Genomic DNA, 63042 nt, shown 5'->3' with positions numbered 1-63042 from the left:
GGCACTATTTTCTGAGTGGACAAAGTATGATATATTTTCAGAATATTATTTGTACTTCTCAACTTGTCTATTTTTGGATGGATTTTCATATACATATACATTCATATGTTACATCAAAAATAATACTATTTATTTGAGTATGATCACATGGATTTTATAAATCAGCTGAAGAGCAGTTGTCATTTTTTAAAATATTGTATTTTGACATTCAAGAAAATGATAGTTTTATTTCGAAGTTCAATGTTCAAACCTAGAAGTTTCTCTGACTTTTCCTCTAAAGCTCTCATAACAGACATGCCTCACATCACTGTGTATGAAGCTTGCTGACCAATATTAAAGCTTTATATATGTCTAATATCATTATATCATGCTTACATAATGGATTTAAGTAGTATGAAGTAAGAAGAGGTTTAATAATCATTTTAAATATGAAAATAAAAAGTACACCATGAGTACTATACCAACCAAAAATAGAAAAGTGATAACATTAGGCCCTTTGCTTTCCATTTCATAATAATAGGTGTGCATTTGTGTATATGGGTGTGCGTGTGTTTTTAAAAAATACATTCTAGGAATTGAATGCTATCTGCTGTGTGATCTTGAGCAATTTACTTTCTCTGTTTATCTTCAGATGGGTATGATCATGATGCCTATCTCATAAAGATTTATTAATGAACTTAAATGAGTTAATATATGTAAAACTATTAGAATAATCCCTTCAATGGTGGGATCTTGATAACATTATACGGAGTGAAATAAGTAAATCAGAAAAGAACAAGAACTACATGATTCCATACATTGGTGGAACATAAAAACGAGACTAAGAGACACGGACAAGAGTGTGGTGGTTACCAGGGGTCGGGGAGGGAGGACGCGGGAGGGAAGGAGGGAAAGGGGAAGGGGGAAGGGGAGGGGCACAAAGAAAACTAGATAGAGGGTGACGGAGGACAATCTGACTCTGGGCGATGGGTATGCAACATAATTGAATGACAAGATAACCTGGACATGTTTTCTTTGAATATATGTACCCTAATTTATTAATGTCACCCCATTAACATTAATAAAAATTTATTAAAAAAAGAATAATCCCTTCATATAGTAAATGCTTAAACGTTAGTTTTTATACTGTTATAGATTTCCAAAACTTTCAGCATGTATGAACAATAAAAACATAGAAGGTTGTGCTTTTTAAAGGAGCAGCAAATTATCTAACATGAGAATCTTTGCTTCTGTCTCCTCCGTTGTCTGCTCTGTAACTAACATTTTTACATAAACTCTTTAAACCTCATTTCCACATTTATAAAATAGGGTTAATTATGCCTAATATGATGAAGTTAGGAGGATTAAATAATCTGATACATTAAATTACATAGAACAATTATAAACATATAGTGATTTATTTATTTTTCTTTTTTATATTTATTTTTGTAAGCTAAAATGTATGAAACTAGTTTTAATATTCATAATTGCTTGTTATACTAATATTACATTGAGAAAGATTGTAAAAAATACAACTTACAAATATTATAAAATAAAATAATGGGTTGCAGTGAAAGCATAGAAAAGCAGAGAAAACCTCTCTGTTGGATAAACTAATATCTAAACTGGGTAGGAAAAAAAAAGAAAGAAAAAAAGAAATAAAACTGGGTAGGAAAAGGTGAAGAAGTGGAAAAAGTGGTCAACACAGAGGTTTCCGAATTTTTGAATGAGTGGCAGATGGTAAAATCTTGATGGTTAAGTGGCATGTAAATTGTAATTTGTCACATAATGATGATCAGTGAAGATAGGTCATAATATTCTATTCTACGCATTTTGATTTTCACTCAAGTGCTTTGGGATACTAGGGATTGTTAAGAAATAAAATAAATGGAAGCAAAAATCCCAATTGGGACACAACAGTATTGGTCTAGGCAAGAAACTTAAAGGATGGTTTGAACTAGAATAGTGGCGATTGAAATAGTAGTTGGTACACATAATTGTGATTTAATCAGGGAATGAGTTTACTTCATTCTCTCTTTTAATTTTTGTACCTAGGCTCTAATTAAAAACTTTAAAAATTGTAAGCACTGATAAACTCTTATGGAGCTACTTCCTAATGTATAATTCCAATTAAAATCAAGACAGAACTATAAAATAAGTGTAAGACAGTTTTAAAAACTCTGATTTCCCCCTTAAAGAAAAACCCCATCATTCATCATCCATCCACACATAAGCGTCTGTAGAAACTTAGGTACCATATAGCACAAGACAAGAAGCTGTTTTTAAGAAGCACAAAGTCTAGGTGAAAAGGTGCAAAAAAAAAAAAATAAAAATATGCATTTCTGATACTGTGTGGCAACTTCTTTTATAGGAGGAAAAAGACACTGTTTCATGGAGCAGCAGCATCAGAACCAGCCCTGACATACTAAAGAACGTTTTACATTAAGAAATAAAGAAGAACCTGGGGTCAGCCAAAGAAAGAATAGTTTACACTATTCTAGGCATAAGGAAAGCTTTCAAAAGGTACAGAGGAATGGAGGAGCCTAGGAACCAACTGGCTTTCCATGGCAGAATACATCAATAGACTGTAGATATACTCAAAGTTCAAAATAAATCCCCTTTCCTTCTGATTAACGATAAAATGGTTCAGAACCTATTATTTTGCAAGGAGCTAAATTAAGTAAAGGCTTAACTATGTTTAAATAATATATAACGTGAAAAATATTTGGGGATTAACCTATTTACAAATGAAGACTTTCATAGGGGGCGTATCCTCTTAAAACTGTAAAGTTTTGAAGACTTAAATAATCCTAAAGTGTTTTTTAGTACCAGAGTCATTTGGCATGTTTTGAAAATGACATAATGTTGACTCATTATGAAATAGGTTCCACTAAAAACAAATTGACTTCTAACAGCAAATGGTGTAAGTGCTCATTATTGTAGTGTTGAAAGCCTCAGTCCTGAAATTTAATATGTACCTTTCACTGCAAATATCCTTCATCAATTATATTTGCAAGGAAATGGTTGACCTGTAAGATAGAGTAGTTAATAAACTTTCAGATGAGACATACTTTCCAAAATTATATGGTTTGCTGTAAGCTTTAAAAGGAAATTTTAGAAAATAGCTCTGAGGTTTTAAAATACAAGTTGTAGTTGACATATTCATATACCACAAAGATGTTTTTATGATAATTATTTCAATATTGAAAACTCTAGTGTGTTTCTAAGCTTCCTTTCTACAGAATATATATGTCTGGATACTCACCCAAACCTATGATATTCCAACCCACACCCAATTTTTTCCAATGTACAACAATGGAATTGCCACTGATGTCAATAACAGTCCTTCTAAGTTTTCAAGAAGAAAATGGGGCAGATACATTATAATAATTTTTGCAAGAATTTCTTGGTTTAAATATTTTGGTATTGTATTTGTTTTAAAAAGCCATGTCTTTTGGGTCCTCTAGTTAAAGTTGGCCATAACTCAAATTTTGAAATAAGTCAGTGATTTTCACAGCTGGCTATTTATCAAAATCATTTAAGGAGTTTTCAAGAATTGTAGAGTTTCAAGAGATTTCCCTTGGACATCCTGATTAAATGTGTATGAGAAGCACCAGGAGTGATTAGGATAATCAGATGGCAGTAGATATTCGGTTCATTTCTCTAATTTTTTATTCCTCTGGTAGAAAATATAATCACTCTGTTTGGAGCTTTATGCTAATATCAGGCATGGGGAATCCTGTAGGTAACACTATTGAAATGATCTAATAAGGACTTCAGATTTCAAGTGCCTGATTTCTTATGGTCTCCTACATTAATTGAAGAGCCCCTTTATAACTCTTAAGTTGTTAGTCCTCTTAAGGGGATGGTGTCTCTGCCTTTTTTATAAATGAAAAAAAAAAAATGTTTGACTTCAATGGAAGAAATTCAAGGTTAAACAGAAAGACGCCAGCAAGGAATCAGAGTTGTTTTCAACATGATCTGTCTTACTCCTACTTAAAACAGCACAAATGTATTTATTATCTTTCAGTTCTGGAGCTCTGAAATCCAAAATGAGTTTCACTGGATCAAAATCACAGAGCCAGAAGAGCTGCATTTCTTTAGAGCTCTAAGGGACAATTCTTTTTCCAGCATTTTCCAGGTTCTAGAGAAGCCAAAGTTTCTTATTCTTCCACCCACCATCTTTAAAGCCAGCAATAGCTTGTTGGGTCTTTCAAATATCATGTCACAACACTCTGACACTGATGTTCTGTCCCGTTCTCTCACTTTTAAGCCCACTTTTAAGGACCCTGTGATTACAGTAGTTGCACACAAATAATCTATATCTTCTTAATGTATTTTTATTTTTTTTAAATTGAACTTATTGGGGTGACACTGGTTAACATAATTATATAGGTTTCAAGTGCCCAATTCTACAACACATCTCTGTACTCAGTATAGTGAGTTCAATCCCTTGAGTATCTCTATATTTTAAAGACAGCTGAGTAGCACCACCCTTAAGTCCGTCAGCTACCTTAACTCCTCATGGCCACATAATGCAACACACTCACATCTTCTGAGAATTAAAAAGTGGACACATTTGAGAAGCCACATATTGTGTACAACACATTATGTACAAAACATTTTTTGAAACTATAGATTCATTTAAATAAAATCGCCAAATGTGGGTTTAATTAGAAGAGAGCCTCTACTCTTTAGATCTGTGACTTCTAATATGTTTGAGAATATTTTTTCAAAACTTAGTGGTAGCCATGCCACATAGCATCTTCTAACTTATACTTTAACATTAGAGAATTAGACTTTCTACTATTAAGCTTTGAGAATCCAGTTAGGAAGGGGAGTTGAGATGCAATTATTAGTAGACTAATGAAGCTGTCACATCACCAAATTGTGAATTTAATATTCTTTTGACAGCCAACAAAAATAATTATACAATTAATATGAATTTATTCTGGATCTGGTTAATGTCTTTTCTGGGAATTGACTTTGGAGGAACTTATAAATAAGTACACTGAGAAATTTGCTTGTGGGTATGTGGGTTGTTCTTCCGAAAAGTGATGTGGTGCACTAGTCTGGGCAACCCAGGGGAGGGCCTGAGAGCTCACACGTCCGCGCTATTCCTGTGATCACGGTGATCGTGACTCAGAGTGGAGTCCTTAAATGATTCATGTTTCATGATCTCATTTTGCCACTTTGGAAAAAAAAAAGAAAGATGAGTATCTAAATAGAAAAACAGTTTTGCTGAGTGCTGGATCATGGATCACAGCCATTGAAAACACTTCTCCAAATTTCTAACATTATTTTGTCGTTGAATGTCACCTTATTAATGCTGACTCCCCTTCACCCATCTTTTCCTGCTTCTACTTCATTGTAATTACCCTTTACTGCTCCTTCATTCACTCTGTGATAAATGCAAACATGTTATTTTTCTGTGTATGCATGTGTATGTGTGTGCATGTGTTAGTGCTTAGTACATATGCTGTATACACAGATGGAGACTGAAAAGAATAAAGAAGTAAACAAAAGAAAGGAGTTCTTGTTATTTTTAGATTCCCTACTTCAATGTATTAGCCTTTGCATAGGATTCTTGCTTACATGTATTATGGCATAAAGAATACTTTTATAGTATTTCTTTTGGGGACATTCCTTAGGGGAAAAAAAGCAAAGTAAGTATTACTTAAATGCAGTTAATATATAATTTAATTTGAGCCCATTGCTTCCCTTCCTCAATTACAAATATCACTTTCTGTCTAAGAATATTACAAACGTGGGAAGGAAAATCTAATGCTGGGAAAGGAGTCAGGTTTCAAAAATACAGTAAATGAAATGCCCAGGTCTCCCTCTCCCATCGATACACAAATCTTTCCATTGAGGTGGTAAAAGATGTCCCAGGTACTATTATGTGTTTAAAGATTGTGACTCTTATATACCAGGTCTAATCAGGTTTCTTTAAACATGTCCAATTGTATATGCAGGGTTCTATCAGTAGTTTATTTTAATGCCTTGTTATTTATTTATATATTTATTTGTTTGTTTATTTATTTATTTAACTTTTTATTCAGTAAGAGGAACAGAGGCAGAGACAGACTCCTGCAAGTGCCCCAACTGGGATCCAAATGTCAAGCTCACTGGAGGGGCCAATGCTCTGCCCATCTGGGGTATTGCTCCATTTTTAGCAACTGAGCTCTTCTTAGTGCCTGAGGGGAGGCCATGTAGCTATCCTCAGTGCCAGGAATCAACTTGCTCCTATTGAGCCGTGGCTGCAGGAGGGAAAGAGGGGGGGGTGGTGGAGGAGCAGATCAGAGCTTCTCCTGTGTGCCTTGACCAGGAATTGAACCCGGAACATCCATACCCTGGGCCAACCTCTACCATTGAGTCAACCAGCCAGGGCTAATACCTTGTTTTTTTAAAAAAGTCTTTTTATGGTAGTGATAGCCAGAGAAATTCACCAGTTTTCCATTCTTTTTTTTTTTTTGTATTTTTCTGAAGCTGGAAACGGGGAGAGACAGTCAGACAGACTCCCGCATGCGCCCGACCGGGATCCACCCGGCACGCCCACCAGGGGTGACACTCTGCCCACCAGGGGGCGATGCTCTGCCCCTCTGGGGGTTGCTCTGCCGTGACCAGAGCCACTCTAGCGCCTGGGGCAGAGGCCAAGGAGCCATCCCCAGCGCCCGGGGCCATCTTTGCTCCAATGGAGCCTTGGCTGCGGGAGGGGAAGAGAGAGACAGAGAGGAAGGAGGGGGGGGGTGGAGAAGCAAATGGGTGCTTCTCCTATGTGCCCTGGCCGGGAATTGAACCCGGGTCTCCCGCACACCAGGTCGACGTTCTACTGCTGAGCCAACTGGCCAGGGCCAGTTTTCCATTCTTGACAAAGATAATAATGATCATTAATATTTTAGTAATTTACAATATAGAAGCTCTTTCAGTTTGACCTGATCCTTACTGAAATTTAGTAAAACACAAACTATCAAGCTTGTGTTAATGATAAAGAAAGTCAGGCCTCAGAAACAGTACCCTTGCTTCCAAATTCCTTGACTTCCTAGCTCTACCATCATTGAAATAAGCAGTATTATCTCTCAGGTTTTCCACATCTATTTGCATACTAGTTGTCTCACCAACCCTCTACCATCCCCAACTCAACTCTGATTCTGCTATCTCACATGGTACCAATAAGCCCTGGGTTTTGTTCTCAGAATGTTGCCTAGCAGTCTCAGTTACTCTTTTGTTTCTGTCATAGCACCTATTACTATTTACCTTTTATTTTCTTTTGGTTGTTCTTTCCACATGTGTGTGTGTGTGTGTGTGTGTGTGTGTGCATATATATCCCTCAGTAATGACAGTGATACTTTCTTTTTATGTTGTTATCATAGTAGTGCCTTCATCACCTAACATATGTTTTTTACAGGGTGGAGTTCACTTATTTGTCAAATAAATGAACACATAAATAAAGATCACAGTTTACTCCACTCATAGCTAAAATTATTGTTATACACCAAAGGGTTCTGGATTCTATTAGGAGTCTCTCGCATATCTTATTGGCACTGACCAGTAATGAAGTTAGTTCAGGAATTATATGAAGTCTTGCAAAATGTTGGATATATCAGGATTTTCCCACACTTCACAGGCCACATAGGGTAATCATATAAATTTGAATACTTTGCATTACAATACTCTCTTAAAACTTTGACTTCTCAACCAATTGATGTTTAAAAAAAATCTTTATGCTCTGAATTTCACAGATTTAGTAGTCTCTCATTGCCAACTTAACACATAATATTAACACTAATATATGTGAATGATAAAACAAAAACAGGGCTTGAGGAGGTAGTATTACTTCTTTCATTATTTTGCTGTTCTTTTTTATTTTATTTCTGGAAAATCATTTAATTTCTTTGATATCTACAGTTATTATTATAATAAAGTAAGTGAAGTATAACTAGATATACAAATATAACAAAAATAATAGTAAACAAAAAAAATAAGTGTCCATTTGGGACTTATAAAATGATAGAGTTAAACAATTTTTAATCGGCAAAATATACTGAAAAGTTTATAACTTTTGATCCAGTAATCTTTACATCTATATATCAAAATATTAAGAGATGTATAAGCAGGATATTAGTTTTTTCTATAGTATATAATAGAAAGTTGAAAAAAAATTAATAGAGGAGTAAAAGCATAAACAGTGGCCACGTGGTAAATTCAGAATGCAGTATAATATATTATTAAAATTATACCTATATCATGTAATGAAGTGGAAACATTTCTATCTATTTTTTTAGCTAGAGAGAGAGATAGGATGGGAGAGAGATGAGAAGCATCAACTCATAGTTGCAGCACCTTAGTTGTTTATTAATTGCTTTCTCATATATGCTTTGATTTGGGGGCTCCAGTTGAACCAATGATCCCTTGCTCAAGCCATCAACCTTGGGCTCAAGCTAGTGACCTTGGGGCTCAAGCCAGCAATCACTGGGTCATGTCTATGAGCCTACACTCAAGCCGAGAACCTCGGGTTTTGAACCCGGTTCCTCAGCATCCCAGGCCAATGCTCTATCCACTGTGCCACCACCTACCTGGTAAGGCTAGAAACATTTCTATTTAAGTAAATCAGTAAAAGTGCAATGAAAAATTCAAGATTTATAATTGCATTGATGTAACACTATTCTCTTGCATCAGATGACATACCTATAAATGAAGCAAATTCCATGAAATCATTGAAACAATTTTCTCCTTGAAATAAAAGATTCCTTTTAGCTTTAGTATTGTAATTTTACACAGCTTAATATCAAAATAATCATCTCAGAAAGAGGCAGATTCTAATTTCTAATAACGAATATTTCCAAAATGCTGATGCAAGTATTATTCTTTTATTTTTTGTAATTATGATCTAATTCTCTATATTATTTATGTATTCTTATCCCAATCAAAAATAAAGTGAAGAATTTGCCTCTCAAACTTATGTACTTTGGATAAAACCTTAATAACTTTTAGTTTTCACACTGTGACAATTATGGTAGTTTTTGAAATGAAATTATACTTTTCTAATTCAAATTTAAGAAAAGATAATACAAAATTAGAATTATATATTCTACAAATTCCATTACCTTTCCAAATAATAATATTATAATGTATTTTTTTCAAGCACATCTCCTCTCATTTCTGTGACTGTATTTATTTTGAAGAAAATACTCTGGGTACTCAGAAATCATTACCTCACTTCAAAAAAATACTGTTTTTCAATAGGGGCACAGTCCGATATGACCAATGAAGGCTTTTCAGACATTATGCCTAGTATAAACATAGACAAACCCAAAACAAACCTAAGCTCAGTTTGCAAAAAGGAATTTTTTAGGTGACTGTTTTTAAACTTCATTAACTCTAATTTTCCATCTCAGCAGTAACAATACTTTACAGTTTCTGAATACTGTGTCATAAGGTATCTGTCTAACTCACCAACATTTATAGAGCCCAGTATAAAGATGTAATTTTCCCTAATTTGCTTGCTAAATATAATGTGGTGATTACCACAACTGCAGTTTTCTGGGTTCAGAATCGAACCCAGAGGATATCATTTGGGTTTCTAATTTGGTTCAGCTGTTGAAATGGAACAATTTTCTCTCTCCTTCTCTCTCTTTCTTTTCGCTTTTCTCTCTTCCTTCTTCCCCTTCCTTCCTTCCTTCCTTCCTTCCTTCCTTCCTTCCTTCCTTCCTTCCTTCCTCCCTCCCTCCCTCCCTCCCTCCCTCCCTCCCTCCCTCCCTCCCTTCCTTCCTCATTCATTCTCTTCCTCTCTTTCTCTGACTCTCTCTCATCAATCATTCTTCGGACACTCATGGCAAAACTTTGTTGAAAAGAGTGATTTTCAGTATCAGAATTGCTACTAGCACACAGTCATCTCACAATGCAGATTTCTGTGGGGATTTATAAGGAGTGATAAAGACTTCTAAATGTGCTAATACTGTCTTACCTTCTACTTATTATTATTATTTTTTTAGTTTAGTAACCAAGTTACTCCCTCAGATTCCCCTGGCAGAACACAAGTTACAAATTATCTCTGTTAACTGGACCTTCCCCCTACACATTCCAAATTAAGGAGAAGGAGATAAATAGAAGCAGCTTGTTTGCACAGTTTTGAACAATAATTCAGAACTTGAGTAGTTTTTTGTGAGAATGATTATAGAGATTAACTAACCAGTCTTTTTGTTCAGGCATTCATTCATGTATTTAACTCTTAGTTCAGTCAAGGTATATTGAATGCTCAACTATGTGTCTCGAATTAATAGATATTTTTGGCATATAGGAATGAACAAAACAAAGAGCTTATCTATTTGGGGGAGAAAATAAAATAAACAAGAAAATAGTTTAATATTTAAGTACTATGAAAAAAACAAGATAAAGGAATGAAAATGTACACTTGAAACCTATACAATCTTAAATTAATAGCACCCTAATAAATTTAATAAAAAATAAAAGTAAAAAACATCTAGACGTTTAAAAGAAAGGCTTGCTCTACTCACATTTATGTTTATTTCTTCTTACTTCAATTAACAAATGCTTATTAACTACCTACTATAACCTAAGTCTTAGGGAAATAAATAAAAGAATGAACACAAATAGTTACAAAATTTATCAAAATTCTGAGGGGTTTTTTGTTTGTTTGTTTCTTTAGAAGTTTAATGCCATAGAGAAGTCCAAGGCAGATATTTTTGTTTCTCTCTGTAAACAGACTCTTTTATTTGTTGTTGTTTGTGTCACATTATGCCTGTGTGATTTGTATATGTGTGTGTTTAATATTGAACTCATTTTTGAAATCCAAGTACTTCGCCAGGCAGGTTTCATTAAGATTCATCTCTTTTCATTAATTTTTTGATCTTCCATGAGCCCCATTTTAAGTGGCAGATTCAAATCTTCAACTGACAGAATATTTCTCCTCTTCTCCTTTGATTATTCCATTCGTACTCTTTGTATTAGTTTCTTTTTAAAGACTAGCAAGTACCCATGGATGGTTTTCTCTTTCTGTTTTTATTTGTCACCACAGTTAATTTCTTTGTTTTTTGGGGTGGTTTTTTTTTTTTACCTTCTTTCTCCAGTGTTGATTTACTGTTTTACTGCTTCTGAAGGTATTTTTTTCTCATAATGTATTTTTATTTCTTTAAACGCTGTCTGTCATTTATCCCTCTATTTCAGTATCTCATTTCATAAATATTACTTTTTTAATATTTATTTACAGTAGAAGTAGAGCTTTTTAAAATTTGAAATTTGTTTTCTTGGTAAATAGTTTTCAAAGCAGTGCCTTTTTTCTCCACAACTTTAATTTTTCTTTTATGTTGCAGGATCTTTTATTATTTATATATAGTATCTCAGTTAATTGTCCTAAGTTACTTTTATGGTAGGTTTCTTTATTTTTATTCCCCATTTTAAGTTTAAACTTGTAAACTGATATGCCTAATGTCACAAAGTTTGAAAACCCCAAAACAGAGACTACCCCAGGTTAATTTGACCACAGGTTTTTACTCCTCATTGCAGCTCATTCCTGCCTCGGAAGCTGAATGAGATTCTGAGTCTGCAGTTCAGGCGCCAGCCTAGGCTGTGCGGACTCCCCCCGCACACGTTCCCTCAGCTCGGAAACCTGGGCGGTGCGGAGCCCGCGGTCCATCCAGAAACCCCCACCTCTGAAAGTCCCCGTTCTGACCAATTCACGTAGCAAGGCTGTTAACCTCTCTGATGGTTAGAATTACCTTAGTTCAGCATGCCATGACAAAATACCATAGACTGGGAGGATGAGAAACAATATAAATTTATTTGCTACAGTTCTGGAGGCTGGAAATTCAAGATCAGGGGCCATCATCATCAGGTTCTATTGAGGGCTGTCTCCGGGTTGCCAATTCCCCATTGTATCCTCGCATGTCAGAGAGCAGAGCAAAGCAAGATTATCTCTCTGGAGACTTTCTCTCTCTCTCTCTCTCTCTCTCTCTCTCTCTCTCTCTCTCTCTCTCTCTCTCTCACTTTTGAGAGAGGCAGGGAGAGAGAAACAGGAACATCAAGCTGCTCCTGTATGTGCTCTGACCTGGATATCCAACTGGCAACCTCTCTACCTGGGTTCAATAACCAGCCAAGCTATCTGGCTAAGGAAAGGGAAGCATTCAGTTTTTTCTTCTACTCAGTTGTACTTTCATTCGTTGCTTCCCCTGTGTGCCCTGCCTTGAGATCAAACCCACAAGCTTGTTTTGGGAGGATGCTCTTAACCGACAGAGCTACTACTGGTCGGGGTCTGAAGACTCTAATAAAGGAACTAGTTTTACTCAAGAAAGCGCCACTCTCATGAACTCAGCTAATTGTAATTACCTCCCAAAGACATTACCCTCTAACACCATCACAATGGGGGGAATAGGATTTCAACGTATGAACTTTAGGATGACACAAATATTCAGTCCATAACAAGGATGCAGGTGGTAAACCAGAGAGTGAGAGAGCGAAGGGATAGAGGGTATAACGCAAACAATCTGGAGCAGGAAAAGGGACCCCTTTCTTCCCCAGCTCTTGTTAGCAACTCAACTCTTTGTCTCCTAGCTAATGGGTTCAGGGCCTATGTTTAATCTCATTTGTCTATCAAAACCCTTTCATCTCATTTCATTTTCTTCTAAGCAAGAGAAAAAGATAGAGAGACAGACAGGAAGGGAAGAGAGATGAGAAGCATCCACTCACAGTTGTGGGACTTTAGTTGTTTATTGATAGCTTTCTTATATGTGCCTTAACTGGGGGGGCTCCAGCTGAGCCAGTGACCCTGTGCTCAAGCCAGTCACCTTAGGCTTCAAGCCTCTTACCTTTGGGCTCAAGCCAGCAAACATGGTGTCTTGTCTATGATCCCATGATCAATCTGGTGACCCTGCTTTCAAGCTAGATGAGCCTGTGCTCAAGCCGGTGACCTCAGGGTTGTGAACTTGGGTTCTCAGGATTCCTGGTCAACACTCTATCCTCTGTGCCACCATCTGGTCAGGTTATCAAAACTCTTTTAAATTACTTATTTCTTGTCTCTTTTTCTCATCAAAATATGAATCAATTATACTGTTGGTAGTAAAACAGCGATGAGATTATATCAGTGAATACACTTGTTAACCAAAAGCTGCCATGTTAATGCAAAGTAGTGTTGCTATTTTTATTATTATTGCTAATAAAAAAAATCAGAGAATGAATATAAACTGATGGATATTAACTAAACTTATTGTAGAAATCATTTAGAAATTTATATCTATCTCATGTCAATTCTATATCACTAAAACTGAAAAGAATAATTGTTTGCCCAAATGAAAAACCACATCAAATTTGTTTGCTGCTTGCTAGAGTCAGAAGGACTCTCATGACATGCTAGCAACCCACAGAAAGAGTGACTACATTATTACCTGATTTCCAACTTTTGCTAACTAGGGCCTTAGGCAATGTTTTGAGAAAGAAGTTTAAAAGTGGACACTGATGTCACAGAAAATGTAGGTTTTGTGAATGTGACAGCAACTATTAAATCAGAGTTATCTATAGCTCACTCCTGAGTAACTGAAGTTTTCTGCACTAACTTTGCCTTTCAGAAATCTAACTCTATTGTCACTCCTGTTAGGGGAATAGATCTTTAATATATTTATCAGTGAGAGTTGCTGAAGGCAGAAATAAATACTCTAGGGAAAAAAAATTTGTCTATTAATCCAGATGGCATGAGAAGGAGCTTAATTACAATAACAGCATCCAGAAACATCTGGTCTCATAGCTCTGTTTATCATTTCCTAGACCCCAGTAAAAGCTTTGTGATTTGTAGGTGGCCTGGTGTTTCTTACAGTGTTCCAGATGTTTTTCCTGAAGTCAAGGACAACCATAGGAAATTTGTCTAACATAATAATTTTTAATCACAAATGGTTATACAATGCTTTGGACTTTCATTTCCTCTCAGAACCATCTCATATATTATCTTTTCATTCATTTTTAAAGTTTATTGAAATAATATCTCACTTTTGCTTCCCATAGTTTTTACTACAGAGAAGAAAATAAATTTTATTTTGTTTTTATTTTCTCCAATCTAGCATAGTTGCTGTGATATTTTAAGTCCATAACTAATGTGTGAAATAAAAGAATAAATGAATAATTAAATTCATTTAAAATTTTACATTCTCTCATGTGTACATTAATATTACAAGAAGATATCCACCCTCACACCCCTACTGAACACATAACTAGTTTTGTGAAAAGATGGGGAAAATAAATTATTTCAACAGAAAAATTGTGTATTTTACATGTTAATGCTAGATCAAGTGAACATATGGATTGTTTATAAACTAGTGATCAATTCAAGTTATTTGAGAATTGTCTATGCTCAGATTCCATGAAATAATGACCTTAGCTGTGGAATGTATATGTGTTTCCATGGTTTTCTAGTTGAATGTGGTGGTACAGTGCCCAAAGCCCTCCGAGAGTGCCCGCTGTTTCCGGAATGTGCCTTCTTTGTGGAGCCGGACAGTCTATTCATAACTGTCAAACCACCAGCAAGTTAACGACCCACGTTCAAGGCCAGCTGTACTTTTGTTAATGTGAGCTTTTGTAGGAAACAGAAACTAGACTGCATTTATACAATTTTAAACTCATAAGAGAAAAAGAGCTTTATTTTTAAAAACAATAAAATCTTTTCTCCTCAAGAGGTTTCTCTTCTTCTGTGTTGTTCAAGTAAGGACTGTTTGGGAAATGCTGACAGGATCTCAGCAGAGCCATCCAGTGGGAAACATATGTTTATTTATCTTGGAGACCACGAGAACATTGCAAAAGGCCAGAATTGGCCCTGAAAAATGTGTTGCTAATATGTACAGTATGATTGTTTAGTTTGAATAAAGTTAAGTCATTTCTGCTCTGATAAAGAAAATAAATCTGTATTCTGGTACTTTTCAGATTTGTGCCTACAATCCCACCTTCTCCTGTGAGCTCCTGACTCCTAGATCCAAAAAGCATCTTTGATACATCCATATGGAAATGGAATAGGCATCTCAACAGGAACACCTCCCAAAACAAACTGTTGATTTCCATCCCCTCCTCCTCAACCTTCTCACAGTCTTTCCCATCTCAGTCAGTGGTGACTTTATCCTCCTAGTGACTCAGGCCAAAATTTTGAAAGAAGAATTTCGGTCTTTATTTTTTCTCTTTCACACCCCATTTGATCTCTTCAAAACACTCCCATATGGTGACCCTTTCTCACCACCTTTTCTGCTACTATCCAGGTCAAAACCATTATCATCTCTGGCTAGATGATTGTAATGATATCCTAAATATCTCTTCTGGGTCCCTCCCTGTCCTTCAGCAGTCTGTACAGCAGAGGTTTCTTTCAAAGACAGTTGAATCAAGTCATTCCTCTGCTAAGAACCTATCAACAGTCTTTTGTTACACTCAGAAAAAAGGTGGTCATCAAAATAGCCTAAAGAGCCCTGCAAGATTTCTTTTTCTCTTACCTCGCTGACCTCATGTCACATATTGCCTTTCCTTCCTCATGTTACTCTGTTTACACTGGCCTCTCTGCTTTTTCTGGAATCTTCATACACCTTCCTAATTAGACTTCCATTTTTTTTTGTCTTGCTTCCTTCAATCCTTAGTATCTCCACCTAAATGTCACTTTTACTGAATGTCCTTCTCTGACCATCCTATATACCATAACAAGTACCACCCTCTCACAGTCTTATTTCCCAGTCTTACTTTACTTCTCTCAATTTTATGTGTTATGCCTCAAGACATCTCCTCCACTGTGACATTTGGGCATGAGGTCATGACATTGTTCATTCCTCCGTCTCAGCCATTGAGAGAGTGCCAAACACACAGAGGTCCTTAATAAATATGTGTTGCAGAAACAAAGCAATCTCTGCTAGTAGAGATATTAGGCATGGACTGAAAGGTTAGATGGTTTTGATATTTTGAGTCTATTTCTATTTTTAATTTTTTTGGCAAAAGAGACAGAGACAGAGAGAGGAACAGATAGGAAGGGAGAGAAATGAGATACATCAATTCTTTGTTGTAGCACCTTAGTTGTTTATTGATTGCTTTCTCATATGTGCCTTGACTGGAGGGCTACAACCAAGCCAGTGACCCATTGCTCAAGCCAGTGACCTTGGGCTCAAGCCAGCAATTTTTGAGATCAAACCAGCAACCATAGGGTCATGTCTCTGATCTCATGCTCAAGATAGCAACTCCATGTTCAAGCTGGTGAGCCTGTGCTCAAGCTGGTTGAGCCCACACTCAAGCTGGTAACCTTGGGGCTTCAAACCTGGGCCCTCAGCATCCCAGGCTGAAGCTCTACCACTGTGCTACCACCTCAAGTCACACCTGAGTCAGACTTGAGTATATTTTTAAATTGATTTTTGCTGCTATGCTTGCCCACAATGGTCTGCATCAATATCTAACACATTGCTAAGACTCATGTCCTCAGGAGGCATCTAATCTAGTCCTTTTCTAATTATTTTACATTGGAGAAACAAACTTTCTCTTATTGAAAACTATTTAACTCCGTTTTAAAGTAGTTTTATATTCATGGATGTTTATGTTTGTATTTGATTTTAATAAGTTAAGTGTTTTTACCTCTCTTAATATATATTTTTTTGTTTTCCACTGTTATACTTTGTAATGTGAAACTGAAAGTCTGTCAGAGGCTTGTGACTTAAAGTAACTGACAAACGGTGTGCTAGAATACATAAAGACCAAAAGGAATTCTTTACAAATATGTGTGGGAATTAAAATTAAGCAGCAAAGTCAAGAATGGAATGGCTGGAATTTCAATTAAGGGACCTAAAATACCTGTGCTGTGGGAAATCAGTCTAGAGGACGAGAAAATCTTGTGAAGAGCTCCATGTGCTTTGAGGGAGAGTCTTAGACCAGGCCTTTCTGAGACTTTGGATGACTGAGAAACTGTTGTACATAGCATTTTTGGTTTACTTGAGGGATTAAGCATTTCTTTGCATGAACCATAAGACGATGGGACTCTGCAGCTGCAGCTACAATGAATTGTGGAATGAAGTAGTTCTTTGGAATAGAGTTATGGAAAAGAAGAAAGAAAAAAGAAATATAATGGCCACAACTCAGAAAGAAAGTGAAGACCTACATTATGCTTGATTTATATAATGAGGATGACGTAGCAATTTTCATTGCTGAATCAAGGTCACTGGAAAGGAATTCATTAAAAGAACAAAAATACTGTGTTCTGTAATTTTTGGGTCACTTAAATATGGTAAGATGATTGTCCTTAAGATGGAAAGGATTATAACCTAAGTTAGCAGGAATGTATGAAAGAGGCTTACTCAACCACGAAGAGTTAGAGGGCAAAGTTACATTTTCCGGTCTTACGGAAACCACACACAAACAAAAGGGTTAATAAAAATAAGAACAAATATAAGTAAACATTTTTATAAAGATCAAAAGTGCTGATCTGACTCCTAGTACCTGTGAATGGGACTTTATTTGGAAATTGGGTCTTTGTAGTTGGTCAAGTTAGGATGAAGTCATACTGAATCTAAGTGGGCCTAACCCAGTGGTTCTCAAAGTGTGCACCAGGGCACATTGGTGCACCCTAGAAGATTACCAGGTGCACCCTATGGTATTTCAGAGAAATATGTGCCTGTTGAGGACCAAAAAACCAACAGCATTTTTGGAGTTTAGATTTTTGGGGGAAAGACGTGTGGGGAATTGGCTGTAAACTAACAGTCTGCCCAATCCCCCACCTCACTTGCCTGATTAGGTTGCAAAAGGCTGTTAAGCTGTGGTGCTGGATTGTTTACACTACCTCCCATGTTCCCCAGAAAAACTGGAGGCAAGTTTCTTCTATCCTTTGTTTGGTGTAAAGATGATATGTATGAATGAAAAAACTTAACACATTCGTGCCGGGACCTGACAAATTTACTAAATCTTACTAAGAATGTATCTATATATATAGAAAGATAACATTTTTGTCGTATTTTTTATTTTTTTAGCCCCTCTTTTTTACAAATTCTAAAAAGCATAACTCAAAAAATGTAACGTAAAAATGATTTTTAATGTCAGAACAAATTTAATTTTGTCATATTTATTTTGTTTAATTACCATAAAAGCATGCTTAGACTTTATATTTTTTCTTTAATATTTGACTTATTATAACATATTTCTCAGAAATTTGTATATAGTGTGCCTACAATTATTTGTAGGATTTTAAATGCTTCCCGACTTCAAAAAGTTTGAGAACCACTGGCCTAATCCAATATAACTAGGGTCCTTATAAGAAAAGAAGGATAGACATAGACACAAAAGACAAGAATAGAGAAGGCCATGTGGAGACAGGGGCAGATATTAGAGTGATGTTGCAACAAACCAAGGACAGCTATCAGAACAGCAAGAAAAGGTTCTCTCCTAGAGACCTCAGTGGGAGCATAGCTCTGTCAACACTTTGATTTTAAAATTGAAGCTTCTGGCCCTGGCCGGTTGGCTCAGCGGTAGAGCGTTGGCCTGGCGTGCGGGGGACCCGGGTTCGATTCCCGACCAGGGCACATAGGAGAAGCGCCCATTTGCTTCTCCACCCCCCCCCCACTCCTTCCTCCCTGTCTCACTCTTCCCCTCCCACAGCCAAGGCTCCATTGGAGCAAAGATGGCCCGGGCGCTGGGGATGGCTCCTTGGCCTCTGCCCCAGGTGCTGAAGTGGCTCTGGTCGCGGCAGAGCGACACCCCAGAGGGGCAGAGCATCGCCCCCTGGTGGGCAGAGCGTTGCCCCTGGTGGGCGTGCTGGGTGGATCCCGGTCTGGCACATGAGGGAGTCTGTCTGACTGTCTCTCCCTGTTTCCAGCTTCAGAAAAATACAAAAAAAAAAAAAAAAAAAAAAAAATTGAAGCTTCTGGAAGTATGAAAGGATAAATTTCTCTCATTTTAAGTCACCCATTTTGAGGTATTCTGTTACAGTAGCCCTCGGAAACTAGAAGTGGTGGTTTCTCACAGGGGCCAACCACTGGCAGACAGGAGACATACATGGTGCAATAGGCAATGAGAGGACTCTATTACTTTATTCTTCAAAATCTGAACCAAGGAGCAGCAGCATGCCCAGGAGCTTGTCTAAAATACATACTCTCTGAACCCACCATGGTCATAAGGACCTAAAAATGTCCATTGAGATTACTGCAGCCTTATTTATGCAGCCAGAGAAATAGCAGTTACAGCACCAACATGTTTAAGCCTTTCTCATGAGCTGGGCTCTGATGGGAGAATCACACTGTATGTTGACTCACTTAATTCACACACCAACCTACAGTTGTCCCTTGCCATATTGCAGTTCACTTTTCACAGTCTCACGGATCGCGGATTTTAAGATTGTATATACCTAATTTTGTATTGTGGATTTTTTGCGGTATGTAGGTATTTTTATATATTTAGTATTTTAATTGTTTTTGTGATTAATTAAGTGTGGGAAAGGTTAGTAACAGTGTGGGAAAGGTTTATAAGTGTGGAAGGACGCTTTATAAAGCCTTAAATATATATAAATAATAAAATAAATATAAGGTCGCTACTTCGTGGATTTCGCCCATTGCGGGGGGTGGGGGGTCTGGAACCTACCTGCCTCAATAGACAAGGGACCACTGTATTATTATTCCAACTTTACAGACGGGAAAATAAGTCACAGAAAGACAAAGTAACTTTTTGAAGTCATGCAAATAACAAATATTAAAGTCAAGGAGATAAGCCAAGTATATCTTTATTTAAAAGAAAAGATATAAAATAATAGTTATGTTGATTTGAAAGAAGATGTTGAAAGGTCAGGTCTCTCTTTGCTATTGATCCTGAAACAAAATTAGAACTAGCTCTGCTGCTGGAAAAGGTGTGCTGCAGAATCTGTTTTGCAAATAAAAGTCCAAATTGGTCCTCTTTATTCTATTTCCACCATCCTTCACCCAGTCGTACGTTAAGCACTAAGGTAACTACAAGCTTTTCCCTTGCAAGAGGAATGACAGGACATGGAAGAAGCAAGACTAGAGAAGAGAGGGCAGCATTCAAGGGCCTGCTTGGAAAAAAAAATCTCTCATGACATGGACCTTGAACACCTGAATACTTTCTTCTTCTTCTTCTTTAATATTTTATCTATTAGTGTTAGAAAGAGGAAAGAGGGGAGGGGAAGAAAGCAGAAAGCATTGATTCATAGCAGCTGCTTCGCGTATGTGCCTTGACCAGGTAAGCCCAGGGTTTTGAACCAGCAGCCTAAGCATTTCAGGTTGATGCTCTATCCACTGTGCCACCACAGGTCAGGCATGAATGCCTGCTAATATATAGAAACTTCCTTTTACTCTGAGGATGGGACCTTTGGGGATTGTAAGAGAGAAGAAAAAGAAAGACATGTTCTCTCTCCTACTGAACATTCTATGAAATTGATATTTTGTGACTCAGCAATACTGTGGAAAGAAGAAGGGTGACTTCCCTGAATGCTGTTCCTAGCTTTGTGTGTATATCCTATCTAATTTTAAACTACTGCATCTGCTTCAGAAGAAGGTGAAGCATCTGAGTAAACCTTCCTTATGCTGCCTATCCGAGGAAACTTGTCTAGGCACACCTCTGAGTCTCTGAACTTACTCTCTGTCTTGAGTAGCCCCTTTCTCCAAATCTCCCTGTTGAAAACTTATGCATTCATAAAAATCCACCTCAACCATTACCTCCTCAGGGAAATCTTTCAGATCTCTCTGTGTTTATTGTGTGACTTTTGGCAGAACTGACCACCCTTCCTCTGAGCTTCTGCTGTAACTTGCATGTATTTCTATGATACCGTTTATCCTTCCATAATTCTATTATTTGCTTATATGTTCATGTCCTTTAATAAACTATGATAACCCTAAAATCAGGGACGGCATCTTATTCATTATTATATCCCCAGTATGTAGCACAGGACTAGTAAATATTTTTGCCTGAGTAAAAATCCGTTCTGCATCATGGATGTTACATTTAAACTTATCAGGAGTATTTAGAATATGATATCCAATATGCAATCAAATAGTTATATATGGCCCTTAAATTTAAATTCATTGAAATTAAATTAAATTTACAATTCAGTTGTTTAGTTCTATCACATTTCTAGTGCTCCACAGATATGTGTGGCTGATGGATAGCATACTGCTCAATGTTGATACAGAGCACTTTCAAAATTAAACAGTGTTATAGTAGAATATTTTCTATTTGTTATGAACAAATTTATAATTTTTGAAATATAACACCACTAATTCTGACTGGTGGTATTACCCATTATTTTATAGTCTTTCATAATATTTCAAAGATAGGAGTTACATGAATGTTCAGTGATGCTTCATGGTTAGACATAAATACGTTTTTCCCCCTAAAGTGGCAAAAGGCAACACATTGAAGTGATGAAAAGTTTGTCTTTCTTCTTTCTTCCTTGCAAGATATATATTCATGGAGAAATTACTTGACATCTTTGTGACTTCATTTTCTCATTTTTAGAAGTGATATTAAATAACCATACTTAGCACATATAGCTATTGTGAGTATTGAGATACTTGTCTGTACATTTAAAATATAGCATTCAATGAAAGGGCAGTTGTTACCTTTATGGCACCTAAGCCTGAAGACCCTAAGCTATTAACAGAATGCTCAGAAACTGCTAAGAACCATGAAGAGACTCCCTGCTTAGTGTATAAGACTTCTACCTTTGGCTTTGACAATACTATGAATTGTATAAGCTATTGCAAAAGCAAAGGCTAAGCTTAACTGGATCAGCATACATCAGGGTTATAATGCTGACTCTGTATTTCCTATGTATCTCAATTTCATCATTTATGAAATGGAAATAGTATATTCTTATAGGATTTTTGTGATAAATAAATACATGCTCCAAAAAGAGCCTAACACGGAAGCTGGCAATTTGTATGCACTGAATAAAACTCCAGGAAAAATATCTGTTGTTATTTTCATTTTTCTACTAGGAGTTGTCTCATGTCAAGTTTATTGAAGGAATAAATAAATAAATGATGCCAAATCAATAAATAGCCTCTCCCAGTTATTGCCCAATAAATATCTTCTTCCATTAATTACAACTGTGAATAAATATTACCAACATGATCACTTCATGAAAGCCTAGTCTAATTAAATAGCTTATACAAAGCACTGTACATTTCAGGCAGTAACTGGCAAAAAGAAAATGTGACTTTAAATGCAACAGCTTAAACTGTATGCTTCAATTCTCATGATTCTCATAATTATCAAAATATTATTTTTGTTTTCTGCCAAATTATATATAATATGTAACTGACTGCTTCTTAATATTAACAATGTAAGCTTTCTGTTAACACTTTGAGTTTTAACATGAACCATATTTATTTAAATTGGTAAACTTGGCTTTAGTCGAAGTCATTATCAAAATGGCCTTGTGTTTAATAATGGAAAACCAGATTCAGCTAATCATTTGACAATGTTTCATCAGATATGTATATTTTTAAATTTATTAGTACCTCTGATCAATGTAAAAAAAGTCTAAAATAATTGTGGTTCAGAAAAAGTGCCTGGGATAATATATGATGCGAATGTAATGTTTATCGGAGGTTGGTGGAACTTGTTCAATAATCCTGCAATTATAATTAGAGTGCCCGGGCTAGTTATTCTCCAAGTGCCTTGACCAACTTCATTTTCCTGTCTTTGCTCTGCTGCAGGAGACTTCATTTATCTGGCTTTCTTGATGGTTGTCTTTCCTTTAGGTTTGAAAGTGAGAGGATCTGTGTGAGGGGAGAAAGTTGGGTGACTTTAGAATCTCACGTCTGGCAAAAAGGTGTGTTCCTCCAAGAGCATGGCCCCCTGGGCACGAAAGTCCTCAATAGTTGTCCTCTTACTTGGCTCCAGAAACTCCATCTTTTACTCTATTCCATTCAGCCGTTTGGTAGAAATGGCTTTCCACCATTGCCAGGCTCTAGGTGTCTCACCATCTCTCGTTTGATGCAATCAACTCTGTGCCTGCTGTATAACAGTCCCTTCATTAATTATTTTCATATGAATTATCGGGGTAAATTCTGATTTTTATCAGACCCTGCTTTGCACAAAGAAAAAAGAAAAATATCTGTTGCCAGGTATTTACCAGGTGTTTGACTGCAGTAAAGTTATTTCTACTAACTTCAGTTTACTTTTCCACAAAATGGGAGTGCCAGTATTTACTCATTGACTCTCCAGGGTTGTGAAGTTGGTATATATATAATAATTAGAGAGAATCTCATGACTTTTTCTGGAAACATTGTGCTAATATTCTTTTGTGTACTGAATATGGAATAAGTAGTGGGGGAAATCCCTATTTTGCAACTGTAAGAGAAGCCAGCCTGAAAATGTAATGAAGAAAGGCAGAGCTGAAAGAACTGCAGAGAAACTCATCTAGAACTCTGATCGAACTACAGCTAAAGGCTCACGTAATAGTAACACTATTTTGTATTTCCCTTCATAGTTTAAACTAGTTTGGATTCAGTATTCACAACCATAAAACATTCAACGTTGCAGAAGAAAGAAACTGTCTTCGCATATTTACTTATTAGATGTCGATGGCATAAATGCACTTTTTTATAAATATTTACTCTTGGTAAATCAGCTTGTTAAATGGTCTGCTTTGATAGTTGTTTCTACATCCCACAGAAAACATTCTAAAATTGAAGGAAGATTTCACTAAATGCAATAAATATTTCTAATACATCTAGTAATTATAAAAATGTTCAGGAAAGAAGCCTAATTATACACATGATAGTTTTAAACCTGATTTAGCATCTTAGTAACCAAAACTATCAGGTAGATTCAGTGTTGTGCTTTATCAGCTTAACATTGAATATAGATAATGTAAGTTACAATACACAAATATTAAAAGACAGGAGCCAAAGAAATATATAGGAATTTGAAACAATGTGCTGTTTATATCAAGAAAGCAATGTCTACTTTTCAAAAAATTAAGTTTAGGGAAATATTACAATTACACTTTTATATAATAGTAATTTTGAATGTGAACTTGTGAATTTATTTTTTTTTAGAAATAATGACAGCAAAGTTTTACATAGCCTATATTGAATTTACATATTCAAATGAGGCTTTTTCAGTAACAATAGGGATTAATACAGAGCTGAGCTTGACTTTGACATTATGCCAAAGGCACTAACCATCCTATGAGTTACAGAAGATTGGTACTTTTTAATTTTGATTCCTTCCGAAAATTAAAAAAAAAAAAGCTTTACTAAATTTTGGACATACATATTTTCTCCAAATTTTACATTTAGTGAAGTAAGAATATCTGCAATAGCTCAGTTAACATCAACAAAAAGCTTCAAAAAGAATTCTGAAATGGCAGGCAAAATACTTTTTTATTGTAGGCAATTATTTAAACTGTGTATCTGGCTTTATGCATAATAAGTCATGTGGGAAAAACATCCACATTGCAGTTAAATTTCATTATCTAGCTTTCATTTTCTTTTCCTTTTTCAGCAATGACATTAATGGGATTTTGCCAGATTATCAAAATGAGGGATTTCTGAGTAGTTACTTGTAGTTTCCAAGCTGAATCGCAGAGCGCACATAGACACATCGGAAGGTGGATGGCTGAATCTCCCAGTACTGAACTGGGTTACTGAAAAGGCTCACTCCAGAATAAGAAGCCTTTTTGGTGTTGTATCCAGGTGGGCAGAAGTCATTAGATCCAACTGCAGAAATGTTGTTGTTATGAAGATAGACAACCTGCAATGTGACATAATGGAGAATAATTATTTTCCTCTGGATATATTGAGGCCCCCTCATGTAATTACTTTATACTCTTTCAATATTTTCATCCTTCAGTTTAAATATTGTAATACATCTCAAACTAAACTTTTGATTGCTCACTTCCTTATAAAACTTGTTTTTCCCTTCCTTAGTTTCCTCATTTTGGTATATGGCATCTCAATCTTTTCAGATACTTAAACTAAAACCAATGTCATTATCTTTGCTGCTTCCTTTCTCTTATACTCTCTGCCCAACCATCAACAAATCTTGCCAGCTCAAACTTCAAAATATACAAATAATACAGTTCTTATCCCCCTGTATACTCCCAGATCCTTTTCCAAAGCCACCATTATCTTTTTCTGCATTGCTGAAGTTACACTGGTTGTTCTTCCTGCTTCCTCTTTTGTCTTCCTAAAGTTTGTTCTTTTTAAGTGAAAGTAGGGAAGAAAATGAGGCAGGCTGTCACATGTGCCCTGACTGGGATCCAACCAGCAACACCTGTTGCTCAAGTACGGAGCTATTTTTAGCACCTGAGACTGACATGCTTGGACCAACCAAGCTGTCCTCAGCACCTGGGGCTAATGCTGGAACCAACTGAGCCACAGGCTGCAGGAGGGGAAGAGGAAGAGAAGAGGGAAAGAAAGGAATAAGAAGCAAATGGTTGTTTCTCTTTTGTGCCCTGACCAGGACTTTAATTCATGGGGCTGATGCTCCTAATGAATCAACGAAACTAATTCTATGACCTCAGTAATGTGTTCAGATGAACATTTATTTGAAAAAGAGCAATCAGGAAGGTAAAAAATGATTATTCTGAGATCTAAAAATGAAAACAAAAACAAACCACCATCAACTAAACAAAAATGTGATGGGCTAGGCTGGGATAGAATAGAATAAGCTGAATATAAAAGAAACTATCACTGTAATGCTAAGTATTTAAAAACTTTTATATGCATAGATTTATATATACTAAATCTCTACAAATATGTGTTTCTTATCGTGGATCACAAAGTAAAGAATACAAAACAAGCTAGTGTGAGGTCTTTGCTGAATATCAGCTTTCACTCAGGGTCTCAAATGCAGAAGGGCTTCATTCTTGATTTTCTATATCTAATTGGCTAGCCATGTATCTATTTTACTTTTTTCCTACAGCACTGAGGGATTTCACCTACCCTACTTCCTTTCTATAAGTACATAGTTCAGTTATTTATTTATTTTTTTTGTATTTTTCCAAAATGAGAAGTTGGGAAGAGGGGAGGACAGACAGACTCCCTCATGCACCTGACTGAGATCCATCCAGCATGCCCACTACCAGGAGGCAATGCTCAGCCCCTCTGGGGCATTGCTCTGCTGCAATTGGAGCCATTTTAGTGCCTGAGGTGCAGGCCATGGAGCCATCCTCAGCACCTGGGCCAACTTTGCTCCAATAGAGCATTGGCTGTGGGAGGGGAAGAGAGAGATAGAGAGAAAGGAAAGGAGGAAGGGTGGAGAAATAGATGGTCACTACTCCTGTGTGCCCTGGCTGGGAATCAAATCTGGGATTTCCACATGCTGGGCTGACGCTCTACCGCTGAGCCAACTGGCCAGGGCCATAGTTCAGTTCTTTTTAGCAAATTTATATAGTTGTTCAACATCACAACAATTCAGCTTCAGATAATTTCAATTACACTCAAAATATTCTTTTATTAATTTCTAATTATTCTCAATATCATCCCCAGACACAGGTAATCATTAATTTTCTTTCTACCTTTAGAGATTTGCTTTTTTCTGCACATTTCATATAAATTTAGTTATAACAATATGTGGCTTTTGTGTCTGGCTTTCTTAACTTAGAATTATTTCAGGACATCCACATGATAGCTATTTGTATCAGGTCTTCCAAGTGACCTGGTTTTCCTTAGGCTTCAAAACCTGCTTACCCACTGCTTCACCATCACCAATGACCCATTGAAAAAGAATTAGAATAAATAATGAAAATTCGGGTGTATCAATTTAATTTAAAATTTCTGTTACAACTCAATAAAAATATCAGTAGTTTATTCATATTGTTGAGAACAGAGTAAAATATAAACCTATCATAAACCCCAAGCAGTAAAGTTGAGATACTAAATTACCAACTTTATAGATAGAATGGTTTTACCTATAACATAGTGTCAGTGTCAAGGTATAGTTTCTGAATCACCATAGTTGAACTAAGAACCTATGTAAATCTCTAAAGCAATTTAAATATGACCTTTAAAAAGCTAAAAATTTAGATAAAATAAGAAAATATGTAAAATCTATAGATGACTACATGACTGAATTTTTAAAAAATATATATAAATTAAATAACATGTTTGTTTAGTTCCTCAGAGTAACAATGAAAGTTTTATAGTGTTATATATAAAATTACCTTCACTATTTATACTAATATGCATGTCTCATATGTATGGATTTATAGACCTCAAAGCTCTATTATCACAGTGTTTGTGGTATTCAATCATATCTTCTAATCCTTTTGAGTGCACTCTAACTTGATAGTTTATATAAAGTTAATTCAGTCACACTGCTAGATAAGCATTCCCTTTTAAACTATATGACATCTGCTGAAGCTAAAAGTTAACATTACGATTTTATTTCATATCTGTGCATTACAGATTGAATCATTTTTTCCGACCCTATGTATTTACTACACTGATATGTGACTTGAAACTACCCTGCATCATAAAAAAATATTACATTCTGGAAGCAAGAATTATATAGTAAGTTCTAGAAAATAGTCCTAATTTTTTAAAAATAATCATTTAAACCTATATCTTATAAAACTAGAATGCCTATTCATGTGGAAACATTAAAATTATCTCTCTGCAAATGATTTCTAAGCAAAGCTTTCTACATCCTAGAATACCAATAAAGAGGGTTTTATAATAGTCAGTGGCATTATGTTACCTGGATGTACTTATGTTCTGCCAGGCCACCAGGCACTTTGATAAGCTTATTATTGTTCAAGTGAAGTTCCCTCAAATGAGGAGTGTTGGCCAGAGAGCCATTGTCAACAGAAGAGATGCTGTTAAAACCCAGTCCCAACCTACAACAAAAAAGAGAAAACAAGTGCATATGTCACACATGGATGCCTTCTTACAAGCATGTGATTAACCAAGTCAATAGAAAAAGACATTTTTCATTTTTGCATTTATGCTTTCCTCTGCCTAGAGAGCTTTTCCAAACTTGCTGAACTTTGACAAAGCCCATTTGTTCTTGAGATTTCAGTTTAGAGTTACCTTCTTTAAAATCCCTCCACCAGTACAGACTAAATCAGTACCACTAGTAAAGGCTCATATAGCAAGCATCCTGCTGTCATCCTCTTATAAAACTCGAGGGAGTGTGTACTTGTGTGTCTTTCCTTGTGAAGAGTAACTGTTGTGTTTATTCAGTCCAAACACAGATCTTGATATGATCAATGAACAGCTGTTGAATTGATTTCTATATATCATGAATGTAGTAAATTCATTTGGGAGAAAACTAAAAGGAACACTCTTATCATACTTTGAAAATTAAACAATTGCATACTTATCAGAGGAAATTATTTGTTGGAAATAAACAGTACAGATTCTAATGAGACAATAAACCTACCTTCCAGAAAGGTTAACATAAGTAGCATCTTGCACAAATTTGAAAGAGTTCATCAATGACCATCTGTTCTTGTCCAAATATATCTAGTGCTAATGTCTCTTATCTCTGACCCTGATCTCTGACATAGGTCTCCAGGGTGAGGCAAGAATATGTCGGAAGACAGCCAGAAAGCTCCAAGGAAAAGTAAGAGTAAGACTCTATTGGGTTTCTTCAAATGCAGTATAAAAGACTTGGACATATTTTATAGGATGGTTTCTTCTTGCCTTCAGCTGGTTCTGACCTTTGAGCCCTTTTAAGATTTAGATGTTGACTTAAGTAACCAAAATCTTCCAATTTTAATGATGACTTGGTATGTGAAATAACTGAAATTAAAGTGTACTGATTTTAAGTAATTTATAGCACAGTTGGTTTATACATATTAGCTTTAAAGTCTTTTTTTAAAAAAAACATTTATTTTATTGATTTTAGAGAGGAAGGGGGGAGAGAGAGAGAGACAGGAACATCAGTGTATTCCTGTATGTGTCCTGACTGGGGATTGAACTCACAACCTCTGCACTTCAGGATGATGCTCTAACAAACCGAGCTATCCGACCAGGGCTTAGTTACAGAATCTTAACATGGCATCTTGGTTCAGAATATTTTGGTTCTCCCACAATCTTAGGCAATCATCTCTAGTTTCTGGCCTTTTTTTCCCCCCCGAGAATCATGTCTCTTATTTTTTACAACAATCCAAAGCCCATATCCATTTTGGGTTAATACATTCTTAGAATATAATATTCCTAATAATTTATTCAAGAAAACTTTAATTTTAAATAATTTATTTTTATATTCAGGAACTTAATATGTTTGAGACATTATCTTAGGCCTGTGAGGGTAGAGGACACATGGCTCAAAGAACCATGATTCTTTCCAACAAAGAATATTGACTAATGACATATATATGATACATATCATATGCTATATAATAATAAATATTTGTGTGTGTGTATATATATAATAAAAGGGAAGTTTGCCTGAAAATCATTTTCTTTTTTTGCAGAGGAACATACATTATTTTTCCCTCATTGTTCCCAATAACTAATTATAATATTTGCCCTGCAATTACATTTTGAGATTAGCTACCTTCATCTTCTTTTCACAGTTTTAATTTTTCAGCACCAAACTACTTCTCATGATTCAACATTAGTGAGGAGCAAGCAATACAAGAATTTGATGACTTAATAAACAAAATTTTCTGGACTTGATTCCAAAAAGAAATGTGTTGACAAATTCAAGAGTTAGGAAAGTTTGCTTGGCCAATGAGGCAATCTGCATTAATTTACTGAATAAAATTTGAATCCATTTAAACAGAAATCTTCACTTCTATTGACCTTTTTGAAGTTTATTAGCTCTTGATACTTTTTTATGTTTGACATAAAGCATACGAAGTTAATATTAAGTGAAAAATATCAAACTATCCATCCCATTTTCAGTACAGAGTATTTTTTTACTAAAAAGGCACAAATATTATGAATGATTTACCATATCGAGAATGTTATACTATTGTTAATTCTTATCCCTACTACTACTCCAAATAATGATCTAATAATAATAGCTGTCCTAAAGGCAGTTTTACACAATAAGCAATGCAACATATCTTTTGACTTTTTCTGCCCCTAGAGGGACCGAATCAACAAAAAAAAAAGGTGGGTGATACATAATGCTATTTTGAAAAATATTTTCTATGTTAGAAGCTGTAATTAAAATAGCTTTAGGCAAGTAATTTCTTATCATTTGAGACACACCAGGGTAATACTTTGTAGCTATTGTCACATACATATACTCATCCTGAGCTTCTAACCACCCATTGGCTCACTGGGAAATAGCCACAGAAATGGAAAAAGCTGCATTATATATCTACTTGGTAGTAAGGATTTCTCAAAGATGAATTGATTATTTTATATTTATTTATCTACCATGAAATTTATATACAAAAAGAATGAGCCAATTTGGCATAACACTACACTTCTCTGTGAGAACATTCAGCAATACATGTGGATCAAGAACAAAGTGTTCCTTGAAGACATCTGAAATAATTTTCCAACATTTTCCTCTTTTTATTGCTTAACCAGATTGTAACTATAGGAAGACTGAAGTTAGGTTAGAAAAGAAGACTGGCACTTGTGATCATAATTCAGAGAAGAAAAAAAAAGAAGAGCCAGACATTTTTTATACCTTTGTGAATACTATGTTAAATATCCAGAGACATTTTAAACTCTTCAGAATAAGACTTAGAGAATCTCATCATAAGTCCTCTGACTATGTAATGTTGTGTGGGATGCTTAATATTTCCATACCCTGATATCTTTCATTTTAATGCTTTTTCAAATTCTGGGACACTGTATTATAAGTTACTTAACTTTCTGTTCAATGCAACTAAGTTAGAACATCCTGAATAAACATATTGATTTAATGAAATACTGTGAAATAAGATATATCTTAATCTAACAATAATAGGGTATTTATAAAATAAGAGTTTGATCTTGGTGTTCCCAGTCAGTATACCATTTCATTAGTGTTTTTACGAAAAAGCAATTGGGCTAGCTGAAGTTTGAGGTTGTTTATAAACAACAGCAACAAATATGGTACAGTAAAAAATTAATCACGTTTTTAATTCTGAGTATGTAGTGACTAATACACCTAGACATTTTATTGATAGAATGTCATGAAATAATATTATTACTTAGCCAAATTGTTCAGTCCTTTCAGGCTAGCTGCATCAACTTTGGTGATTTTGTTGCCATCGAGATGTAATTCAGTAAGGGAAGGAGGAAGACCTGGAATATGGAAACAAAATGTTAAATTAGCACATAAACATAATTATAGAATACAGAAAGATGTCATGAGGACATATGCCATTTTCTAAAAAACATGCAGTTCTAAACTATTTGCTTTTCCTCTTGTTCTTTAGTTTTGCTTTTCCTCATTTTCCTTCATCTCTTTCATAATAATATATGCTCCTAGAAGGAGTATGAGACATTTTTACTTTTCTAAATTGATTTTAACAAAAACATGGATGGTACTTATCAGAGAGCAGTTTTTTTTTCCTAGATATTGCTAGGATACAATTGTAGAACTGCAGTGAAACCCTGAATCTCATTAGGTTCTTACCTCTTTGTTGCTGAGCTAACACTGCCATTGGCAAAAGATAATAACTCTAAACCAAAGAGATGAGTAGTTGAACTATAATAAAGAGATGAATATACTGTATGTTAACTAGTTATTTCATTAATGATGATCATTAAAAACTAACATTAATATACTGGCCTTAGTCTTAATCAACTTTTCCATAAAAAGTCTCAAATGCCACTGCAACATGGGTGTATAGAAAGAGCTAGAGTTTCTTCAGGCTTTTAAAATCAAGACTGTTTCTATACACAAATGGAGTGCAGGGGCCTATAATCAAGTGCTCTGCCATATGTTGAGCACCTGGGGAAATCATTTTAGATCCAAAGTATCTACTACCCCTCTGGATAGTACCTCTTGTATGGCTAAGATTTCTAAAAGTTTAGTAATATAAATATTATATAAAAGTTTAAATATTTTTTTTTGCCATCTCAGGAGGTAATATGTTTTTATATAACTTTTTAAACAGCATATTGTTTCACTTATAAGAATAGCAACAACTACAAAGAAAACCGCCAATTGGTTACATGTAGAACTAACATCTGCTTAGCAGAAAGTGTTGGTTATTTGTCCATTAAGAACATAATTAGAAAATCACAGGTTATGTTTGGTCTAAAATTTTCATTATATCCTACTGAATTCTGTCAAGATTATCAAATTAATGGAAAAATTTAGTCCATGTTTGATATTTAAATTACTATTGGTTTCTCTATTTAGATGGAAGGTGCTAAGGAAAGGTTCTACTTACTGAATATCTGTTATGTGCCAAACATTGAGATTGGCATTTTTCCTAATTTATCTCATTACATTTTTTAATATTTAAATTATTTTTCATTTATTCAATTTCATAGATGAGGAAACAGAGATTCAAAGTTAAAAATGTTATAGTTTATCTGGCTACTAGGTAGAAAATGTACTAAGTTCCCAGATGGTCAAAGGGAGTTAAAATAGCATGCTCTTAACTGAAGGAAATAAAATCTCAATTGCATTTTTTTCATGAATAAGGATCAGGAAATCACAGTCACTCTTGGAATAAATAATTTCAACCACTTGAATTGCCTTAGAATAAATACATGTGGATTTTCAAACTATTTCTATTAGTAAAACAAGTGAGTATAAAAAGCAATGAATGCATATCTTTTCTTCCCTATCACCAGGAAAACATGTTTTTAAAATGCAGTGTCTCTAGAACATCAATTATCATTACATCTGTCATTCTTACCTAGTTCCTAAGTGTCTTCCTTTAGGGCAAGGGTAGTCAACCTTTTTATACCCACCGCCCACTTTTGTATCTCCGTTAGTAGTAAACTTTTCTAACCATCCACCAGTTCCACAGTAATGGTGATTTATAAAGTAGGGAAGTAACTTTACTTTATAAAATTTATAAAGCAGAGTTACAGCAAGTTAAAGCATATAATAATAATTAATTACCAAGTACTTTATGTAGGATTTTTGCTAAGTTTGGCAGAATAAATCTTAATAAAACAACTTATTATAGTTAAATCTATCTTTTTACAGCTAGTGCTCAACTTACGACCACGATTGGTTCTGACAGACTGGTCATAACACGATTTGGTCATAAGTTGAGTAGGCTATATGTACCATACTGTGAAATGATGTTATAAAAATCTTTAAGTCAAAGACAAAGACAATTTCCTCTTGGTAGACATCTTGGGAGAGGTTTGATGAAAAATATCCAAGATACAAAACACAAATTGCTGTACCAAGTCTGGGATAACTGTTGAAATGGTGCATGCAGATATGATAGTGCTGCCAGAAGCTGGTCCACACTGTCCTATGTCCAGCTGGGCAACACTGGCGCTGCCAGACGCAGAGCAGTCATGGGTAGCAATTGTGGTCGTAAAGTTGAATGGTCATAAGTTGCATAGGTTGTAAGTCGATCGATACCTGTAGTTATACTTTGGTTGCTCCACTACTGCCCACCATGAAAGCTGGAATGCCCACTAGTGGGCGATAGGAACCAGATTGACTACTACTGCTTTAGGGAATGTCAGTTTCCCCCCAAAAAAAGTTGTAGCCAGGAAGAAGTTGACCATGGAATAAAATTTTGCATAGGGTAGAGAGAGAATCAAATTTATAAAGAACTGCTTTAGCCTTTGGCACTGCAGCATTTAGCCAAAGAACTTAAACTATAATTTTTCTTTTTTTTCTTTTCCTTTCCAGTTTGAGATAAAACACATTGAGAGCTTACTTTGGGCCAAATACTATGTGTGTGCATGACAAGTCTTATGTCTATTAATCCTTACAAATATTCTCAAAGATAGATATCATTAATGTCTTTATTCTATAGATAACAAAACTAAGGTTTCAGAGATGTGAAATAATTAGCCTAATGTCAGAGAGCAACTAAAAGGCTGTGTCATGATTCTCACTCAGGTTGGTCTAACTCAGGAGTGAATTTATAATCTCTTCATTTCATTCCACTGTCTTTCTGTTTCCATTAGTGATGGAAGATAACATGTGGAAATTAAGACTCCCTGAAAGTTGGTGATGTTCAGGCAGAAGGTACTCAGCCTAAGAAAGTCAGACTTTTATATTAGATATGCATATATATGCATGGGGGTAGATTTTATCAGGCAACAGAGTAAAATGCTCAAACGCAGGAGCTCTGACATCAGCCCAGCACAACCCCAGCTCTGCCACTTCCAAGTTCCAAGAACTTGATCACAATATACCTCATCTTTTTAAGCCTTATTTTCTTCATTTATAAAACAAGTATAATAATATTACTTACACAGGATTATTTTGAGACTTATATAACAGAATCCATGAAAAGCATTTGGCACAAATAACAAAACCCATGAAAGGCATTTGGTGCAAGTGCCGAATAAAATTTAGTCACTGTTATTTTAATATTATTAAGTGTTTAGTATATAAAAGCAAGGTAAAGATGATGAGGAAAGATCATCTAGGATAGGGTAAGGATACAGAAAAGCAAGAAAAAAAGGCTACTATGTGATAAAATGTGTTACTGAGGGATATTTAGGAAGATGCATTAAAGATCACAAATTCAAAGACTGTTTAATGTAAGACATCTGGCTGTATGGAGTAATGGGAATACCTGGACTTTAAGTTCTAGCAACTTTACTTCACCTCCTACAAGTCTAAGGCTTTAGGCAAGATCTATCTATCTATCTATCTATCTATCTATCTATCTATCTATCTACCTACCTATCTATCATCTATCTATCTATCTTCTATCTATCTATCTGAATAACTATATATATAGCAAAATATAACATGAACTGCATATATATATATTTAACTGAAATATATATTTTCTCTATATAATCTCTGCACTGAGGATAAGACAGATCACTTGTTACATGTGAGTCAGAGACTCAGCATGAATGTGCTTTATGAACTGTAAATCAATATCCTTTGTCTATCTATATCTATGTATCTACTGATCTATACCAGTAGTTGCTTCTATGAATCAGAAACATTCTTTGTAGCACAAAGACTGTATAGAGAACAAGGGGTGGTAAGAAACCATTCTATGAGATACGTGCTCTCAAGAGTTGAAGTTTCTATGGAAGCCTAATAAAGGGTCATTGTTTTCCGTGAGCAAATAGTTATACATATTTTCTACACAGCCCAAGAATAAGATATTTAATTTGAGAAGCACCAGATTGAAAAGAAAATTTGGGAATATACAGGGGTTTTTGTGAGACTTAATAATCTATGAGAGGAAAAATGTGAAAATTAGAACTTATGTTTGGTGACTTGAAGCAGTTTCTGATTCACAAAGACTGACTTACGCACCTCTCCTGGGTAACCTTCAGACAATGAGCTTACCCCCATGACTGTGTGATGACTGCTGCTTAACTGTCTGGCTTTGCTCCAGGCAATAAGTGCCTCCAAGGCAGGTAGTGTATGCTATGCACTGTCCTGTCTCCTGTGTTTGGAACTTCGCCTGAGCAAAATGAGTGTTCAAAACATTTTCAATGAACAACATACGGTAATAATTAATCCACTACTTATCTGTATGCCAGATAGTTCACTATTTGTTTTAATTTTTTTTAATCCAAATGAGGTAGATATTAGTATTATTCTCACTTCAAAAATAAAGAGATTGAGGCACAGATTTTGATAACTTGCCCAAGGTCCCAGAGCCAATTAGTGACAATTTGAAGTCAAGCAGATACATTCCAAATCCACACTCTATCACACACACTGCATCTATTAAAATAAGAGTATAGTCATTGTGGATCCTCTTACTCAAGGAGCATATAAATGAAAAATTTTAAGATGGAAATAAATTCACTACAGATTAGAGACTTGAAGTAAAAATTTTCTCAATTTTAGAGGTACTTTCGTTCATCTCTCTCATTCTCTTTTTAAGCAAAGTACTGCTAAGGCACTCTATCTCTTAAAACAACTGTACTTTTTTCTTTGTGAAATAATGATTCTATTATATAAAATCATCATGCATTACATAACATTTTAGCAGAGACTTTATAGGCAAAAGAGCCCAGTGACCTCTACAATGAGCATAGATGGCCCAGTGGTTACCTACTAGGATAGAGAATTTACTAGAACTGAAGTTGGACTCTTGAGTCACCATTCAAATTATCAAAACAGTTTTTTTAAATGTCAAAGTTTTTGGGTTCATATTTTCAAATTCCTTTAGAGAACTGTCTACCACCTTGCGGGATGGAGGTAATATTGGTGTCAGCAATGCGGATGTAGGAGAGCTTCTTCATTCCCTGGAACGCCCCGTTCTCAATTCCCGAGCTCTTCAGCGGGTTGGTACCCAATTCTAAAAATGGAGTAAGTTCAGAGTTTTTAGACGACAATTTTATGATATTGCAAGTCAGAATACTGTCTGTTTCAACAAGGAATTTAACAAATTTGGTTCAATAACATCTTGACTGAAAAACAAAAGAGAAATTAAAGCAATGCTCCTCAAAGGTATAGCAAAATGGGGTAAAAATGGCCCTTACTGAAACAACAAATAACAACAACAAAACCCATAAATATTTATGAAAAAGTAATAACAATGCAATTATTTATGATGCATACACAGTTTTGCCCAGAAGTCAACAAAAGCAAGTATTTACAAATTACACTTATCCTGGAGGTATTACTTTTCTAAAATACATAAATGTTGTTAAAAGGAATTTGAATCTAACATTTTGTAAGTCAATTATAAAATTAAAATATATTTAATTAAATGCTACTTAATTGCATCCCACATCTTGGACATGCAAGGGGATAACTTCAACTCTTGAACGTTCTCTATATTCTCAGATATCCATGGACAAGAAATAAAGACGAGGTTGTAAGGCAGATTCAAAATCTCATTTCTCCTGGCCCTGCTCCTGACGTTTCTATAAGCTTAAAACATGTAATTTCTCACTAATCTACCTTCCTGCAGCTAAAGTTTACTTGAATTGAATTCTCTTAAGGTGAAGCTTGAATCCTGGTCTTAGAGTTATAAGAATATCTGTACCTATGACAATCATCTGGTTCATTCCATTGAACACAGACTTTCGCACTTTGGAGATCTCGTTCTCATGGGCACGCAGCTCCTGAAGAGTTTTGGGCATTTTTTCTGGCAATTCCTTCAGCTGATTCTTGGACAAATAGAGTCGTTCCAACTTCACTAAAGGTGTAAATGCTCCAGGGCTGATTTTGCTAATTTTGTTGTTGACAAGAATCAATGCCTGTAGATAGAAAACAAAAACAAGCTCTTCTTAATTCCAAAATCCTTCCATGTATGTAAACCAAGTGTGTAGTCTACTCATTATTCCATTCATGGAACTAGCAGAGAAACCTGCAAAGGTGCAAGAAATCAGTAAAGATCACACAGATGTGATTTCTTTAAGAAGTGTATGAAGACTTGAACATCAGGAAAAAAGTGGAGAAAAATATAATTGTATTTTTATATATATTTATAATTATATATAATTATATATATACTTATATATTAAATAATACTTATATATTAAATATAATTTTATATATATACTTATATTATTTAAAAGTATTCATAAAGATTGGACCAAGACACCTGAAAAGTCATTCATTCTCTGGTTTTTCAAACTTTAAGTACATCTTCATTGACTGTGGTCATGAATTTCACTCCAAATGGGTGGCAGCAATTCACACCATCAGCAGCAGTGCAAGCCAATCAAATTTGTTTCAAGCTTCAAAAGTCTAGATAAAATCTGTTTCAAAAGTTTGCCAAATTAGTACATTATGTTGTAGCTGATTGCTTTACTTTGCATTTTCTTGTCACTTGAAAGCTTTAAAAACTTTCCATTCATTTCATTACCATGTACCGTAGTTTCTGGAGGGAAGCGATTGCCTGATCACAATACTTCTCATTTTTTAAAATTTTAATAATTGGTTAGGAGAATAAAGATGTAGTAAATATGATATGCAGAGCATAAATATATGTTTTTTAAATTTTCTTGCATTTTTTTACATATAAAGGTTTCATATGACCAAGTATATTAGTATGTTTTACAACTGTTAAAATTTTTGTTTCTGAATGTTCCAATATAGGAAATTATTCTCATTTGTTATTGCTATACCTATAGTTATTATCAAACGTGCCTTATCAATGATCAGAACCACTGAATCTTATTATTTTAAGTCTCTTTATCAATGAATCCTAATTAACAGGATGATTTTATCAAGTTTTAAGAAACTGGACTTTTGACTGCAGTACACTTATATGCATTTCTGAAAATGCAGAGGAACAAAAAAGGTACTAGAGTAACAGAAAAGTAGTAACTTTCTGTCTAAGAAGGCAGAATATTTTCTTATAATAACAGCAGATTAATTAAATCATGTACATCTTCACATAGTTTACATTATTTGACTAATTAAAACTTATGAGAAGTAATAGATTTTTTTATCTGCTCCTAAAATACGCATTGGTGATTAAAACAAAAATATTATTTGGAATTTCTTAAGATTTTATGATGAATATTACAGAAAGTTAAAAAAGTTGTAAGAGTTTATAAGGCATATAAAATTTATATCAACAAGCAAAATGGGCAGGAAATCAGTAAAAGCCAAAGCTCGAGAAAGATTGAGAGGCCTTGCTATTACTGTCTGTAGAAGAAAATTCTGAAAGCTTGATATAGTTATAAACATGTTTGAAAATCTGTTTATTTCATGTAAAATGTTAAAACCTATTATGTAGAATCAATTTGATGGTGTATTTACTTGTTATTTCAGGTAATAAAATATTACTTCCTTGACTAGATAATAACTAGACAATGCCTCTACCTGTGAATATGGTGTAGTGATAACTGCTGATAAATTTGGGGAGTAGTAAGACATTTGTCCCCAAATAATTCTTTAGTAATGTGGGAATAAAAGTAACATCTAGAAAGGTTGTTGTGAGGATTAAAAATGAAAATGTATATAAAGTACTTATTTGCAAAATTCCTTTCAAATATCATTGATATTTAAATTTTTTAATCCAGTATAAGTCTTTGTTTTTAGAATAAAATAAATTTATAAAATAAAACTGAAAAGCTTGGTCATAATTTGATAAAATTTTAAGGGTTATCAAAATTAAAACTTATCTAAAAGATCCACACACCAAAAAAAGTATTTCTGTATATATAGTATGGCTAAAGATGGGTAAGATTAGTTCCATACAGAGGGATATGTATCTAAGGTAGTGTAGGTATAACAGGCAATGACAAAATGTTGAGATGGGAAAAAAACTGAATAATTACACTGGCTAATAATAAAGTCCAGCTACCAGAGAAGAAGTCAAAGGTGAACCCCAGGTGTTCTGCAGGAAGTCAGCTGATGCAAAGAAGAAAAACAAGCAGAGATGATAATCATGAGTAAGCTTGGAGGCTGAGAGAAGTGGAATTAGAAGAGAATGTGTTGTTTGAGGGGTAAAAAGTGACTTCAGTGTCATTTAATCTAAAATTAAACCAGGGACTCAAAAAGTAGGACAGCTTACTTCTTCAGTAACTAAAGAAAAAAGTGATCTAGCCAAGGAGGTAGAGAGAAGTGATGGAAAAAATGACAAGCAATAGAAATAGGGTAGAAGAGAAAATGGAAGCATTTTCACCACCTTTACCTGAGTAAGTGGAAAAAGGTATAAACTTTTGGTTGCAAGATAAATAACTACTCTGGCTGTATTGTACAATGTGATGGTTATAGTTAACACTACTGTATGGTATATTTGAAAGTTGTTAAGAGAGGAAATCCTAAAAGATCTCATCATAATGAAAAAGTTGTAATATCTATATGAAGTGAGGGCTAGTAACTAATCTTGTTGTGAGAATCATTCTGCAATATGTATGTTAATTTTTTTATATAACTTAAACTTATACAGTACTATAAGTCACTTATATTTTATTAAAATTGAAAGAAAAAAATATGGAGCCCTGGCCATGTAGCTCAGTTGGTTAGAGCATTGTCCCAACATGCCAAAGTTGCTGGTTTGATCCCTGGTCAAGGCATATACAAGAATCAATTACTTAATGAATGCATAAATAAGTAGAACAACAAATCAATCTCTGTCTTTATTTTTTCTCTCTAAAATCAATCAATAAATATTTAAAAATTAAAATAATGGAAACCTGAATTTATGTGTAAAATTCTCTCCAAAGCCACTTAAGCAGGGTTTACACTGTACCAAGTGTTGTTTTAAGAAATTGGATAATGGCTATTAAATTTATAGGAAATTACTAGTAGACATTAAAGCCAGACTGCTCCTGAGTTTAGATCTCAAGCTTTGGCTCTTATTTACTTTGTGCTATGAGCAAGTAATTCAGCTTCCTGTGCTGGGTGTCCTCATTTGTATGAAGGGGTTATCAAGAGTGTCTACCATGTAAAAATAGTTATAAGAATTAAATAATCTGACTAGGGGGTGGTGCAATGGATACAGCATCAGCCTGGGATGTTGAAGACCCCAAAGTCTCTGGTTTGAGTGCGGGGTGGTCAGCTTGAGCGTGGGATCATAGACATGATGCCATCGTCACTGGCTTCAGCCCAAATGTCACTGGCTTGAGCAAGGAGTCACTAGCTCAGCTGGAGTGCCCTGGTCAGCTACATCTATGACTTGATGCTTCTCATCTTTCTCCCTTCTTGTCTGTCCCTGTCTATCTGTCTGGCTCTCTCTCTTGCTTAAAAAAGAAAAATTAAATAAGATAATGTATATAAGGTATTAAGAACAGTGCCTACAATATAAAAATTGCTAAACAAGTGTTTTTATTATTCAATTTTTGACACATTTTAATATATTTCTAATTTTAAAGATTTCTATATTTTTAAGCTTCAATTCTTAAGGATATTGAATGATGACATTATAATACTCAATTTATTATTTTATAAAATAAGTATGTAGTTTTTCTACTACATATAAGTGTAAAACTACTTTTATAACATGTACACACAATTAACCAGAGTTGTAAACTTAATCAAGTTCTTAAAAAAGGACATTTTTTCTGTTAAATTCTTTTTACTTTAATCCTTGTTAATTTTCCATTTTTCTCCTTCCTTCTCATTTACGTGTAGCTTTCCTGGAAGAAATTATGATGTTATTTGCACAATCAAAAGGATAGAAACAATCATGAATAAAAGAGTCAGAAAAAAATAGCTGTTTAACATCCTCTGAATGGTTGGAAGCTTTAATAAACTCTTCTTCCAATGTATACTTTGAAGTAAAAAAAAACAAAATTGCCAAGATCATAATTGCCTTAAAACATACTTAGAAGATGTGGAAAAGAAAGAACACATTATTAGAATGCCAGATTTAATGAGAACATCAGAGAAACTAGATATCTCACATTTAAGGATATGAGGAGTTTAAACCAATTATTCAAATTATACTTAAACTCACAGGAGGTAAGATTTAGAGAAAGATAATTTTTCATACTTAAAATATGTAGCTTTAGGGTAAATATATAAAAAAAAGATTTAAAATATTTTTATGTACTGAAACTAACAACATTTAACTTTCATTCTTACCTCTTTTAGCTTATTTTAATGACAGTTTAAATAGTCATTGACAACGTTGTTGGTAGCACAGTTGGCTCAGTCTCAATGAAACCATAATATGAAAGCAGAGAGAGGGTGAGTAGGGGCTCAGGCCCAGGAAGCTATAAGTGGAGATGGATCCCACTGTGCCATGATTTGAAATCTCTAGCTCAAGCCTTATGCCCCACTATATTGGAGCTTGAATCTTTCACTTTAGCCAGTTTTTATTTTTATTTGTCTGCTTCTTATTTTCTTCTATATATCCTTTTCTCTTGCACAAAAATCATTCTTCTCTTCAACATGTTGCTAATATGCTAAGACTTTGTCTCATATTTTCCTAAAACACTAACTAGTAAATTGATATAAGATGATGTATGATTTTTTTTTCCTCTATGCTCATAACATTCACTACTGCTATTATATTGTGCTTGTATTGTTGGATACTTCAACAGATTGACTATACAACTTCTTATGTGCTATCATTATAATTAACTGTTTTATAGAGAATCTTAAAATTTTAAGAAAAAAATAAATCTATGCTTTTTTTTTAAACTCTGGTATATTTTCTCCTAATGCATATATGTTTATTATGTTTTCTCATCTTGGCTATCTGAAAGCTGGTAACTACAACTTGTCTTTGTTATATAAACTCTATAGCATATTATGATGTTTATTTTATTTATATTACATTATTTTCCTTGAACATATATTTCTTATTCTAATATATAGCAGCCAGATAATTTATTTTTATATTTATATTTTACTATATATTAACTATTCTTACTATATAACCCCTTAATTATTTTTAATAATAGTGAAAAGTAATAAATAGTTGTGAAATTAGAGCTTTCTATTTTTATATTTCCAACCTTAAGAATGTATTTCTACAATATTTATCTTCACAGATAGGTAACTAATCACTAGGCAATCCTCTGCATTATTTGAAAATTCTAACTCTTTACATTTTATTTATTTATTTATTTGTTTTTTTAATTTCTATTTATTCATTTTAGAGAGGAGAGGAAGAGACAGAGAGGAGAGGAGAGACAGAAGGGGTGGAGGAACTGGAAGCTTCAACTCCCATATGTGCCTTGACCAGGCAAGCCCAGGGTTTCGAACCGGCGACCTCAGCATTTCCAGGTCGATGCTTTATCCACTGCGCCACCACAGGTCAGGCTTTACATTTTATTTTTAATGTTGAACAAAATTCTGTGTCCTTGAAACTCCACTCAACTGACAATAGGACAGTTCTTTCATCGTATAGTTGAAGCAACAAAATTTAATTTATCTTAAACACAGCCCTTCAAATATGTCACTCATGACCTTTTTGAATGCAATTTAGATATCCACATCTCCATCAACTGTCCTAGAAGAAATAATTTTCAGATTCGTTATCCCTACGATAATCATTTTTTGGTTGCTCAAAGGTTAATGTCCTTCTTAAAATGTCTTGTCCAGGATTAGACTCAATATTTTAAGAGAGGCCTACGAGAATAGTAGAATGCAGACATTGATATTTATTTGGACATTGAAATCTGACATATTTACACTAACTGTGTACTGTTAATTTGACTGGAAACCACAGGTGGAGAGGTGGACTAGGTAATGCATTCTTTTTTTTTTTTCTTTTTTACTTTTTTTTTTTTTTTACAGGGACAGAGAGAGAGTCAGAGAGAGGGATAGACAGGGACAGACAGACAGGAACGGAGAGAGATGAGAAGCATCAATCGTCAGTTTTTCATTGTGAGACCTTAGTTGTTCATTAAGTAATGCATTCTATAGGGATTCTGATGCCTTATGTGAACAGGCAGTACCTTTACTCTTACAGAGGGCTACATCAGCAAAGCTTAAACCTATTTTAGTAGGTTGGTAATTTCTCATTTTTAAGTCACCTTCTTCCAAATGCAGTTATATTTATTCTTTGCCCTTTTTGATCCTTCCTTATATACAGGGAGGCTGACCTCTGGTGACTTCATCACCCAGATGCCTTTGTCCTCTGGCTTTAAGTTAGGTTCAGCATGGGAGACACTGGCATGAAACCAGGAGCTAAGACTACAGCTCCTCACCTCTCTCAAGGCTCTGGGACTCCCTATTTCCTTGAGGCCTTGTGGGCTCGAGTGTTCCACAACACTTTATTGCAGGGGTTGGGAACCTTTTTGGCTGAGAGAGGGTAGGAAATGAATGTTTTATATATTTTTTTCATTTTTTCGAAGCTGGAAACGGGGAGGCAGTCAGACAGACTCCCGCATGCGCCCAACCGGGATCCACCCGGCATGCCCACCAGGGGGCGATGTTCTGCCCCTCTGGGGCGTCGCTCTGTTGCATCCAGAGCCATTCTAGGGCCTGAAGCAGAGGCCACAGAGCCATCCCCAGCGCCCGGGCCATCTTTGCTCCAATGGAGCTTCGGCTGCGGGAGGGGAAGAGAGAAACAGAGAGGAAGGAGAGGGGGAGGGGTGGAGAAGCAGATGGGTGCTTCACCTGTGTGCCCCGGCCGGGAATCGAACCCGGGATTCCTGCACGCCAGGCCGACGCTCTACCGCTGAGCCAACCGGCCAGGGCCAATGTTTTATATTTTTAACGTTATTTTTTTTTATTATTAAAGATTTGTCTGCAAGCCAAATGCAGCCATCAAAAGAGCCACATCTGGCTCACGAGCCATAGGTTTCCGATCCCTGCCTTATCGGTTCCCATTCCTCTTTGTTAAACAGTCCCTTTAGCAAAGTCTCCCCCTGTGGAATGTTTTTAGAATGCCATCTTCTTTATGCTGGCATCCTGACTGGTGGACTGGATATGTTTCCATATACTATAGTGGAACAATGGAGGTAAGTAAAAATCACAATAAAAACAGAGCTACAGATAAGGATGGAGTATGCATAATCTGAAATACACAGATACATATACATATGTATTTATAAATGATTATTCCTTTTTCTTTTGGTTTACACTTATCTGCACCTCTTAGAATATGAATAACAAGTAACAAAAGAAGCAAGGAAATGAAATAATACTGAGATCAATTCATTTTGTAAAGACTTTTATCCATGAAACATGAGAGCAAATTAAGATTCACAGTAGTTTTAAGAAGCAAATACAGAACATTGATGCAATATATGTAAAACATTTTGCTGACTTTTTAGGGGTTAAAGACTGAATACCCCCCCCCATCACCTCCTAAGTAGTAATTTGAATACATACTTAGATGCTTATTACCATATTGTACTCTTGGCCTTACCTAAGCTTTGTTTTCTAAACTACTTGGAGTCAGACCTTGCTACAACTCAAAAATTTAAAAAAAAATGTAAATTCTTACATGAAGGTTCTTCAGGTTCTTAAAGTCCCCATCTTTGATTTCAGTTATTTTGTTGTTTTGCAGATCCAGCAGCGTAGTATCAGGGGGAAGGTCTTTGGGCACCTTGTCCAGACCTACCAGGAGAATAAAAGCAATATTCAGTTGTAAATGGGACACATTACTACAGAATCACAAAGAATGTGTTTACAAAGAAATTATTGTTGCAATGATAGTTTAAAATGTACATTTTTCTTCTTCTAGAAAGTACATCAATTGTTGTTTTAAAATATCTGCTTTACTTTTTCCAAATAAGTCAAAGGATTTTCTTCATAAACAGAACACATTATTTTTTTAATATTAAAAAAAAAATTATAGATTGATTTTAGTGAGAAAAGAAAGAAGAGAGAGAGACAGGAACATTAATCTGTTCCTGTATGTGCCCTGACCGGGGATCAAACTGGCAACCTCTGTGCTTTAGGGCAGAGCTCTAACCAACCAAACTATCCAGCCTGGGTTAAACACATTATTATTATTATATTTTTCAGAGACAGAAAGAGAGTGAGAGAGAGGGATAGGTAGGGAAGGATAGGTAGGGACAGAGAGAGATGAGAAGCATCAATCACCAGTTTTTCGTTGCGACACCTTAATTGTTCATTGATTGCTTTCCCATATGTGCCCCGACCATGGGCCCTCAGCAGACTAAGTAACCCCCTGCTTGAGCCAGCGACCTTGGGTCCAAGCTGGTGAGCTTTGCTCAAAGACCAGATGAGCCCGTGCTCAAGCCGGCAATCTCAGGGTCTCAAACCTGGGTCCTCCGCATCCCAGTCCAACGTTCCATCCACTGCGCCACCGCCTGGTCAGGCCACATTATTTTTTTTATTATGTAATTACTCTTCTTCATAAAAGAAACATATTTTGTAAAGGTGTGGCTCAAATAATTAATACACAGTATATTATTTTTATTGTTCTTTAAAAAGTTATTCTTTTGATCAGTGATAAGTGCAAGTTATTTGTAAATCTATACCTCTTTACATATATCCTGTCAGTGGAGAGGAGCTTTAGCCAAAACATCAGTGAAAGATCCTTTTGATTAACCTAATGCTGTCACAGATTTATATTTAAAATTAAAATTATATAAACATTAAATGCATCAACAGCTTGAAAATTTATTCAAACTTTTGAGGGTTCTTTCAGTTTTAATTGGAATGCCAAAACAACATCAATTTAGTTGATATTTTATGATTGATAAACATGTGGCTAATTAGAATAAAATGAACTAAAATCGTTAGTGTGGTTTCTCTAAAATATAGTATATGAAGCATTTCTTTTGCACTTTAAATTTTGGTGTAAATAAGTTATTGATTTTTGTTTAAAATGTAAACACATTGAATAAACAAATGTTCTGAGGTATTAAAATGTATTTATTCAATTAGATTTATAAGGATGAACAGTTTTTATTCAAAAAAATTACATTTAAAATAAGTTCTCATTTTGATTGCTAATGGAGAAAAATATTAAATTATATATCTGTTTTTCCTTTTTTTTATTGACATTGTTCCATATTGATGGATGTTACTCAAAATTTGAGATTCTATTAATTCAAATTCATGTGATTATTTCTCTATTTTAATATTGCCTAACATAAATCAGAAATGTTTTTCAACCTTTCTATCATATCTGAAACATGAAATACTAAAGATCGTTCTTTCATTCATTCAACAAAGTTTTATTGAATATCTCCTAGACAGCATCAATTTATTAGGCCCTAGGGACAGAGCAGGAACAAGACAAAGCTTGCTCACATGGAAAATATAATTCAATATAGAGTTTTCGGTTTTTTTAAAATGTTGCAATGGGAAGAAGATATCTTTATGATTTTTAATCTTATAGATGTGCGTACAGGTAAATTATCATGGTAGCCATAATTTATTTTCATGAAAATTAAAGAAAATGTTTTCTGAAATCTCCTGCTCTGAAAAAAGTCTAATTTCAAATTTAGTGATCCACAGTTATTTTAAATGTGAATATTAAAAACAGGTGATTTTAAAATGCATAAACTTTATTCCAATATAATGCATAAATTATATATATTTCAATAAGTCACAGAAACAGTTGATAGAGAAATAACAAGAGTGAAGTGTTTTCAAAGATGAACACCAAACCGACAGAACAGCTAACTGGTGGGAGGATTATTCAATTACACTATGTTATGATCATTATCATTTTCAAAAATGTCAGTTTGATGATTTTATGCCATTAGGAGTGGTAGACTTCTGCCAAATCTTTTATAATTAGTGTTCTCCAACCAAGAAAAGGCACATTTTCTTTCATTTGAAAAGAAGTAACTGTCTACATTTCATCGTTACTTCATAGGCATCTTTCTTAAAGTCTTAATTTTCACTTATGCCTACATTTATATGTTGTTGGACTGAAATCTTAGTGACCCTCTTAACTCTTGTTCAATGCCAAAGTGCTACTGAATTTCAGAAGTGAAGTGGAAAAATGATATATGTGGATGGCTGACAATTTTGATTATGTTGTAGATTTTATAACAACAGGAAATGCTTGGGGTAAATGAAATACCTTTTTATTCTGAAGATTTAGCATAAAAACATTTTTAGGCTTGTAAATTTTGTAGTTCAGTTCTTAGAAAGTCATTTGAATGATCAAAATTATAAACCTACAATCTTCTCTGAAATACTAGTAACTTCATATCTACTTGGGGGATTTTACATATTGCTATTTTATTATTAAAACTTTATGTAGCTTTAAAGTTTATAAAAAATAAAATAAGTTATTTTTTTGACTTCAGAACAATTCAGTAAGAAAGGTAAGGCAGTATAATAAGTTTATTTTTTTAGATTACTTTTAGAAAGGTTTAATGACATGAAAAAACTCATGTTGCGAGGAGTGACAAAAGGCACACCAGAAGACAATTCTGCCGGCTTCCAACAGGCTGCTTTTTCTGTCCTACCTATGCATAACCCAACAAGAATTGCTCTGACAGAAGACCCAACAACATGGTGTACATTTAAGGGCTAGACACTGGACTGGGGTGTTAACTAGCTTGCTTGACAACTATAGGCAGAGTATAATAGGGAAATTATCTGTTATGAATCACAAAGGGAAGAACTGCTAAGTATGAGCTACTCTATGGTTTTCAAATGCTGATCAGGTAGAATCTACAATAAAATTCATATCAGTATATATCAAATTCAAAAAAATATGGCAATCTGGTTAGTTTTAATATAAATTATCACACACACAACACAGACACACACATATACACACTGCTTTCATTTTAAATATACCGTTTTTAAAAACATGATTCTAACAGCAGATTGCAAGTTGTTGTTATGTTCTTGGGTTTGGTTTTGACTTTAATAAGAAATTTACTTATTCAACATTAAAAAATTTTTGCTTGTCCCAGAAATTAGGGAACTTCTAAGCTAGTCTAACAATCTATTTTCATGGGTAAAAAAACAGAAGCCCAATGAAGGTAAATGACTTACCTGAGGTGCTTCCTAGCTAAACTAGACCAAGACCAAGGTGGTATGGGTGCTCACTCTACAACTACTCAATGTGCCATATATGCATATAAATATTCTGCATGTTTTTCAAAGATGCCGATCAATCCTGTCTCTTGAACATACTATGCTTATTTTTCACTACTCATTTTTGTTCTTATAATATATGTCTATGGAATACACCACCCACTGATTTTATTTTACTTCCATTCTAACAATCCTTTAGAGCAGTGGTAGTCAACCTGGTCCTACTGCCCACTAGTGGGCGTTCCAGTTTTCATGGTGGGCGGTAGCAGAGCAACCAAAGTATAAATAAAAAGATAGATTTAACTATAGTAAATTGTTTTATAAAGATTTATTCTGCCAAACTTAGCAAAAATCTGACATAAGGTACTTGATAAGTAATTATTATTATATGCTTTAACTTGCTGTAACTCTGCTTTATAAATTTTATAAAGTTACTTCTCTACTTTATAAATCACCATTACTGTGGAACCGGTGGATAGTTAGAAAATTTTACTACTAACAGAGATACAAAAGTGGGCGGTAGGTATAAAAAGGTTAACTACCCCTGCTTTAGAGCATACTCATTATCCTGTTTTACAATGTCTATCCTTACCAACCCAGATAATGAAGACCTCTTCCCTCCAGACTCCTTATGTATAAGCTTCTGATGTACCATAATGCATTTTAGATTTCTTTTTTTTTTAATTTTGGGTAAGCAGGGACAAATAACTGTTTTTCATCAGAGCTTTGATCTTATCACATTACACACAGGAAGTAACTTTTTGATTGACTAATTTTAAAATCATAATCTGTCCTTCTGTACCAGGGTGAACAGTTTAGGTCAGGGGTCCCCAAACTTTTTACACAGGGGGCCAGTTCACTGTCCCTCAGACCACTGGAGGGCCGGGCTATAAAAAAAACTATGAACAAATCCCTATGCACACTGCACATATCTTATTTTAAAGTAAAAAAACAAAACAGGAACAAATACAATATTTAAAATAAAGAACAAGTAAATTTAAATCAACAAACTGACCAGTATTTCAATGGGAACTATGCTCCTCTCACTGACCATCAATGAAAGAGGTTCCCCTTCTGGAAGTGCGGTGGGGGCCGGATAAATGGCATAGGGGGCCGCATGCGGCCCACGGGCCGTAGTTTGGGGACCCCTGGTTTAGGTCATGCTTCGTAGTCTTTTCCACTATGTTTTGTTACAATCACCTCTTCACTGCTTTCATGAGGATTCTTATTATTACTCAGAAGTATTAGGTTCCAACTGATTTTAATAATTATAATTTTCTTTCTGATTCTTGGCTGCCCAAGAACATTTTAGAAACAAATACTACTACCAAACATATCATCCTCATTATTGGCACCTAAAAATAGTTCCCACTTTCTTATGTGTATTTGATATATTTGTGAGGGACCTTTTGTTACTTATGTATCTAAAAACGACTGCCTTCTCTGTTCCACATGGTGACTGATTCAGTGGTAACAGTTTCTTTACACAAGATATATTTCTCATGTTTCTTGTGGAGAGGAGATGATTATAACTTTTGGAAGGAGAAACAGATTCTCAATTATGGATTAGTATTGTCAAAAACAAACAAACAAGCAAATAAATAATCCTGAATCTAATTAAGCCTCAAGATATCTCTTAATTTACAAGAAATAAAGAGGTCAAAAGAACATACTAAAGTCTACTAAAGAAATGGGTTCAACAAACTTCCAATTTCTTCCACAAATAAATTGCATGAAACAATGAGGAAGTATTGATGACCCTGTAGTTTAACAGAAATACGAGAGCTACTTAAGTTATTGCAATGTATGTACTGCATTTGGACCCTATTCGCACAAATAAACTGTAAAATAAAACATTTATAATATTTATAAGATAATTTAAAATATGTAGTATATTGAATGAATATTTGTTGATATTAAGAATTTATTTCTTTTTTTGGTTAAGAAATATATATAAATCTAAGTGACTGGGTAGATAATTGCATTATTCAAAGATGACATTAATCATATCTCCCATCCAATCTGCTCTTGTTCAACACAAACTTGTCCCAACCCCACCAAAAACTGGTATCAAATTCCCCTCCCTTTGAATCTGGCCTGGCTTCATTCACAATGTCTCTATGGACTAATGCAATGTGGTGGATGTCAAATAGCATGGTTTTTGAGGGTAGGTCAGAAGAAGTTGTACAGCTGCTATCCAATTCTTCTGGAATGCTTGCTGTAGCCAGAGCATATGTAAGAAAGAATTCTGTCTTTGCTGAGATCACCATCCGGGAGATGCCACCTCAGGCATTCCAGATGACAGAAAGCAGAACTCTCAGGTAACAGCAGCATCAACTACCAGTCATGAGAAGGAGCTGTCTTTCTTGGGTATTGGGCTTAGTCCAGCAGCCCCAGGTCTATAGCTACAGATATATCTGACATACAAATGCATGGGAAACCCAAGTGAGAAAAATTTTTCTGAGCCCTGTTCAAATTTTCTGTATCTTAAATCATAAATAAAATTATATTTTTAAATTGCCAAATTTTGAGGTGATACTTATTCAGCAATCCTATTAGCAGCAGAGTGGCTCCCTAAACTTAACTATATTTCAGTGAGTATACTTTAACACGTTTCTAAAGTTTCCATTAAAATGTAGTTATTTCTGAATAATTTGCTCTCCCAAGTTCTGTAAAAGAAACTTTATTTTCTTTAAAATAGGGTTATTAAAGTAAATAAAATTCTATTTAAGACATGAACAGAAAATGATTTCTTAAATAAAAGCTTATTAGTAAAAAGAGTCTTGCTTTTTTTCCCCTAGCTGTCCTAGTGATGAACAGCATTGGTCAATTAGCCAATGTCAGCAATCTGCTAAACATCTTGTTGGACAAAGGACAGGTTGTCCTAAAACAGGCTTTTATTTTTCTCCCCTGCCCTGTGGCAAAGATCCAAATTCCACAATTTATTCTTGTTGATTTCCAACAAATTGTAATTCTGACTTCAATTTAATAATTAAGATGATGGTGATACATTTCAGTTTTGGGCATATAACCAAAACAATATGCAGATGTCCAGCCCCATCAAAATACTTGTCTGCTCAAGGCATGCATTTTTCCTACATGACCTCTTAAAAATGGCAATTTGACTGTTACGATAGTTGGATCAGGCTTGAGAAATAGAATATTTTACCTTTAGTTAGATCTCCCAAATAAATTTGAGGGAAGTTTAAGCTTCCTTTTAAGGTCATCCTCAAGTTGTAAAACAGAAGTAGACAAGCCCGGAAGTTACCTCAAAACAATCCACAGTTGAAGTTAAGGGTTAATTTAATCTTGAGTATTAATTATTGTGTAGCCTGTTACAAGGCTTCCTCCTTTTTTTTTTTAAGACTGAAATGCAAACTGGTTTAATTCTTCTTTATCTTTATTTTCAAGGAAATATATAATCTTCTTGCTACTCTTTTGAAGGAGAAAAGTTAAAACTAAAGGGTCTTTGCATCCCCATTTTTACCTAGGGAATTCAAATTCTGGCTAACCTATTCCATCCTGTCCTTTGGAGCCAGGGATGATCTTACAGAGGAGAATGTATCACAGCTGTGGTCTAACAAAGTGCCTTGATCCCACACAGCTGCCTCTTTCTCCCTCCTGGGACTGAGAAGGAAACCAAGGGTATGTCAGTTCTCAGTCAAGTCAAGGAGACAGAAGCTTCCTTTGAAGAGATGACTTCCTCCTGCCCATACTTAACCCTTTGAGTCAGGAGCCCAAGTTACCTGGGTTACTCCTGAGCATTAATTACTCTTGCTTCATCTGAGGAGCTATCATTCTCCACCCTAATCCACTACTAATTTAGGGAGCCCACTGGGAATGCTCTGAGCACAGTCTCTTTCTTATACCACATCTTGGAGTTGCCATTTTGATGCATCTAAACTCCTACCGAGGGTCACCCCACATCCTTGCTGCTACAGAACTAGACATAAAGCATGAAAGCAACTGAGCTTGGCAGCATTTCTACTCTCTACAAAACAGCCCTAGTTCATTCTTCTGGATTGATTTCATGGAAGTCTAGCAGTTTCTTGAATTCATATAGAAAGTTTGCTTCTGAGAAGCTAATTACACCAGACAAGGGACAAGCTGTACTATAGTATGTCCTGAGTTGTGACCACTGATAAAAATGTCAACAGTTGAGAAAAATAATTAAAAAAAAAAAACTTTTTCATGCAGTTTAAAAGTTTGATTATACATTTTTTTTCTGGAAAAATTTTTTAATTAAAAGTTCTTTGCAATATGAGGTACATTGTAGGAAAAGTATTTGTTTGTAATGATCTTACATGACAAAATAAAGCCTTCCACCTTCTGGCGTTATTTATACAGAGCTAAGTATGTGGATTTGAGTCTTTTATGATTATAAAATAGCTTAGTGCTTCATTGTTCTCCACTCAACCAAATCGATTTTGTTCAAAGGAATAGTGTTTGGAGAATACTGAATTGTTTAATGATTGCACAATTTTCTAAATCTTGTCTATTTACATTGGAGTTGATGTGGCCCTCTTTGGGGAGAAGAGACAGAAGATGCCATTTTGTATCTAATTTGACAAACCATATACTTATTAGAGATTCTCAATTTCAAAAAAAATATTATTTCAGAAATAGCCTCATATTATTAGCCAACTTTGCCTGAAATGGTAAACTGAATGTAACAGTTATTATAGTAAACATGTAAAAAATGTTTAGTCTTACCTAATGATGCTATATTCCTATTTATCAAAGGAGAAAACAGATGTTGAAAGGTTCAAGGTTACACATAGTAAATGGTAAAGCAGGACTTGAATTTAAAGCTGTTGAACTATATAATCCAAGTTCTTCTCATTATTAAATAATCCTAAAAGTATAATATTTTTGAATCTTATTCGTAAGAAATTCATCGATAACTATTACTTTAATTTGGATAAACAACATTTATGCTTATTTCAACTGTAAGGGCTGATCTCCTTTTAGCAATAAAATAAAAGTTCTGACCAAATAATGTCAATTGCACAGTCGATCCAAAGATGAATGACTAATCCAGAGAACACACAGATAAGGGTGACTGTCTTCCTTCAAGATACTAAGTACATAAAACAGAGCATCCAGTCACAGGATCAATATTAGGACATTTTAAAATTTTTATTCATTGGTTTTAGAGAGAGAGGAAGGAAGAGAGAGAGAGAGAGTTAGAAACAGAAACATTGATCTGTTCCTGTATGTGCCTTGACTTGGGATCAAACCTGTAATCTTTGGGTATTGGGACAACACAAAGCAACTGAGCTATCCAGTCAGAGAAGAGGCCATTTTTAAAAATATTTGACAAGAATGAGTTGCAAAGTGAGTTTATTATTTTAAAGTAACCCACCAGTTTCTGAATTTACTCTTACTACATTTATCTTTATATTGTTATTTTTTTGTAAATGCTATAATTAGGAGTGAATTGTTTTATGTTTTAAGAAGATAGATAAAGAAAAAATGGTATAGACCTCATAAAAGTCTGGTTCAAATTACAAGCTGAATTGTAACACTTTCAGCCAAACCAACTTGGCCAACATCTATGGAGATTTCATTACTTCCTCAAGTAAATTAAGACATACATTTACTTTCTCCATATTCCATGCTCATCTGATACATTAGAACTAAGAATCCAAGGAGTCAATGTATCTTCCTAAAGGTCTCAAGTTTACCCATGGAATAATTATTTAATTTTAATTTCATAGTTTTTCATTTTTAGCTTTAAAAGAACTGTTTAAAAAACAGATTTTTTAAACAGAATATTTTTAAAATATATTTTAAATGTTTAATATTTTAAACAGAAAATTTTTTAAAACTTTGTCAGAAATAACATTTAGTGGCCAGAATAATCAAACATTTTAATAAAAAACATTGTTTACATATATATGTGTGTCTGTGTGTGTATATATGTATATATGCATACATATATATATATTGTGTGTATATATATATATATATATATTTTTTTTTTTTCAATGATTAGAGAGAGAGAAAGAAAGAGAGAAAAACCAACTCATTGTTCCTTAGTTGAGCTGTTTGTCAAGGTATTAATAAGTGGACAAAGAATTTTGTCCTTCAACATTGTAGCTTCTCTCTGCTAATTTAAAGCTCTGCCAAAGATAAACCTAATGAAAACATTAGTCTTTGACACAGATAAGCATTTACATTGCTTATCCCAAAGCTCACAGAATTTGTTCTTTATTATAATAATATAAGCTTCATCTTCAGACCACTAGGGAACTTAAAACCAAAAATAAAATGCATTGCCTTTACTGTGTATATTTGCCCATTTCTTTTTTATTGCTTTTTTTCTACATTTCTTTCATCTTTTACTCTATATAATCATCACACAGAAAACATGTTTTGAACCTCCACTATAAGTCAGATACCTCACACATATAATGAGCTTTCAAAGACTGACTGATTTTTCTGCAGATAAAGATGTCAAAGCTGTGAATAGCTTGCCAAAATCATAAAGTGAACAAGTTAGACAGTAGTTGAAAATGTGAATACAATGTTTTTTTTAAAGACAAATGGATTGATCTTACTTCTAAAAAATATTTTTTCACTTTGTTTTATAACTGTCTTACCACTATGTATTTTCTGTCTTAGAAATATCTGATCAACATTTTGATGTCATATTTAAACATGCATCTGTGAATGAATAAAGACAAAATAATTTGGATGAACCCACTGGTTGTTGGAACTCAGTTAAACATGGTTACCCCAAACAAATCATTATTAAAATTTTAGCTACTTTTTTTTTTGAGTCAGTACACTCTGGGATGTTAGAAATAAGATAACATAGGAAACATTCTCATCTAAAAACAAAAACAAAAAAAATAAACAAAACAAAACAATAAGAACAACAATGAGACTATCATGATACACCTAAGTCTACGAACCTTGATGTTTCTTTACTAACACTGCACTTTTCTGTATAGTTTTGAGCAATAGGCTTGGACCTTTTTTATAATACAAAATTGGAAAACTGTTTCAATGCTTTTCTCAGAGTCAAACTTTACGGACCATTTATCGTGCAAGCAGAGAAAACTATATTTATGGGAAAATAAAACTTAAGTGACTGAACAAATCTTCCTCCCTTAAACACATCAACACTTCACTGTTGATAATATGTGGTGAGAGTAATCATGAAGTCTTTTAACTTTGTTCAGAGGCAAAGATTTGACTTGCATCACATTTCTTGGGAACTCAGCCATTTTACTAACGTCAGAAAAAGTTCAACGCTAGTATATCCATCAAGTAGTCATTCCTTTGTTCAGATAGGTTCAACCAAATTTTTTTCCTCTCTAAACCATATTCATGTAATCTCCAAATGCATATAAAAGTTTCTTTTGAAATTGATAGTAATCTATCTCTCCTGTATCAATTATACAAGTCAAATAAGGAATATTCACTACCAGTAGACTATCAGACTCACAAGAACCGGGACCATATCTGTCTTGGTCATTCCTTTTCACCAGGAGCTAAGAAAGATCTGAACTGTTGTGGCCTTTCCATTTATTTGATGGATGAATGAATGAATGAATGAATGAATCCAGTGGGATTATTCTATAGTCTTCTTACAGCTTTTGATACACTTTTTTGGGTTTCAAACGGCTATGCAATGTCTGTCAGTATTGAAGAAGAAGCTATCTGAAAGTGTTTGTTCTTCAGTTATTATTTAAGATATTTTATGTTTTCCTGGGTCCCTATATGTAGTTTATTCTAACTGTAGAAATTAGTGCAATTTTTCCTGCAAAATCCTGCTAGAAAGCATGTTTGGAAAAAATATAGGGATTCTGAAGTGTCCTGCTATGCTATGGTTTCATCCACAAGGAAATGCATCAAGGTAGATTCATTCAGTGAGTGTATTTCTTTCTTTCTTTTTTCTTTCCCACAAGAAAATGAACCAAAAGAAACAAGGAATGTGAATCAGCTGCCATGTAAACAAAATTCATTCCCTTTTGGCCCATGTGCTGGGACTTCAAACTTTCTGGAGATTTATCTTCTGAGTGTATTGCTCTCAAAATTCCCAGACCAACTTTTACTTGAAAAATAATAAATCAAACTGTACTCACAGTGTTTGGGCTAAAGATATATGCTCTGTGAATATATTGAATATTTACCTCAAATCTTAGTTATAAATATTTACTTTGAAACTTTCTAAAGATTATAAACAAGTAGATTATAAAATACCAATAATAAAGGCAAAAACTAAGACCCAGAGATTAATGGTATAGTTTGGTATTTGAGAAATAATTTATGTTCTCAAAGTATACATATTTTTCTTCTGATAACTCTGCATACTTTACAATTTCATAATGTTTGAACTCTGTTGTGTGGACTAAGCCAAGAATAAAGAGGTTGCCCAGGTTTTCTTAGTATTTAAGATTTCACACAAAAACAATCATCAAATTAAAAGAAACCACCAATCTGAATCACAGAACATAAAATACTGTTTTCTTAAAATTTTATTTTATAGAATGGGGATCACGAGACTCAAAAAATAAATGTTTTTTTAAGTGACTTGTTCAAGACTGCAGCTGTGACTTTTAATAAAAAAAGAAGGAAAAAGTGTCTCTTAACCTTGAAGTTACTTCTTTCTATCCTGCTTTGCTTCCTTTACTTCTCATTAGGTGGCACTGTCTCTCACATTTGGAAATGCAGAGATTAAAACTGAAAGTGCTAGACTCCTAGGGAAGCCATTCCAGGAATATCACAAACAAGGAAGGCAAAGAGAGCCTGCAACCCACTCACCCAAATCAGAACACTGGACCACTCGGAGATGGCATTGACAGCGGAAGGGACACACTGGTCCCATAGGCTCAAGAGGCACGTAATCATCAGGAGGAAGGGGCGTTGGTGGGCCATCACCAGAAGCCTCATCTGCTAGCAAGAGGTCATAAAAGTCAAATATGCTTCTCTGTTGAAACGGTCCGGCCCAGGAAACTTGAGCAAGCAGGAGGAAGATGATAGTTGCCTTCATGGTTTATCTTATGTATTTTCACAACCAAGGAACCTTGAAAACAAGCAAAAGCTTTAGAAGAGTAGCCTTGCCTAGTTTCTAACACCTCATAGTAGAGTAAGCATAGAGGAAAGTAAGGAGTAAAAATAATAATAATTTATTGTTAGGAAACAGAGAGTTAAAAATGTATTTAAAAGTTGATAAGGTACATTACAGACTAATTTTTACAGCTATTTATTGATGAAAAAACTTTTAATGTATTAATTAAATCTGCTTGTTTTGAATTTTGGTTCTGGATGAAGACAGCACACCTATATTCACATCAATTACAAAATTGTTATAGATAGATCATGCGGAAATGTTCTTTTTTATTAATTAAATTTGTTGGGGTGATACTGGTTAAACAACATAATTATATGGTTTCAGGTACCCAAGTCTATAACATATCCCTGTACACCATGTTGTGTGTTCACCCCACTAAGTCAAGACTACATCCATCACCATTTTTCTCCCTATGCACTCCCCTCCCTCACTCCCTCAAACACCACACTGCTGTACATATCCAAGAGTTTTTTGTTGTTGTTGTTGTCCTTTTTAGATCAATCCTTTCATCCCCTTCATCCAGCCTACTGACCCCTACAGCTGTTAGCTTGCTCACCCAGCCCTCTGACCCCCGACAGCTGTCAGCTTACTCTCTATGTGTAAGTCTGTCTCTATTTTGTTTGTTAGTTCATTTTGTTCCTTCGATTTCTCAAGTGAGTGAAATCATATGGTACTTGTCTTTTTAATGCTTACTCAACCACAAGCCATGCCACAAAGTTTTGTCTATACATCTGAAAGATCTCTAATCCTTGCCTCAGAAATATCTCTGGAAGCCAATCTTATCTCTCCATCCAAATATATTTATCTTGGTCCAGGCCCTTCTCATCTTCTGAAACTATGGTAAGGGCTCCCAACTGGTATCTGCCTTGAATATTCCCTCTACACCAGGCCATCTTCCACTCTGCTTCCCAAGTCATCTCCTAAAAAATTCTATTTAATTGTATGACTCTGCTATTAGAAACCTTTTGTTGACTTCCATAGCTTGCCAATAGCGTACGTAAGACTGTTCATAATTTGGTACCTACTGATATTTTAGCCACATTTCTCTCCATTTTCTCTTCACTGCCAGTCCCCACCTCAACCCAGACTCACTCTCAAAGCTAACTGCCACTTAAAATACCTACCTTATCAGAGTGCTGTAAAGATTAATGAGATAATGGGCTTCCCCTGTGTTTTCCCTCGCTTAACCAGGCAGGATGCTGCTTTCTCCCTCTTCTGTGCTCCCAAAGTCCGTTGCTCTTACCTCTTTTAAAGAACTTATCACATACTGTAATTTGTTTTGCGTGCTTGGTTTACCCCCAACTCCCCATTAGAAGATGTGCTCCTTCAGGGCGTGTCTTAGTATTCTTTGTTTTGTACTCAGCCTTGCACAACATTCGCACATAAATGACTCAGTTAACTATCAAGTTATTAACGCATGCTATTCAATTCGTGCTAAGCAGTCTGTCAGTCTGGTTTTTTAAACATAATTATCTTTTTCTCAATATCAAATTTCTAGCATAAGAAATATATTGAACTGAAAACCTCAAACTTGGTAAAATCAAGATTCACTTTAAAAAATAATTCTCTTGGATAGTTTCTCAAACTGGTCATTTTAAATGAATCAATACACACATATGAAAAATCTCAAATGACTTTTATATGAAACATATTATTTAGATTTACCTGGAAGGCTATTTTGAAAACCAAAAAGTACAATTTTGACAAATCCATGCATTATTCATCCATTAATTCATTAATCATTTATAGATGTATACATCTATGTTGAACTGATTGTATAGCTGGCTGAAGTGAACTAAATAAAGTTACTAAATTTTAAGAAATCTGAATAACAAAAATTAGTTGATCATGTAAGGAGCAAGCAGTCTATTTTTGAGTTGATATATTTTAAAATCATATTGAAACTGTTCTAAATATTCTTAAAACATAATGCAGATATTATCTTTGGTCCCATTACTCTACTTTGAATGGTGCACATATAAAAATCCAAATAAAAACTGCACATTTGTAATTGGAATTAAATAACTGTTTGGAGTTATTACCCAACTGTATCATATGCAAAAAAATAAAAAAAAACCAATCTTTGTATGCCCTAACCTTAATGTATCTTCAGGAAATTTTTGCCTAGATTCTCTACAGAATAAATAAATATTTTTCAATTTTTTATATAATTGTCTCTTAGTTTTTTTTATTATTATTGTTATTACTGAAGTGTGTCCATGGCAGCACATATACAATATGAGCTTGTGGATTTTCATTTAAATATGCTTCTAAAATGATCAGTCACACGGCCCCTTTAAATTCAGTATCAGGTTTTCCCTAGGAGCCTATTCCCACTCCATTACTGCAGAGCCTTTTAAGGGAGACCCTATTGTCTTGGCAGTGTTCCCTTGGACTGGATCTAAGGGAAGGATTTTCTGTCTGTTTCACATTAAAATGCAAAGTTTATGGTTTACCACAATTTTGCTAGCCTTGCATATTTAATGTCTCACAATTTTAGAAGAATAATGAAGCAAAGTAATTGCAGATTTAATACATAGCAACTAGAATTAATGCAGATGTCACGTTTTGATCTTTTCTCCAGAGCAGAAAACGCCTGGTTGTTTCACTAACCCACAAAAAGGAAATGGTGAGCATTAGCTCAAGGAAATATTATCATTTCTATCTATTTACTCTTGTCAAAATGGTGAAATTCTCTACACAAAATTCTTTTTGGTTGAAGCTGAATGCAGACGGGCAGTTCAGAGCTGCCATTATTTCTGTGTGTGTGTGTGTGTGTGTGTGTGTGTGTGTGTGTGTGTGTGTGTGTGTATTTTAACCCTGATTTTCCTGGAGAATAATACTAACATGTCCAGGAACTTTACACAAATTCCTCTATGAACTAACTTCTTTTAAATTAATGCCATAATACTTGAAGACTCAGCATCTTAAAATGATTAATGTAGGCAGTTGATGCTAATGATTTCTTTAATCATTTCCTTCTTTCCTGAAGAAATCAGAAAAATAAAAAAACAACAGCTGCCCACATAGAAACCAGGCATGCTATTCCTGAGATGATAGACATTCTAAATTTCATTAGGTTGTTTTAAGTACTCTCAAATGTATGATTCTTTCCTAAATGCTAATTTCTAAAAATAATGTCCTTATTTCAATAAAGTTCATTGCCATAGTTTATAAGTATTTTATCAAAAATAACAATCTCTGGTTTCTTAAATTACTTCATCCCATTAATTTAACTATATCATTCAATCAACATTTGTATGATGTCATTTATGTCTGTGGAGTGGCTTTCAAAGTCAAAATTTAACCCTCAGGAGATCAATGAAGCTGTAAGTGCAGAGCAAAATTACAATCCCCCAGCACTAGGAAACAAAAAACCTCAATAATAATAGAAATAATTTTAAAGTAAACAATACACATTTATCCCTTAAATAAGGGCTACTATAGGAGATAATTGGTTCTTTCTGGTCAAAACAGCAACTGGAAGAAAAAAAACCACAGGTATTTACATAGCCAGGAGCCCACTTAAGTGTTCATCATGTTACCCTGTTTTGCAATTAGAAAGAAAAATAACCTACATCCTCATTTCGTAGTGAAATATAGTATCATAATAAAATTTTATTTGTATTGATGTTACTGACAGGGTCTCTTCTTTACATTTAAGGAAGTATGTAGCAGAACGTGCTATTATTTTAGTTAGGTCTTTAATAATCAGCATAAATGTTTTCAATGTTTATTTGCACCTCTCTGGTGATAATTTCTATTCTTTTCTAGGTTGTAGAAATATGCACTAGACTTCTACAACTAACAGCAGAGTTCACTTCTCTTAGGTTTTAAAAGTTTTAAAATATACAAGAATTCAGGAAGAAAATAAATCTTAAAATACATAACGCAACTACAAATAATATGCTAGTCTTGAATATCTTTCTATAAATACATTCTAAAAAGCTAAACATTTCATTAGTACAAAAACAAATAAATAAATATAGATAGTCATGGTGTTAGGTCATAGATTTTTAATAAACATTGATTTTTTTTTAAATTTGCAAGAACAGAGAAAAAGAACTAAAACAATGCATTTAATCATTTAACCAGATATTTAACTTCTGTTTTCAAGCAATACTTTTTTAAATGCTGCATAAAGATTAAAAGTTTAGCACAATTACTTTTTCTTTTCTTTTTCTCATCGAATAATTTCTATTTCTCTCAACTTGATCAAAGTTTTATTAGTCTGTAGCAGAGTTCAGGACAATTATTGAAAACCATACCTTTTAATCCGGGAATTTGCCACAGGAGCCCTCAAAGCTGAGATGTAATTACACTAAATATTCAGCCCAAGCAAAAGAGTTTGCAGGTGTGGAAAGGAGGAGGGGGTAGGTGCTGCTCTGTGCCTGTCACTAGGTTGAAAATCTCCTGCGTCTACTCCATAGCCCAGATAAAAAATAAGGTTTCCCTCAATGAACACTACCCGGCTGACACCCACATTAGATCATATGGTAATGATATGTCTCTTGTATTGTAGCCAGAAACTTTATTGGCCTTTTTTACTCCGCATTTGCTTTATTCCTTTTACATCTGCTTAAGATTCTAAACTGCTTATGTAGAATAGTGGAGAACCTTGACTTAAAATTTGTTTTATTGTGTCGATTCGTGTCCCTAAAATATTGTAACTAAAGGGTTTGCTTCCCCACCCCCATCCTAGCTCCAGTATCCACCCTTTCTAGCCTTGTTCATAAGGAACGTTTATTATACTTCTGAAACGGCAGTTTTTCTTGCTTTCAGGACATGTAAGTTCAGCAGATGGAATGAAATGAATCTTGTAGCTATTTTAAATGTGGTTTGTGAAAATAAATGAGTAGCCTTATGTGAAAATACTCATTTGGATTCTTACTTGCCTTGGGCTGTTTGCAAATTCAAGTACTGTGCTGTGGAGTTTTTCTGTGTATTCTGAATGTGTTTCTAAAGTATCCTGAATGAAAGCCATGGTTCTATATGAAAAGCATTTATTACATTTAATAATCACAGTTTAAAATCTATCTTGTTGTCTACTAGTTTTTTTAATAAAAAAGAAGATGCGAGAAGTTGGTAACAATTTAATTTAGCTTGTATATAATTTTTTTCTTTTTATAAGGTACATTTTTATATAATCTATAACTGTGAAGAGCCAATAGAGTTTGCAGCTCTTTCCAAATTTCAATAACTAGAAAAAAAGACAGTACAAATACAAGGAAAGTCATTTATTTAGCTACTGGACGACTTTTTAAGTTTTGTAATTCCCTTGCTGGATGCTGTTAGTTCTTTCTGTGTGTGTGTCTCTGTTTTGACTTGTATTTTTATGCTCTGGCCCGCAGGCTATTACCAGGTGGAAACTTGAAATCAACATCTGTGAAACATGAGAGGATCCCCCTCCATTCTCAACCCTCCCTCTTTCCCTCCTCTAGCCATAGGAGTATACAATTCCACAGCACATGCTCTTTTGCCTTGGTGAAACTTCAAAGAATTAAATTCTTGAGTGGGTAACTAAAGGAAGAGAAAGGGTGTTATCAAATTATATTTTACCTATTTCCCAAGCCCTACCTCCCTAATTTTAATACCTTACTCCCTCCTTTTTTCCTTGACATTTCATAATCACAATC

The 63042-nt window shown here is 34.6% G+C and overlaps 1 protein-coding gene across 2 annotated transcripts; it reads right to left on the bottom strand.

Moving 5' to 3' along the window:
- Positions 1 to 23960: 23960 nt before the first annotated feature.
- DCN (decorin) lies at positions 23961 to 61908 on the bottom strand. 2 transcript variants are annotated; one of them, XM_066368650.1, is made up of 8 exons: positions 61675 to 61908; positions 57097 to 57358; positions 44789 to 44901; positions 36971 to 37184; positions 36164 to 36277; positions 31052 to 31145; positions 27646 to 27784; positions 23961 to 24696 (listed from the first exon to the last, which is right to left on the bottom strand). In XM_066368650.1, exons 2-8 carry the CDS (start codon positions 57323 to 57325, stop codon positions 24502 to 24504), a joined length of 1098 nt encoding a protein of 365 aa, XP_066224747.1. In that variant the 5' UTR covers positions 57326 to 57358; positions 61675 to 61908; the 3' UTR covers positions 23961 to 24501. The 2 variants fall into 2 exon arrangements, with proteins under 2 accessions (XP_066224747.1, XP_066224746.1); XM_066368649.1 differs by lacking the exon at positions 61675 to 61908 and adding an exon at positions 58531 to 58704.
- Between the last annotated feature and the right edge of the window lie 1134 nt (positions 61909 to 63042).

Source organism: Saccopteryx leptura, chromosome 2 (assembly GCF_036850995.1).
Source record: "Saccopteryx leptura isolate mSacLep1 chromosome 2, mSacLep1_pri_phased_curated, whole genome shotgun sequence".
Lineage (NCBI taxonomy): Eukaryota > Metazoa > Chordata > Mammalia > Chiroptera > Emballonuridae > Saccopteryx > Saccopteryx leptura.
This window is presented reverse-complemented; position numbering and strand designations above follow the sequence as displayed.

Excerpts from the sequence above, each read along its gene's own strand:
- DCN (XM_066368650.1), bottom strand. The coding sequence starts at position 57,325 with ATGAAGGCAACTATCATCTTCCTCCTGCTTGCTCAAGTTTCCTGGGCC. Across the intron at positions 31,146-36,163 it reads TATTACCTCCATCCCGCAAG|GTCTTCCTCCTTCCCTTACT; the intron begins GTGGTAGACAGT and ends TCCATATTCCAG. Across the intron at positions 27,785-31,051 it reads GGACTGAACAATTTGGCTAA|GTTGGGACTGGGTTTTAACA; the intron begins GTAATAATATTA and ends TTTTTGTTGTAG.